The sequence below is a fragment of the Aquarana catesbeiana genome, linkage group LG03, assembly GCF_042186555.1.
Source record: "Aquarana catesbeiana isolate 2022-GZ linkage group LG03, ASM4218655v1, whole genome shotgun sequence".
NCBI lineage: Eukaryota > Metazoa > Chordata > Amphibia > Anura > Ranidae > Aquarana > Aquarana catesbeiana.
Window position 1 is genome coordinate 9,642,775 of NC_133326.1, and position 72,089 is coordinate 9,714,863.

General features: G+C 43.3%; 1 protein-coding gene across 1 annotated transcript; it reads left to right on the forward strand.

Annotated features, from left to right (window-relative positions):
- Positions 1-5,579: 5,579 nt before the first annotated feature.
- WDR76 (WD repeat domain 76) lies at positions 5,580-50,149 on the forward strand. Its single transcript, XM_073618249.1, is given in 17 exon segments — positions 5,580-5,749; positions 11,545-11,643; positions 14,860-15,111; positions 19,584-19,790; positions 19,792-19,848; positions 24,409-24,642; positions 27,471-27,560; positions 27,986-28,041; positions 29,615-29,726; positions 30,596-30,703; positions 31,423-31,469; positions 33,747-33,900; positions 35,970-36,128; positions 38,396-38,613; positions 41,935-42,087; positions 45,136-45,189; positions 47,543-50,149. Coding segments are annotated over 14 exon segments (1,764 nt in total). The 5' UTR covers positions 5,580-5,749; positions 11,545-11,643; positions 14,860-15,111; positions 19,584-19,730; the 3' UTR covers positions 47,805-50,149.
- The last annotated feature ends 21,940 nt before the right edge of the window (positions 50,150-72,089 follow it).

Consider the following 72,089-nt stretch of genomic DNA (forward strand, 5'->3'; position numbering starts at 1 on the left):
TACACTGCTGGCTGTGCAAAAAAACCTGAAGCGCCAGTTGCCTCCAGCTGTATTCAGGGGGACGGGGTGCAAGCTGCTCATACCCCCTCTCCTACATACACACACACACTCTGAGGTACTGGGGGAGGGGTAATGCTGTACAGTATAATATAGGGGTGACCATCATAACCCCGCCCCCCTCACAGTCTGAGGTACAGGGGGTTATACTGTACAGTATAAAGGGGTGACCATCATGCCCCCCCCCCCCACACACACACTGTTTACTGGGGGGGGGGGGGTTGGTAATACTGTACAGTATAATATAGGACTCACTCACGCTCTCTCAGGTACAGGGGGTAATATAACTGTACAGTATAAATAATAAAGGGGTGACCTTCATACCCCCCAAACTGTGCACTGGGGGTAGGGAACAATACAGTTTAAATAAAGGGGTGACCTTCATACCCCCCACACAGTGTACTCGGGGAGGTAATACTGTACAGTATATTACGAGGGGGACTATCATACCCCCAACACTCTAAGGTACTGGGGGGGTAAAACTGTACAGTATAAAGGGGTGACTTTCATAACCCCCCTCTCCCCACTGTGTATTGGGGGAGGTAATACTGTACAGTATATTAATGGAGAGACTATCATACCCCCCACACTCTGAGGTACTGGGGGGGTAACACTGTACACTACAGTATATATAATTAGGGGTGACTTTCATACCACCCACACTGTGTACGGAGGTAATACTGTACAGTATAAATAAAGGGGTACACACTATTCTCCCCTCAGTGCTGATGATATAATGGGGTGCTCTGTACACACTATTCTCCCCTCAGTGCTGATGATATAATGGGGTGCTCTGTACACACTATTCTCCCCTCAGTGATGATATAATGGGGTGCTCTGTACACACTATTCTCCCCTCAGTGATGATATAATGGGGTGCTCTGTACACACTATTCTCTCCTCAGTGCTGATGATATAATGGGGTGCTCTGTACACACTATTCTCTCCTCAGTGATGATGATATAATGGGGTGCTCTGTACACACTATTCTCCCCTCAGTGCTGTGATGATATAATGGGGTGCTCTGTACACACTATTCTCCCCTCAGTGCTGTGATGATATAATGGGGTGCTCTGTACACACTATTCTCCCCTCAGTGCTGATGATATAATGGGGTGCTCTGTACACACTATTCTCCCCTCAGTGATGATGATATAATGGGGTGCTCTGCACACACTATTCTCCCCTCAGTGATGATGATATAATGGGGTGCTCTGTACACACTATTCTCTCCTCAGTGCTGTGATGATATAATGGGGTGCTCTGTACACACTATTCTCTCCTCAGTGCTGTGATGATATAATGGGGTGCTCTGTACACACTATTCTCCCCTCAGTGATGATATAATGGGGTGCTCTGTACACACTATTCTCTCCTCAGTGCTGTGATGATATAATGGGGTGCTCTGTACACACTATTCTCTCCTCAGTGCTGATAATATAATGGGGTGCTCTGTACACACTATTCTCTCCTCAGTGCTGTGATGATATAATGGGGTGCTCTGTACACACTATTCTCTCCTCAGTGCTGTGATGATATAATGGGGTGCTCTGTACACACTATTCTCCCCTCAGTGATGATATAATGGGGTGCTCTGTACACACTATTCTCTCCTCAGTGCTGTGATGATATAATGGGGTGCTCTGTACACACTATTCTCCCCTCAGTGCTGATGATATAATGGGGTGCTCTGTACACACTATTCTCTCCTCAGTGCTGTGATGATATAATGGGGTGCTCTGTACACACTATTCTCCCCTCAGTGCTGATGATATAATGGGGTGCTCTGTACACACTATTCTCCCCTCAGTGCTGATGATATAATGGGGTGCTCTGTACACACTATTCTCTCCTCAGTGCTGTGATGATATAATGGGGTGCTCTGTACACACTATTCTCTCCTCAGTGCTGATGATATAATGGGGTGCTCTGTACACACTATTCTCCCCTCAGTGATGATGATATAATGGGGTGCTCTGTACACACTATTCTCCCCTCAGTGCTGATGATATAATGGGGTGCTCTGTACACACTATTCTCTCCTCAGTGCTGTGATGATATAATGGGGTGCTCTGTACACACTATTCTCTCCTCAGTGCTGTGATGATATAATGGGGTGCTCTGTACACACTATTCTCTCCTCAGTGCTGATGATATAATGGGGTGCTCTGTACACACTATTCTCCCCTCAGTGCTGATGATATAATGGGGTGCTCTGTACACACTATTCTCTCCTCAGTGCTGTGATGATATAATGGGGTGCTCTGTACACACTATTCTCCCCTCAGTGATGATGATATAATGGGGTGCTCTGTACACACTATTCTCTCCTCAGTGCTGATGATATAATGGGGTGCTCTGCACACACTATTCTCTCCTCAGTGCTGATGATATAATGGGGTGCTCTGTACACACTATTCTCTCCTCAGTGCTGTGATGATATAATGGGGTGCTCTGTACACACTATTCTCTCCTCAGTGCTGATGATATAATGGGGTGCTCTGTACACACTATTCTCCCCTCAGTGATGATGATATAATGGGGTGCTCTGTACACACTATTCTCTCCTCAGTGATGATGATATAATGGGGTGCTCTGTACACACTATTCTCTCCTCAGTGCTGATGATATAATGGGGTGCTCTGTACACACTATTCTCTCCTCAGTGCTGTGATGATATAATGGGGTGCTCTGTACACACTATTCTCCCCTCAGTGCTGATGATATAATGGGGTGCTCTGTACACACTATTCTCTCCTCAGTGCTGTGATGATATAATGGGGTGCTCTGTACACACTATTCTCTCCTCAGTGCTGTGATGATATAATGGGGTGCTCTGTACACACTATTCTCTCCTCAGTGCTGATGGTATAATGGGGTGCTCTGTACACACTATTCTCTCCTCAGTGCTGTGATGATATAATGGGGTGCTCTGTACACACTATTCTCCCCTCAGTGCTGATGATATAATGGGGTGCTCTGTACACACTATTCTCTCCTCAGTGCTGTGATGATATAATGGGGTGCTCTGTACACACTATTCTCCCCTCAGTGCTGATGATATAATGGGGTGCTCTGTACACACTATTCTCCCCTCAGTGCTGATGATATAATGGGGTGCTCTGTACACACTATTCTCCCCTCAGTGCTGTGATGATATAATGGGGTGCTCTGCACACACTATTCTCTCCTCAGTGCTGTGATGATATAATGGGGTGCTCTGTACACACTATTCTCTCCTCAGTGCTGATGATATAATGGGGTGCTCTGCACACACTATTCTCCCCTCAGTGCTGATGATATAATGGGGTGCTCTGTACACACTATTCTCCCCTCAGTGCTGATGATATAATGGGGTGCTCTGTACACACTATTCTCTCCTCAGTGATGATGATATAATGGGGTGCTCTGTACACACTATTCTCTCCTCAGTGCTGTGATGATATAATGGGGTGCTCTGTACACACTATTCTCTCCTCAGTGCTGTGATGATATAATGGGGTGCTCTGTACACACTATTCTCTCCTCAGTGATGATGATATAATGGGGTGCTCTGTACACACTATTCTCTCCTCAGTGCTGATGATATAATGGGGTGCTCTGTACACACTATTCTCCCCTCAGTGCTGATGATATAATGGGGTGCTCTGTACACACTATTCTCCCCTCAGTGCTGATGATATAATGGGGTGCTCTGTACACACTATTCTCCCCTCAGTGCTGTGATGATATAATGGGGTGCTCTGCACACACTATTCTCTCCTCAGTGCTGTGATGATATAATGGGGTGCTCTGTACACACTATTCTCTCCTCAGTGCTGATGATATAATGGGGTGCTCTGCACACACTATTCTCCCCTCAGTGCTGATGATATAATGGGGTGCTCTGTACACACTATTCTCCCCTCAGTGCTGATGATATAATGGGGTGCTCTGTACACACTATTCTCTCCTCAGTGATGATGATATAATGGGGTGCTCTGTACACACTATTCTCTCCTCAGTGCTGTGATGATATAATGGGGTGCTCTGTACACACTATTCTCTCCTCAGTGCTGTGATGATATAATGGGGTGCTCTGTACACACTATTCTCTCCTCAGTGATGATGATATAATGGGGTGCTCTGTACACACTATTCTCCCCTCAGTGCTGATGATATAATGGGGTGCTCTGTACACACTATTCTCTCCTCAGTGCTGTGATGATATAATGGGGTGCTCTGTACACACTATTCTCTCCTCAGTGATGATATAATGGGGTGCTCTGTACACACTATTCTCCCCTCAGTGCTGTGATGATATAATGGGGTGCTCTGTACACACTATTCTCTCCTCAGTGCTGTGATGATATAATGGGGTGCTCTGTACACACTATTCTCTCCTCAGTGATGATATAATGGGGTGCTCTGTACACACTATTCTCCCCTCAGTGCTGTGATGATATAATGGGGTGCTCTGTACACACTATTCTCCCCTCAGTGCTGTGATGATATAATGGGGTGCTCTGTACACACTATTCTCCCCTCAGTGATGATATAATGGGGTGCTCTGTACACACTATTCTCTCCTCAGTGCTGATGATATAATGGGGTGCTCTGTACACACTATTCTCTCCTCAGTGCTGTGATGATATAATGGGGTGCTCTGTACACACTATTCTCTCCTCAGTGATGATATAATGGGGTGCTCTGTACACACTATTCTCCCCTCAGTGCTGTGATGATATAATGGGGTGCTCTGTACACACTATTCTCCCCTCAGTGATGATATAATGGGGTGCTCTGTACACACTATTCTCTCCTCAGTGCTGATGATATAATGGGGTGCTCTGTACACACTATTCTCCCCTCAGTGCTGTGATGATATAACGGGGTGCTCTGTACACACTATTCTCCCCTCAGTGCTGTGATGATATAATGGGGTGCTCTGTACACACTATTCTCCCCTCAGTGCTGTGATGATATAATGGGGTGCTCTGTACACACTATTCTCCCCTCAGTGATGATATAATGGGGTGCTCTGTACACACTATTCTCCCCTCAGTGCTGTGATGATATAATGGGGTGCTCTGTACACACTATTCTCCCCTCAGTGATGATATAATGGGGTGCTCTGTACACACTATTCTCTCCTCAGTGCTGTGATGATATAATGGGGTGCTCTGTACACACTATTCTCCCCTCAGTGCTGTGATGATATAATGGGGTGCTCTGTACACACTATTCTCTCCTCAGTGCTGTGATGATATAATGGGGTGCTCTGTACACACTATTCTCTCCTCAGTGATGATGATATAATGGGGTGCTCTGTACACACTATTCTCTCCTCAGTGCTGTGATGATATAATGGGGTGCTCTGTACACACTATTCTCTCCTCAGTGCTGTGATGATATAATGGGGTGCTCTGTACACACTATTCTCTCCTCAGTGCTGTGGACTGTATAATATTATGGTGATATAATGACACCTCGCACTGTACATTCTATTCTCTCCTCAGGCACAGTTCTGTGACGTCACATCCGCCCTCCTTCTTCTGCTTACACAACTGTAGTGGCGGGAAGAGTCAGCTGTCTGTGTTATACAATCTGTGATAAGAATCTTCCTCTTCCTCCTCCTCCTCCTCCTCCTCCACCATAGACAGGCATGTCCGGACACCACAGACATCTCCTGACACTGAGAGACACAGCACAGGTAATGTACCCCGAGAGTCATCGGGGGTCTGTGTATTCTATTCTATATACGGGGGTCTGTGTATTCTATATACGGGGGTCTGTGTATTCTATTCTATATACGGGGGTCTGTGTATTCTATTCTATATACGGGGGTCTGTGTATTCTATTCTATATACAGGGGTCTCTATATTCTATATACGGGGGTCTCTATATTCTATTCTATATACGGGGGGTCTCAGTATTCTATATATGGGGGGGTCTGTGTATTCTATTCTATATACAGGGGTCTCTATTCTATATACGGGGGTCTCTATATTCTATATACGGGGGGTCTGTGTATTCTATTCTATATACAGGGGTCTCTATTCTATATACGGGGGTCTGTGTATTCTATATACGGGGGGTCTGTGTATTCTATTCTATATACAGGGGTCTCTATTCTATATACGGGGGTCTCTGTATTCTATTCTATATACGGGGGTCTCTATATTCTATTCTATATATGGGGGGGGGGTCTGTGTATTCTATTCTATATACAGGAGTCTCTATTCTATATACGGGGGTCTGTGTATTCTATTCTATATACGGGGGTCTCTATTCTATTCTATATACGGGGGTCTGTGTATTCTATATATGGGGGGTCTGTGTATTCTATTCTATATACAGGAGTCTCTATTCTATATACGGGGGTCTCTGTATTCTCTTCTATATACAGGGGTCTCTATTCTATATACGGGGGTCTGTGTATTCTATATATGGGGGGGTCTGTGTATTCTATTCTATATACAGGGGTCTCTATTCTATATACGGGGGTCTGTGTATTCTATTCTATATACGGGGGTCTCTGTATTCTATTCTATATATACGGGGGTCTCTGTATTCTATTCTATATATACGGGGGTCTGTGTATTCTATATACGGGGTCTGTGTATTCTATATATGGGGGGGGGGTCTGTGTATTCTATTCTATATATGGGGGGGTCTGTGTATTCTATTCTATATACGGGGGTCTCTGTATTCTATTCTATATACGGGGGTCTCTATTCTATATACGGGGGGGTCTCTGTATTCTATTCTATATATACGAGGGTCTGTGTATTCTATATACGGGGTCTGTGTATTCTATTCTATATACGGGGGTCTATGTATTCTTTATACGGGGGTCTGTGTATTCTATTCTATATACGGGGGTCTGTGTATTCTATTCTATATATGGGGGGGGTCTGTGTATTCTATTCTATATATGGGGGGGGGGTCTGTGTATTCTATATACGGGGTCTGTGTATTCTATTCTATATATGGGGGGGGGGGTCTGTGTATTCTATATACGGGGTCTGTGTATTCTATTCTATATACGGGGGTCACTTTATTCTATTCTATATATGGGGGGGGGGGTCTGTGTATTCTATTCTATATATGGGGGGGGTCTGTGTATTCTATTCTATATACGGGGGTCACTTTATTCTATTCTATATATGGGGGGGGGGGTCTGTGTATTCTATTATATATATGGGGGGGGTCTGTGTATTCTATTCTATATATGGGGGGGGTCTGTGTATTCTATTCTATATATGGGGGGGGGTCTGTGTATTCTATTCTATATATGGGGGGGGGGTCTGTGTATTCTATTCTATATATGGGGGGGGTCTGTGTATTCTATTCTATATACGGGGGTCTGTGTGTCTTGGGGTGGACAGCTCGGTCTGCACCCCTCACACCTCCCCTTTCTCCTGTATTCAGGCTCCATACACTCCGATGTCGGTATGTCGGAGTGCTGCGCTCACATATCAGGGGCTTCTCTATACACTAGAAATGTGCAAAACAAACACAGAATCCTTCTAAAGAACGTACATGGTACTAAAGCATACCTAGGAAGATGGGGGGGGGGGGGGGGGTATTAAGCCCCACCATATATCTGCATAAGAGCAAGACTTTTTTTTACATGCGATTTTGCACATGTTCCTGCAAACACGCCCGTGTGAGCGCAGCCTCAGACTTGTGTTGCCCACGTCTGCAAAAAAGAAGAAGAAGCGTGTTGCCGTTGTATCGCCCTTCCTTGTTGGGGGGTCATTCAGAGAGACGCTGACCCCCGTCCTCAGTGCTGAGCCGTTTTTTTTTTTTGCTGGGTGTGACTCCGCCTCGGAGCCGCGTTCTGGATGCGCTTAGAGGAGGACGCGGATGCAGCGGCTGTATGGTAATCACTGGAAGACCCGCCCTTTTCCTGACACTTTTTGTTTTACAAATTTAACCTCTTCAGCTGCGGAAAGATTTACCCCACCCTTCATGACCAGGCCATGTTTTTGCCATACGGCACTATTTTAATTGACAATTGCGCAGTTGTGCAACGCTGTACCCGAATAAAATCAATGTGTCCCCCCCCCCCCAGACAAATAGAGCGTTCTTTTCATTTTTGATCACCTCTGCAGTTTTTATTTTTTGCAATATAAAAAAAAAAAAAATTTTTTTTACTTTTTTGCTATATAACATCCAATAAAAAAAGAAAAAAAAATCTAATTTCTTTATAAATTTAGGTCAATATGTATTCTGCTACATATTTCACACCACGAATCGCAGAGGAACGCGTTCCCCCCTGCGATTCACATGTGAGATCCGGGTGCAGCGCCATTTCAGCCCATTCGTTTTGAATGGGCTCAAATCGCGCCAGGCCGCACCAAAAGTACCGCATGCTCTACTTGACAAAACGCACAGCAACCAGATCGCATTGGCACTACTGTACCATAAGTCCTGGGACAGGCAAACGCGTTGCATTTGGGATGTTGCCAAGTTAACCACTTGCCGACCGGCCGCCGCGGCAGAATGGTACGGCTGGGCGAAACGACGTTATGTTACGTTGCTTCGCCCTGTGGCCACTAGGGGCGTGCGCGCTGCCCTCCCCCGGAGCCGATGCGCGTGCCCGGCAGTCACGATCACCGCGGGGCTCCCGCGATCGCCGCTGACACACCGAGTACCGGGATCTATGGGTGTAAACACAGTTTCTGGTTCTCTGAGGGGAGAAGAGACTGATCGTCTGTTCATACAGAGTGTGAACAGCGATCTGTCATCTCCTCTAGACAGTCCCCTCCCCCCTTCAGTTAGAACATACACTAGGGAACACAATTAACCCCTTGATCGCCCCCTAGTGGTTAAAACCCCTTCCCTGCCAGTGTCATTTACACAGTAATCAGTGCATTTTTATAGCTCTGATCGCTGTATTAATGCCAATGGTCCCAAAATAGTGTCAAAAGTGTCCAATGTGTCCGCCATAATGTCGCAGTCCCGATAAAAATTGCAGATCACCACCATTACTAGTAAAAAAAATAATAATAAAAATGCCAAAAAAAAACTATTCCCTATTTAGTAGACGCTATAACTTTTGCGCAAACCAATCAGTATACGCTTATTGCAATTTTTTTTTTTTTTTTTTTAACAAATATATGTAGAAGAATACATATCGGCCTAAGCTGAAGAAAAACATTTTTTTTTATATATATATTTTTGGGGGATGTTTATTATAGCAAAAAGTAAAAAATATTGTTGTTTTTTTTTCAAAATTGTCGCTCTTTGTTTATTAGCGCAAAAAATAAAAACCGCAGAGGTGATCAAATACCACCAAAAGAAAGCTCTATTTGTGGGAAAAGAAAAATTTGCTGGGTACAACGTCGCACAACCGCGCAATTGTCAGTTAAAGCGACGCAGTGCCGAATCGCAAAAAGTGCTCTGGCCAGGAAGGGGGGTAAAATCTTCAGAGGCTGAAGCGGTTAAACACTGATGGGCCCCCCCCCCCCGCAGATCACAAGTGCGGTGCATTTTGAACACAGTGCGGGAAACGTTCATGAAAAAAACAGGTTTCCCGCACCGCCTTCTGGTTCTAGGGCCGGTTCACACCATGGAAACCCAGTCCGGTTGCATTTTTCAGATGCGTTTTACAGTGTTCCAGTGCAGGAAAAATGCAGCATGTTCTATATTTATTTATTTTATTTTTTTTGGAACTGTAAGCACTGCCATTGAAAACCATATAACCTACTTTCCATGGAGCTCCAGCACACAACCTGTGATTGACAGCCTCAGCTCTGTTGCTGTGTGAAAGGGTGGTGTGTTCCTTCCCTCCAAGCAGCTCTCACTGAGCTCCCCCTTGTGTTTTTTTTTTTTTTTTTTTTTTTTTTTTTTTTACAGGCAGCGGAAACACTCCCACCGCCTTCCCAGACTGTTCCATCCCACCAGGGAGCTCATGACTAAAGCTGACGGTTCCGCCGGCTAACCATAGAGATGAGCGAGGACCGCAACGTTCCCCGACCATCTCTATGGTCTAAGTAACCGGGAAGGGACAAGTATTTTTGTCACTTCCTGTTTCGCCAGGATGTAAACAAACCATTACTGGCTTGTGAAAGAATCTGATCAAATCGATCGCAGGGGAGAGATCTGAGGTCTAATAGACCCCGTATCTCACCATAAAGAGGACCTGTCATGTCCCATGCTATCACATGGGATGTTGTTCATCCCTTATTATAGCAAAAAAAAAAAAAAAAAAAAAGTGTACTTTTTTTTTTTTTTTTTTTATTTAAAAAAAAAAGTGATTGTAAATAGACGTGCACTGACAAAAAATTAGTTTGTTTTTGTTTCATTCGTTCTTTTGCTTTTCTTGGAAATTCGAATTTCCGAAATTTTCCAAATTTCGAATTTTCAGAAATTCAGAAATTTAAAAATTTGGAAATTTCGGAACTAACGAATTTGTCAAAATTTGTTAAATTGCACATGTCTAATTGTAAAGTTTCATTTTTTTTCTTCTTTAAAAATAACAAACGTGTTCTACTTACCTGGTCTGTTTTTTCACAGAGCAGCCCAGATCCTCCTCCTCCTCCTCTTCTTGGGCCCCTCTTCGGTGCTCCTGGCCCCTCCCTCCCATTGAGTGCCCCCCCCACAGCAAGCAGCTTGCTATGGGGGGCAGCCAAGCCGCAGTTCCGTGTGTCCATTTAGACATGGAGCCCCTGTTCAGCCCTGTCTGTGTGTGTCTCTCTCTCTCTCTCTCTCTCTCTCTCTCTCTCTCTCTCTCTCTCTCTGCCCCCCCCCTCTCTCTCTCTCTCTGCCCCCCCTCCCCCCCTCTCTCTCGCCTGTATGGCTAACTGAATTTTAATGACAGCAGCGGAAGCCAATGGCGCCGCTGTTGTGTCTCAGCCAATCAGGAGGGAGAGTCCCGGACGGCCGAGGAACTCGTGGACATCGCTGGATAGAGAGGGGGGCTCAGGTAAGTATTGGGGGGGGGGGGGGCTGCTGCACACAGAAGGCTTTTCACCTTAATGCATAGAATGCACCTTCTGCCTTTACAACCACTTTAAAGCGGAGTTAAAGGGACCAAAAAAAAAATTTTTGTAAAAAAAAGTCAGCAGCTACAAATACTGCAGCTGCTGACTTTTAATAATTGGACACTAATAATAATTGGATAATTGAAATGTACGTAGTTTGTCGACGTTCCACGGGCATGCACAATTTTAAAGCGTTACATGTTGGGTGTCTGTTTACTCGGCATGACATCTTTTGTATTTTACCAAAACAATGGGGTATTCTGTTGTGTTTTTGTTCTTTAAAATTCATTAAAAGTTTTTTACCCCGAAAAACCGCTGCATAAACACCCTGTGACAAACAAATTGCAACACCCACCAATTTATTCTCTAGTTTATAGTTTTGGAGTTCCAAGTAGTTTTCTAGCAAAAAAAAAAAATTGATCTTTATATGTAGGAGAGGAATGTCAGAATTGGCCCCGAAAAAAAAAAAAAAAAAACCCACTGAGGTTGTAATACATCACTTTAATCTCCGCAGCCCCCGAAGATCGCAGCTGGAGGGGTATCTGGAGGAGGAGGACTGGAAACTTCAACCAAACACAGCAGCCACCAGCACACAGGAAACTCTTCCCTCATGGTGAGTGCCGACCTCGGTGCTGTTCCGGCCTCATGCACACTGGGAGTTGAAAAAAGCGTTTTTTTGTTTTTTTTTTTTAGAGGCCGACCCACAGCTCAAACTTCAACTGATTATAGCAGGAATTAAACGTCTGAGCTGTGTATGGTCAGCATGACTGGCGTGGGGATCCTCCTCGCACCCCCTCAGTTTTTACTGGCTCAGGCGTCTCCAATGGAAGACGATTTTCCTCCACTTGGCTGTTCTCCTTAAAGCGGAGTTCCACCCAAAAGTGGAACTCCCGCTTATCTGTCCCCCTCCAGTGCCACATTTGGCACCTTTCGGGGGGGGGGGGAGCTGGTACCTGTTTTATACTGATACCCTGTCCCCACTTCTGTCGGACCTCGCCGCGGTATGGTACATCACAAGTCCCGCCCCCCTCCTCCCCCTGCTGCTGGGCCATGCGCTCTGCACATGCGCATAAGGGACCCGGCCACAGAGCCGCAAGGCTCTACTGCTGGGTTCCCTTACCAGCAATGGCGGCAGCAGCACCCCGACAGCCAATGGAAACATCGACTGCATTGCTGACATCGCTGGATTCCAGGACAGGTAAGTGTCCTAATATTAAAAGTCAGCAGCTACAATATGTGTAATTTTTGGAGGGGGAAGCCGGAACACCACTTTAAAGCTTTTTAGCGCATTTAAAGTTATTCTAAAGGTTGTCTTTTTTTTTTTTTTTTTTTTTTTAATAACAAATATGTCATACTTACCTCCTCTGTAATGGTTTTGCACAGAGCAGCCCGGATCCTCCTCTCTTTAAGTCCCCTGTTGGCCGTCCTAGCTCCTCCCTCTTGCTATGGGGACTCTCGAGTAGGCTCGCTGCCGAGCTGCACTTCAGTGAATGGACATTGTTCATTCACACACAGACCGTGGTTCAGGCCCGCTCTCTCCTCATTGGCTCACGGTGATTGACAAAAAAAACAACTCTTCCCCAGGTATCCCATTCACACTGCATTGCAGCATATGACTGCGCTGCAGCGTGCTGCTATGAAATGCAGACACACTGCATTTTATCACAGCACACCGTGCCGAATCACATGGCAACGACTTGGTTTTGTCCGGTTGGACCACAAGTACCGCAGTTCCCGTCAGATTTGTGCCCCACGGGATCGAGGCTTGGGTCCTTTCTCCTTTTGGAGGTGCACCACAAGATACACCGTGTGCAACGCAGAACTGCCGGAGCAATTCACCTCTACGGCAACTTCCTGTTGCTGGCTGTGGTAGGGGGCAGTGCGGTGCCCTATTCAGAGTGTCACACAGTTTTCCTTTTTTTTTTTTTTTTTTTTTTGCACAAACTTTATGTCAAATGTACAAAATTTACACTTCATTCACGATAACGTATGGCACAGAGCATCGGTCCTGCCATACATTATCATGAATGAAGTGTACATAAAAGGGAGCGGTGTGACACTTTGAATAGGGCACCGCACTGCCCCCTACCACAGCCAGCAACAGAAAGTTGCCGTAGAGGTGAATCTCTCCGGCAGTTCTGCGTTGCACGCGGTGCTTCTTGTGGTGCCCCTCCAAAAAGGAGAAAGGACCCAAGCCTTGATCCCGTGGGGCACAAATCTGACGGGAACTGGTTTACTTGTAGGGTTGCCACCTCATCCCTTTAAACCCGAACACATATTAATTACACGGGTTCTGTGGCTGATTAAGGTGGTAATTGAACTCACTTGGTGCCTTATCTGCATTTAATTAGCCTCAGAACCCGAGTAATTCAAAGGTGTTCGGGTTTAAGGCTAGGTTCACACTGCTGCGAATTTTATTGCGAATTTGAGCCGCTGCGATCGCTCAAATTCGCAAGTCATTTTAATAACATTGTTTTCCATGAGTGCTGTTCACATCAATGCGTTGCGAATTTAACCTGCGTAAAAAAAGGGTCCTGTCCGAGTTTGATCCGTGTGCAATGCGAATTCAGCTCCATAGATTGCAAAATTTGCAGTAGAATCGCAAGAACACACAAAGAATTCGCAATGCAAATTTGCAACGCAATCGGATCAAAATCGCGCTAAGCAGTGTGAACCTAGCCTTAAGGGATGAGGTGGCAACTCTAAGTACTTGTGGTCCAACCAGACAAAACCAAGTGGACCCCCATCCTTCAGCAAACCTGCCAAGGGAGGGTCCACCCAAATACTACTACTTGTTTTTTTCACACCTGCCTCCTGGGCTGAGACAGAAGGAACTTTTATACCTGCCCAGTGGCGGCTGGTGTTTTTTATTTTTTTGGGGGTGGGGGAGGAGCTGCCCCCCCCCCCCCCCCCCAAAAAAAAACACACGCCAAACACCAGCTGCCACTAGGCAGGTATAAAAGTTCCTTCTGTCTCAGCCTAGAACAGTGTTTCTCAACTCCAGTCCTCAAGGCGCACCAACAGGTCATGTTTTCAGGATTTCCACTAATTTTGCACAGGTGATTTGATCAGTTTCACTGCCTAAGCCCCGGTTCACACCAGAGGCGGCATGACGTGCAGGTCGCCTCGCCGAGGCGACCTGCACACGACTGCCCGGGCGACTTGCAAAAAAACTTCTGTATAGAAGTCTATGCAAGTCGCCCCCAAAGTCGTACAGGAACCTTTTTCTAAGTCGGAGCGACTTGCGTCGCTCCCCTTAGAACGGTTCCATAGCACAGAACGGGAGGCGACTAGGTCGCCTGACAAGTTGTCCCTGTGTGAACCGAGCCTTAGTAAATACCACAGCCCTTTCATCTGAGGGAAATCCTGAAAACATGACCTGTTGGTGCGCCTTGAGGACTGGAGTTGAGAAACACTGGCCTAGAAGATCCGGCCCAGGAGGCAGGTGTGAAAAAAAAAAACAAAACAAAACCATGCCCAAGTCTATACTGCGAGGTACCCCAATGTGAATTGTGGGACTGCCACACCGGGGGCACAAACACCGCTGGCTTTTCTCAGCACACGTCACTCCTGTACACCTGGCCCCCTCTGCCTGCGTTACCCATTGTGAAGGAAATGGGACGGCCACACTTGCACCACCATTACACTTCAAGTAAATTACAGCAATTTGCACCAAATTCATAAATTCAAATACATTTTTCTGCAAATTTTTGCATCAAATTCACCTACCCTGCACCATTCCGCCTGTGCCATCAATGATAAATCCCCCCCCCCCCAAGTTATAAATACACAATATAGTTGCTCAGATTTGCATTTTTTCCTTAAACAGGAAAGTACACCAAATATGGGGAAGACCACTGATGGAGTGCCTGCACTTTCCTCCCTGGAATACGATGCGATGTCCACACCCAGCAAGAGGGCTCAGAAGAGGAAGCACATGATGGAGGAAGACCCGTCTATAGAAGGCGGTGCAGGAAAGAGAACCTCCCCATCATTAGAGAAGAGCTGTGTGAGGAGAACGCTCAGCGTCCTGCTGTCCCACCTGAAAGGTGAATCCGAGAACCCGGAGGAGTCTGATCAGGTGAGGGCTCCGAAATGTTTGTTTTGCAGAGATGCCTTTGCACATGGAGGGAGGGAGGGGGTCATAAATGTGGCTATTTATGATAAGTATTTACAAAGACTATTTCTGTGCATAAGGCGCGCCCCCCCATACCTGAGCGTTTTGTAGCTTGAAGTTCCAAAACACTGGAGGGGCAAAAAAAAAAAAAAAATATGATTCTCCAAGGAGATGGTTCACATCTCCACTCCAAGTCACCTGAAGCCAAACAAGTTCTGGAGCTTTGTTTTGTAGCTCAAATCAGGCGGATTTGAGCGTTTTGGCACGTTTTTATTCTCATAGAAATTTGCACGATTTTCTGCTCAAATGAAAAAATTTAAATAGTAATAATATATGGATAAATGTAAAATAAATACGCAAATAACTATCATAAATAAGTAAAATAAATGTAATATGTAATTTAACCTCTAACCTTAACAATATTACTATTATTATTGCAATAAATACCCAAACTCAGGGGAAAAAAAATACATGTTCTTAATGAATTTATTTATTTTATATTAGGGTGTTTAGTAGTAGTTCTAATTATATATATATATATATATATATATATATATATATATATATATATATAATTTTTTTTTTTTTTTTTTTTTTTTTTTTTGGGGCAAGGGTTAATTTATTGTTAGTATTTAATTTATTATTTGTGTATTTTACATTTATACATTATTTAATAATTATAATAAGATAAAATATGTAATAATCCTAACCTTCACTCTAACGGGGAAAAAAAAAATTGTAATAAAAGAATAATAATAATAATTTAAAAAAGAAATAAAAGCTAATGGAAAAGCTGAAATGCCTAGCAAAAAAATGATGCAACTGATAATTCGTTTTCTCTTTTGGCTAATTAAAAAAAAAACAAACGCGCAAGTCGCGCATTAAAATCGCCAATATCGCACGAAAGAGTGCCAGAAAAGCGCTCAAAGACGCTACGCTCAGGTGTGAATGCAGCCTAAGTAATGAAATACAGTTTTTACTATTTGTAAGGCCCCTTTCACACTGGGGCGGCGTCGGTGGTAAAACGCCGTTATTGTTAGCGGTGCTTTACCGTATTCGGCCGCTAGCGGGGCGGACGTCCCCTCCCCCCCCCCCCCCCGCTAGCGGCCGAGAAAGGGTTAAAAACCACCGCAAAGCGCCTCTGGAGAGGCACTTTGCCGGCGGTATTGCCACGGTGTCCCATTCATTTCAATGGGCAGGAGCGGTATACACACCGCTCCAAAGATGCTGCTAGCAGGACTTTTTTTACTGTCCTGCCAGCGCACCGCTCCAGTGTGAAAGCCCTCGGGGCACTTTCAGGTCGGTTTGCAGTCGCTGTTTTTAGCTCCATAGCGCCTGCAAACTGCCCCAGTGTGAAAGGGGCCTAAGGTAAGTAGAAAAATGTTATTTTATAGCCTCTCTTACCTTTTACAAATGTCCCCCAGGGTAATTGTTGCTATGCGTCGGGTTTCAATTTTCTATCAAAATTCGGTTAAGCCGCCCCCCCCCCCCCCGTTCACATTGGAGCGACTTGTCATGCGACTTTTGAAAGGTCAAATAGCATGCCAAGTCGTAGTAGCCTATTGCCAGCAATGGCACCAAATCCGACTTTGCACAGTGCTGCATCGATTTTTGCAAAAGTAGTTCCTGCGCTACTTTTTTGACGATTTCGGGTGCGACTTGAGTAGACCTCTGTGCATGAAGCCGTACAGGTGTCTTTGAAGTCGCACTGACATGCAGCTTTAAAACCTGTAATTTCAGATGAAAGTCGCACGATTTCAAAGCTGCAGTCAATGTGAACGAGGGCTTTCGGTGGACTTTTTCTTTTTAAGGCCTGCTGCATAGCTGTGATGCTCTTTCTAGGGCCCCTTCATATATGTGAAGGGGTCAGTTTGCGATTAGATTCGGAGGACCCAGCAGAGGTTATCTGTGAGCAGAACCCCCGGTTCTTGTGTCTGACATTTTATTACTAAAACTCCTTTCATGCGGACTTTCTGATTAAGTCGGCCTGTCTGGGTTTTTTTTTCAGGCGGTCCTGATTGGAAGCTCCATGCAGGTGTATGGACAGGCGGATGTAAACTGACTTGTGTCTAATTACATCTTCCAACCTCAAGTTCGTCCAGGTCTGGGGGGGGGGAGAAAGAGGACTGCGTCTTTTTTTTTTTTTTTTTTTTTTTTTTTCCTGGACCTAAACATGATGGATGGGAGGTGGCAGCCCATAGATCCAATACCGGTCTATTATATTGCAGCTTACCAATTCTTAGATGTGACGGCTGCATTCATTTTTCTTTTCTTAGGATTTCTTTCTTCTGTTTTCATCGGGTAATCCTGCAAGTAAGTCTCTTGTTTTTTTTTTTTTTTTTTTTTTTTTTTTTTTTTTTTTCAAAAGAACAAACTCCCCTTGCAGATTGTATTAAGTTGCATTGATGAGACAAACCATTTAACACTGACAGGGGTGCTCACAATGATCATCATTTATTTGTGTAAAACCTTTATTGCAAAGGTGCCACCTGTGACCCTTCATCCAGATTGGGGGCGCTCTAATACAGGAGGTGTTACTGTCTCCTGTGCTCCTTCATCCAGAGTGGGGGGGTGGGGCTCTAACACAGGAGGCGTGTTATTGGCCACTGTGCTCCTTCATCCAGAGTGGAGGGTGGGGTTCTAATACAGTTGGTGTGTTGCTGGCCACTGTGCGCCTTCATCCAGAGTGGTGGGGACGCTCTAATACAGGAGGTGTGTCACTAGTCGGAATCACCAGGTAAAAAAAAAAGCCTAAAAAGAGAATACGAATGCGGCCGCCACATCTAATGATTATAAGCTGCAATATATGACATTTTTTATTTGGGTTTAATACCGCTTTAGGATTGTCTTGGAAAATACATTCTCCATGTAATTGTTTTAGCTGGGGGTTCACACTTGTGCAGTGTGGGACAACGGCATGTGATTTGTACTACATTTATGTGCAAATCACATGTGATGTCTGTGCGGTGCAATCTGGGCCTTTCTGTCCACACCAAAATGCTGGACCCTTTTTTTTTTTTTTTTTTCTTTTCTTTTGGCCAAGCCCAGAATTGGATCACCTGGGTGTCCACATCAAGTGATTGGATTCGGATAAATCGCAACGGTGTTTTGCGAGCTGTTTTGCGGTGTTGTTAATTTTAAACGTTGACACCCACAGCAGATCACATGGACGCTGTGCGATTTCAATCCAGGGCAGGAAACACACAAGATTCGCTGCATTTCCCACATTGCATATATGTGAACCTAGGCTTAATCTGAATGGGATTTATTTATTTGCAATCCAAGCGGGTCAGCATTAATGTGTAATTTCCTCCTTCTTTGTTCACTCCTTCGTTTCTCCCTCACCCTTCGTTTCTCCCTCACCCTTCGTTTCTCCCTCACCCTTCGTTTCTCCCTCACCCTTCGTTTCTCCCTCACCCTTCGTTTCTCCCTCACCCTTCGTTTCTCCCTCACCCTCTCTCTTCAACCCCTCACCCTCTCTCTTCACCCTCACCCTCTCTCTTCACCCTCACCCTCTCTCCTTCACCCTCACCCCTCTCTCTTCACCCTCACCCTCTCTCTTCACCCTCACCCTCATCTCTTCACCCTCGACCCTCTCTCTTCACCCTCACCCCTCTCTCTTCACCCTCTCTCTTCACCCTCACCCTCTCTCTTCACCCTCTACCCTCTCTCTTCACCCTCACCCTCTCTCTTCACCCTCACCCTCTCTCTTCACCCCTCACCCTCTCTCTTCACCTCACCCTCTCTCTTCACCCTCACCCTCTCTCTTCACCCTCACCCTCTCTCTTCCACCCTCACCTCTCTCTTCACCCTCACCCTTCGTTTCTCCCTCACCCTCTCTCTTCACCCTCACCCTCTCTCTTCACCCCTCACCCTCTCTCTTCAACCCCCTCTCTCTTCACCCTCACCCTCTCTCTTCACCCTCACCCTCTCTCTTCACCCTCACCCTCTCTCTTCACCCTCACCCCTCTCTCTTCACCCTCACCCTCTCTCTTCACCCTCTCTCTTCACCCTCACCCTCTCTCTTCACCCTCACCCCTCTCTCTTCACCCCTCACCCTCTCACTTCAACCCTCACCCTCTCTCTTCACCCTCACCCTCTCTCTTCACCCTCACCCTCTCTCTTCACCCCTTCTTCTTTTTCACCCTTCTTCTTCTTTTTCACCCTTCTTCTTCTTTTTCACCCTTCTTCTTCTTTTCACCCTTCTTCTTCTTTTTCACCCTTCTTCTTCTTTTTCACCCTTCTTCTTCTTTTTCACCCTTCTTCTTCTTTTCACCCTTCTTCTTCTTTTTCACCTCTCTCTTCTTCTTCTTTTCACCCTTCTTCTTCTTTTTCACCCTTCTTCTTCTTTTTCACCCTTCTTCTTCTTTTTCACCCTTCTTCTTCTTTTTCACCCTTCTTCTTCTTTTTCACCCTTCTTCTTCTTCAAAAAGAAGAGCTCAGCTGGTATAAGAAAAGCCCCGGGACAAAACCCCGCTTCAGTCTACTTCCACACACCGTATACTCCACATCTCCAGTAAAAACACTCCGGTTGGAAGTCTTCAGGAAGACCCTCTGAGAAGAAGTGTGACTTACCTCCGAAGATGAGGTGGGGAAATAAGCGTCCTGTGGTCGAGCTCGTACGCTTGAGAGAAGAATCTGAAAAATCTGGAGGACAACGTTTTCAAAGAGAAATCTAACAGTGAGAATGGCACGGATCAGGTGAGACCTTATCTGTTTACTTGGCTTGGTAAAAGATTGACTTTCTTATCTGCTCTTTTAGCTTTACCATAATCCAAGAATTTATTTTATAATAAATAATAAACAGAAGTCCCCTACTTAAAACGTTCCTTCACCCTGTTTGAAAAAAATAAATAAAAAGGTCCTAGTTTCATAGGTGCCGATGTTTGGTGCGAAATCACTCATCCATGCCCCTTTTAAAGAGATTTTCACCCTGTAAAAAAAAAAGTTTTTGCCAGTCTTTGGGTCCCTGGCACCTCCATAATAACTGTGGGCAGCCAGCTGTGGACTCCTTGCAGCTTCAGTCACCTTCCCTCAGCGCAAGCTGCATTTTGTGACTTGGCCTTCAGCCTCCTGGGACCTGCAGTGTGTTCCAGAAGGTTGCGGACAGGGAGAGCTTCCAACCAAATCGCTTAGGTGATCCGACCAGAAGTGGGAGTGGTTACCCTGTCAAACCCCCCGACCCTCCCCATCCCCCCACCCCCCCCCCCACCACCACCACCACCCTTCCTAGTCAAACAAAAAAAAGTTCCAAAAGCGGAAGAGGAGAGCATACTTTATTATCATAAAAGAATAGGGAGTTGTTATCCTGGACATCTCCTTTGTGTTGGTTCACTGGCTGTCTTGCCGATCCTTTGGCTTTATTTGTTTTGGAATCTTTGACCCAGAATAAATATAGAGATAAAAAGCATGCTAAAAAAAAAAAAAAAGTGTCAGGATCCTGCTTTTTTTCTTTGTTTGTTTTTTTCCCTGAATTTTTTATATTGTCACTTTGCAGACAATCAATGTTTTTGTCAGTATTGGTATATTCCAAAAGCATACAATCCACTTCAGAAAACACAGTAATTCTGTACAAGGTGACAAATAATTCGTTATCTCTTACAGAATTGTGCAGATTATGGATTAAACTTGTAGTTCAGTAAGAAAATTGGTTCAGAGGAAAATTGTCAACAATTTCATTCTATCTCTCCCAATTTGGGATGGGCTAATTGGTGGTACTTAAAGCGGATCTTTGCCTGCCCAAACCCCCCCCCCCCCCCCCACACACTTTTTTATGGATAAAAGACCACGCCTCCTGTGAAATAACACCCCCCCCCCCCCCCCAAAAAAAAGGACACCTTGTAAGTAGGGCTGGGTAAAAAAAAAATCGATTTAAGTCTTGAGAGGCCAAATCGATTCAACATTTAAGCAAATCGATTTCTTTTTGTTTGTTTTTTTCACCAGGACTGGCGCTGACACCGCACCGGTCTTGAGGAGCTGCGGACAGGAGGTTTTAGGCGAGGCCGCGGCTTCGGCCTAGTCCGCGAGGCCGGACGCCGAAGCTCCTCAGGACCGGCGCGGTGTCCAAAAAAAAAAAACAAACCGTGAATCAAGTGTTTTTTAAATCGCCCAGCTCTACTTGTAAGTAGCGGGGAGTGGAATGGAAAGGGTGGATTGGAGGGCCGTTCCCTCAGAGGGTGAAGATCCGCTTTATTATTGCCCACAGATTATAGGGGCAGTCAGTTTAACAACTATAATAGAACGATTCTGACAACTTAGGTGCAGATAAGTGGGGGGGTAATAAAGACAAGAAAACAGAAGTGGTGAGAATAGAAAAGGAGCAACCGTGATACAAAAGTCAATGTAGTCCATTCATCAGAAGTATAGAAGGGGGGGGGGGGGGGAGGGGTGGTGTATCTGTTGTAACCAGTTAAGGGGCCACCAATGTAGCTATGACTTGAGAGCTGGTTTCACTTCCTCCATGCTCGCCTCCAGGACTTTCCAGAGCCTCTCCAATCCTATGGAACTCCTTACCCTAATCTGCCCACTTATCTCCTACTCTATTAGCTTTTAAAAGATCCCTGAAAACCATTCTCTTCAGAGAAGCCTATCCGCCCCATACCTAACAACTTTATTTTCATTTTCTCCATCTGATCATCCCCCCCACAGCTATTACCTTTTGTTCCACTTGACCCTCTCTTCTAGAATGTAAGATCTAACGAGCAGGGCCCTCTGATTCCTCCTGTATTGAATTGTATTTGTAACTGTACTGACTGCCCTCATATTGTAAAGCACTGTGCAAACTGTTGGCGCCATATAAATCCTGAATAATAATAAAGGGAAGTTTAGCTTTAACACCTCCCTCTCCCCTCCCCTTCCATGGTTTTTGGAGGGTTTTTTTTTGTGTGTGTGGGGGGGGGGGGTGTTCCTGGGCAACCTTCTGGGACATATCACAGGTCCTATGAAACTGCAGGACCATTCACAAAGTACAATGCAGCTTGTGCATGCACAGTGGGCAGCCAGCTGTTCAGGTCCATATCACCTGATTTTATTTATTTTTGGGGCTCAAAAGTATTTCAAGAGGAAATAAACCACTGCCTCCTTTCTCCCTTTCTCCTTTCTCCTTTCTCCTTTCTCCTTTCTCCTTTCTCCTTTCTCCTTTCTCTTTCTCCTTTCTCCTTTCTTCCCTTTCTCCTTTCTCCTTTCTCCTTTCTCCTTTCTCCTTTCTCCTTTCTCCTTTCTCCTTTCTCTTTCCTTTTCTTTTTTTTTTTTTTTTTATTTTTTTTTGCTTCTCGACCCTGCAAAGTAAAGACATAATGTGCTAGTATGCATCGCATACTAGCACATTATGTGAAACTTACCTGCAAACGAAGCCCTCGCTGTCACTGCTGGAGGCCGAATCCATCTTCTCCCCGTCTTCTTTCCGGGTCCATGGACTCTGACTGTGTGACTGGCCGGCGCCTGCTTTGGGAGATGCCGGCCACGGCACGGGGCTCTGAAGAAACGGCACGGGTGGCCATTCTTTCAGAGCGCATGCGCCGATAATGTCATCGGCTGCATATACAGTAAATAGATATTTACAGTACCTATAAGTAGGGTTGCGCCGATACTAGTATTAGTATACGAGTATTTGCACAAGTATTTGCACAAGTATCGGTACTCGTGCAAATGCACCGATACCTGAAACCGATACTTTCAGGCTCGGCTCTTTTGAGCTGTCGGTGGTTCTCCTCAGTGTTAAGGAAGTTCGGTAATTGGAGCTGTCAAAAAAAAAAAAAAAAAGCAGCCAGCAATGTTTATTAACAACATTGCTCAGCCACTGAAACCTAAAATTAAAAAGAAACATTGTTTCTTTGTGTATCTTTCCGTTTCTTCATCTGCAGATCAAAGGGATGAACAAATGTTCCTCTGATAAACCCCTTATTAACCCCTCATTTACTGTAATCAGCCTTAATTAACTCCCTATTCTCCTCCATTTAATTATTTCCCTGCTTTTTTTTTTTTTTTCTTTTGTTCACGTCTAATTTATAAACGATAAACAATTAAAACTTTTTTTTGTTTGCTTTGTTAGTGAATATTTCTATATAAATATTCACTAACAAAGCAAACAAAAAAAAGTTTTAATTGTTTATCGTTTATAAATTAGACGTGAACAAAAGAAAAAAAAAAAAAAAGCAGGGAAATAATTAAATGGAGGAGAATAGGGAGTTAATTAAGGCTGATTACAGTAAATGAAGGGTTAATAAGGGGTTTATCAGAGGAACATTTGTTCATCCCTTTGATCTGCAGATGAAGAAACGGAAAGATACACAAAGAAACAATGTTTCTTTTTAATTTTAGGTTTCAGTGGCTGAGCAATGTTGTTAATAAACATTGCTGGCTGCTTTTTTTTTTTTTTTTGACAGCTCCAATTACCGAACTTCCTTAACACTGAGGAGAACCACCGACAGCTCAAAAGAGCCGAGCCTGAAAGTATCGGTTTCAGGTATCGGTGCATTTGCACGAGTACCGATACTTGTGCAAATACTCGTATACTAATACTAGTATCGGCGCAACCCTACTTATAGGTACTGTAAATATCTATTTACTGTATATGCAGCCGATGACATTATCGGCGCATGCGCTCTGAAAGAATGGCCACCCGTGCCGTTTCTTCAGAGCCCCGTGCCGTGGCCGGCATCTCCCAAAGCAGCGCCGGCCAGTCACACAGTCAGAGTCCATGGACCCGGAAAGAAAGACGGGGGAAGATGGATTCGGCCTCCAGCAGTGACAGCGAGGGCTTCGTTTGCAGGTAAGTTTCACATAATGTGCTAGTATGCGATGCATTATTATCTCTATATATCTCTAATATAATATATATATATATTTACACATTTCACATTGAAAAAGCTAAATAGCTAAATTTAAAAAAATATATATTTATTTCATTTGTAAATAACTTTTCAATGCTTTGTACCATTGCTGACAGTTGACGTTAAAACAAAACAGTTGCGGTAAGTATCGGTAATTGGTATCGGCGAGTACTAAAAAAAGTATCGGTACTCGTAAAAAAAAAAAAAAGGTATCGTGCATCCCTATCTATAAGTAAGCCTTATAGGTACAAACAATCGATGAAAGTTTATTTCCACTTTCAGACAAACAGCCAGGCAAATCGTATTTTCAGAAAAGAGCTAGTAGAGGCATTGAAAATCGATTGTCTTAAAGCGTTTTGTGTTGCATTATTTGCTGTGTATGTGAAATCTCTGTTGTCTGTTATGTGAAGCAATCTGGTTCTGATCCCAGCAGGAAAGTGGATCCGATGTCTCTGCTCCCAGCACACACAGCACTGCAACTACAAACGGTGTAAGGAGAAGTGTTAGGAACAAAAAGCTTCAATATGAGACCCTGGAGGAGGAGAAGATATCCTCTGAGACAGACGATGCAGCCAGTCTGCTGGCCAACATGAATGTTAACCCTAAAATTGTAGAAGAGGAACCGTCCACGGATGAATCGGATAGTGAGGAAAAGTCCGATCAGGTAATGTCTCCTGCATTGCTTTTACTGTGCAGGTGAGGTTTATTGGCGGCAGGTGTGAATTGATGTTTTGTATAAAACAGAGTTGCGCTAATTACATCACATAATAACAGAAGATGTTATAAACAAAAAAGTCCGTAAATCAATCCACCAGTAGTAAATTAGTGAATCTTGAATGTTGCTAAAAGATTCCAACAGCTGTTTCATCACATATGGCGACCCATCACATTTGGCTACCCGCGGGAGTGCGCATGCGCGACGCTGCCATATGCGTTCCAACACCGTTGTTTCGTCAGATTGGGCGACCCGTCAGAATGCGTAATGGAAGTGACATTCCGCCGCCGCCATCTTCCTACATCCTGCACTCCTCCAATGGTAAGGATACACTGAGAAGGGGAAAGCGGACATCTTGTTACACCCACCGGAGTTTTGCATTTTACACTTAGTTTTAACGGTAAACTGAGTTTATATAATGAAACACAGTACTTAGAACTCCGTCTGACTGGTTAGATGCTAAGTTTTTAAAGCCGTGAACTTCTGTCAGATTAGCAAACCTATGACAAGCAGGCTTGACGCTGCTTTTAAAATTCAACATCTAACGAGTCAGACGGAATTGTAAGTCCTGTATTTGACTAGATAAAGTCACTTTACTGCTAAAAGTAAGTGTAAAATGCAAGACTGGATGTAAGAAGATGTCCGCTTTCCCCTTCTCAGTGTATCCTTACTATGGAGAAGTGCAGGGTGTAGCAAGATGGCGGCGACGGAACGTCACTTCCGTGGCGGTTTTAGTGTGCTCTTTTGTCCTAAAACTGTTGGAACGCATATGGCGGCGTCGCGCATGCGCACTCCAGCGGGTAGCCAAATGTGATGGGTCGCCATATGTGACGAAACACCGCCACCAACAGTAGAATTGGCTGCTTACCAGCTCCAAATGATCCCTCGTTACAAGGGGATCCTTCAATGCATTTTGGCTTAAACCCAACCCAGGCCTTTCTCCTGGTTATACACGGCTCCCCTGTATTCGTGGCGTCACTTATTGGATTGGATAAACGGTACACCCAAAAGATAAAAGGCTCAAGCGTGGTGTAAAATCTTTTAAACATTTATTGAAGTAAAAAATAATGCGCTTAAATCAAGGTGAAATTGTAAACGCCTAAAGTTTTGTGTACCTGGCCGGCACACAACCAAACAAACCTGTCCTTCCGGGACACGAGGGTGATGGTGACATCAGCACGTTGCTCCTCCCTACGCAATTCGACAGATGACGTCGTCCAGGGGCACCAATAAGTCACGCTATGTAACCAGGAGAAAGGCCCGGGCTGGATTTAAGCCAAAATGCATTGAAGGATCCCTTGTAATGAGGGATCACTTGGAGCTGGTAAGCAGCCAATTCCACGGTTGGTGGCGGCACTGTTGCACAAGGTGGTGGATGGTGGAATTTATTAGCAACATTCAAGATTCACTAATTTACTACTGGTGGATTGATTTATGGACTTTTGTTTATACCATTGTCTGTTTTTATGTGTTTAATTAGCGAGATTATATTTTATACAATATTGTTGACAGTAATTATGTCATACAGGAGAATTGCTGCTTGATTCTTTTAAATTTTAAAAATGGCGCAGTTTTTCCTTCTTTCTTTCCTATATTGACGTTAGCTGCGGGTGTGAATTGAGCTGCGTTACCAGTTTCCACATTCTTTAAAAAAATACTATAAAAAAAAATAAAGGGGTGGGGGGGGGGGGGCCAAAAACCCCTCCGGCCTAAGGATTAACAATCACGCGACTAATGTGATTGACTGTCAGAGTGGTCACATGATTGGGAGTCGGTCCATTCGGCTAGCAGTTGTTAGTCGGGGCCGAGAGCTGTCTGGCTGCTTGGTCTCTATGCTGGAAACGCGCCTTTCAGAGCCGAAACACCAGCCGCCCAGCAATGCATGTGTGCAGTGGGTCGGCATTTATCTCATCCTTTTGCCACAGCAGGTGTGTTACATGGGCAGCAACCGATTAAAATGTTCGTTGGCTGGATATCTTGTTGATCCAGTGGATCGATGCTGCAAGTCGCTGCTCCAAAACTTGTATTATACAGGAGAAGAGTTCTGACTTCACTTGCTGCGTACTTGTTTCTGATCAGTGATTCAGAAAATAATGAAACCACACGGCCAAGCAACTAGTATTTTCCAGAGATCAGCATGGGCACTTTTTTTTTTTTTTTTTTTCCTGCAGGTCTTTAACTCATCTATCTATCTATCTATCTATCTATCTATCTATCTATCTATCTATCTATCTATCTATCTATCTATCTTTTTATATATTTTTTTTTTTTCTGGCAAGGAAGCTCTCCTGTGCAGATTCACGTACCTGCACGTGATCCTGCACTTTGGGTCTGGGGCGCGGTGACCCGCTCCCTCTGTAATTGGACATCGTTTGGGACACAGGCAGAACAGCAGTCTGCCAATGTAAACAAGGCAGGTCGTCGTTCTGTGAGAAGGGAAGGAGGAACACTGATCTTTACCTTCCCATAGTACAAGCACCTCCCCCCCCACAGTTAGAAAGCACTCTCTAGGAACGCATTTAACCCTTTGATCACCCCTAATGATAACCACTTCCCAGCCAGTGTCATTAGTACAGTGACAGTGCATATTTTTAGCACTGATCACTGTATTAGTGTCACTGATCCTCGTTAAATTTTAAATGACCTACAATACAGTTCCCCTGCTAATACGCCCCCCCCCCCCCCTGTACAGGGCTTTTAGACTTAGAGCATCAGCAATCAAACAGGCTTTTGTTTTTTGCCACGTTTAGTTTCACAATGTATTTTTTGCTTTTCAGGAACAGGTGGAACTCTCTGCATACGAGCGTGCAAGACTGAAAAATATAAAGGAGAATGCAAAATTCCTAAACTCCATAAAATTGCTGGAGGTTAGTTTGTGTTGAAATATGATCTTTTATTATGGCCTGTAGTGTTATCCCCCTTCAAGTGAACTCTATACATTGTAAACTTATTACAGGTTCTTATTGTCCTCTTGATATGAATGTCATACTCCTCAAGATCCCCTTATTGCAACTCTTTAAAAGCATCCCACTAAAAATGTACCTCACTGTTGCAGAGTTCTGTAAACCCTGTGATGAGCTTTTTTGTTCTTCATATGCTGATCCCCCCCCAAATATCCCTAGTACCAAAGGTTGCTGATATTATCGTAAGCCAATTCCACAGAGGTGTCCCTTTGTACACTACAAATAAAGATTGGTCTTTGGAACAAATGTTAACATTTTTATGTACATTTTAATTCAGATTGATGTTATATTGTTTGTGTTTATTTTTTTATTTTTTTTTATTACTAAAGTCTGCAGCAAGCCTTCAGCCACCTAAAAAGAAGAATCAGAATCGTGTTTTCAAAAGGTAAATCTATTCATACATAAAGGTTTAATCCAGCGGCGCGCACTAAACTGTAGTTTGAGTATTTTGTATCGGGTTTGACTTTTTACTTCGTAAAGAACAAATCTTAAAATGTCTACTGCGCTATTCTCTTCCACTATTTTCTAACCTCCTCCTGCCAGCCACATGGATATATGCGACCTCCTCCTCGGTGGGTGGGCTTTAATGCAGAATGCAGATAGATAGATAGATAATATGTATGTGTGTGTGTATAAAAATATCTCTCTATCACTAGATCTCTATCTCTCTCTCTAACTCTATCTCTCTATCACTAGATCTCTATCTCTCTCTCGATCTCTATCTCTCTCTCGATCTCTATCTCTCTCTCGATCTCTATCTCTCTCTCGATCTCTATCTCTCTCTCGATCTCTATCTCTCTCTCGATCTCTATCTCTCTCTCGATCTCTATCTCTCTCTCGATCTCTATCTCTCTCTCGATCTCTATCTCTCTCTCGATCTCTATCTCTCTCTCGATCTCTATCTCTCTCTCGATCTCTATCTCTCTCTCGATCTCTATCTCTCTCTCGATCTCTATCTCTCTCTCGATCTCTATCTCTCTCTCGATCTCTATCTCTCTCTCGATCTCTATCTCTCTCTCGATCTCTATCTCTCTCTCGATCTCTATCTCTCTCTCGATCTCTATCTCTCTCTCGATCTCTATCTCTCTCTCGATCTCTATCTCTCTCTCGATCTCTATCTCTCTCTCGATCTCTATCTCTCTCTAGATCTCTATCTCTCTCTAGATCTCCATTGCCGCGTACACACGAGCGGCCTTTACGGCAGACTTTGCCAGGCGGAATTTTCAACGTACTTTACGACGGACTTTCTGAATGAACGGACTTGCCTACACACAATCCACCAAAGTCCGTCGAATTCGTATGTGATGACGTACGACCGGACTAAAATAAGGAAGTTCATAGCCAGTAGCCAATAGCTGTCCTAACGTGGCTTTTTGTCCGTCGAACTAGCATACAGACGAGCGGACTTTTCGACCGGACTCGATTTCGACGGATTGATTTAAAACATGTTTCAAATCTAAGTCCGTCCAACTTTTGAGAAAACAAAGTAAAAATAAAAGAGAAGATAAAAAATTAAAGCACCCTCATCCCTCCGTCCTTGCACGTAGAAGCGAACGCATATGTAAACAGTGTTCGCACTACACACGTGAGGTATAAAAAATTGCTGCGCAAATACCATGTGACATAAAAAAAAAAAAAAGTACAACCTTTTTATTCTCTAGGATCTCTGCTAAAAAATATATGTTTGGGGTTCTGAGTAATTTTCTAGCTAAAAAAAAAAAAAAAAATACAGATTTTTTTTTACATGTAGGAGAGGAGTATTAGAATTGTCCTGGGTGGGACCTGGTTAGCAGTTGTGCACTGTAAAATAAATTTTGCGATTTTTTTTTTTTTTTTTTTTTTTTTTTTTTTTTTTTTTCCTCCTCATATCACATAAGTGTAACATTTTGTATATTCGCGTTTTATAGACCCATTATTAATATAGACTTCTATTTTTTGGGCGGGTTCTTTTTCTTTAGAGAGAAGCCTCAGAACACGGGGAATACAGTTGTTCGCCGTTCCATGCGCCTGCAGAACGTAGCTCCTTCTCAAGTCAAACTGCAAGAGGAATCCCCGGCCGTGGAAGAGAATGTAAGAGGCAGAACAACGCTGGCAATTAGTGTGTACAGTAGATGAAGTTGGGCAACGAAAAAAAACTTCTTCCATTGGTTTGAGTAGGGAAGGGTCGAAGCCTGTCAAGCTATTGGTGTCTGGCTTGTTGGGGAGATTTCTGTTCACTTCCTGTCCCAAAGACGCAACATGAAGTGAAAGTAAATCTCTGCGGACGGAGAAGAATTTCTTTTGTTGACACCAGAACAGATTTCCCTTCACTTTTTTTGTCCTGGTGACATTTCTAAAATGTTGGATTTTTAGAAATTGAATCCCTGATTGCAGCTTATTGGTGGCGCCTCATCGGTGCAGCCAAATTGGTGCACATCGGTGAAGGAAAAAAAAATTGCTTATTTGTAAAAATTTTATAACAAACTAAGAAAAATAGTGTTGTGTTTTTTTTTGTTTTTTTGTTTTTTTTTGTGTGTTTCATTCATTTAGCAAAAACTAAAAAAAATCCCAGTGGGGATTAAATGGCACAAAAAACAAACTGTCTCAGAAAAATGATAAAAATGTAATTTTGATACAGTGTTGCATGACCGCGCAATTGTCATTCAAAGTGTGACAGCGCTGAAAATTGGCCTGGGCAGAAAGGGGGTAAAAGCGTCTGGTATTGAAGGGGTTAAAGTGGTTGTAGATCTCCAGACATGAAATATGAACAAAGCGGATCCCTCTATAGCGTGTACTTGACTTGGGATTTTTATCATATGAATAGTCACTCTTGTGTCCAACAATAAGATTTCCAACGTGTGGCAAGGTTGTACATTTTATTTTTTTATTTTTTTTAAACATTCGGCATCTTTCATTGTGTATATTTTACAAGTTCCTGTGTTTTTTTGTTGTTATATAAGGTGCGGCTTATGAAACCTCCAGGTCCCATTGAGATGATTCCAATGAACCAACAGGATGACGATCAGGCAATGGACCAATTCATGAGAATGTGGACTTCAATCAGCCAGGTCTGATATTAGGAAGTTTTTTTTATTTTGCTCATCATTTTGCTCATCATTTTGCTCATCATTTTCCTCATCTTTTTCCTCATCTAAATAAATATTGACTGATTTAACCATATGACGTCCAGCCGGAACAAAGAAAGTCCCTCTCGGCTGTCATTTTGCAATGGTGTGGGCGCAATCTGTCACTGGCTGTGTCCACCAGACACAGTCAATGACTGATCACGATATCGGCCCACTGTCGCTACCATGTGACCAATCGCAGCAGATCACATGACAGTTGTAAACAATGGATGGCTTTTTTTTTCATGCCATTCATTGTGTACAATTCTGTTGCTAGCCGTGATTGGCCCTGTCCGTACCATGTGATCACTGTGACCAATCACAGTCCATCTGTACCATGTGATTAGCTGTGGCCATGATGATGCTGTACTGCACCGTATGTACTTAAAAAAAAAAAAACTTTTTACCAAAGAAATGTAGCAGAATACATTTTGGCCTGAATTTACGAAGAAAGATTATTTGCAAAATTTTATATCAAATGAAGAAAAACTTATTTTTATGTGAAAAAATGATACAAATATAATTTGGGTACAGCGTTGCATGACTGCGCAATTGTCATTCAAAGTGTGACAGCGCTGAAAATTGACCTGGGCAGGAAGGGGAAGAAAGTGCCAGGTATTGAAGGAGATGAGTAACTTTTTTTTTTTTTTTTCTTGATACAGGAGACTATTAAAACCCCAACAAATAAGACTGTGAAAGACCTAAAGAGGTAAGCACGGGTTGAACACCTCAGCAATGGACTTTGTCTGAACAGTTCCTTTAAAAATGTATAGGTACTAGAGCTGCAGGATTAATTGTTAAAAAAATTGCGATCTCGATTCAACCCCCCTCATGATCTTAATCCAGCATTTCCACGATTCTTGTAACAAGCGCAGAACCGTTCCCTGCTCACAGCTGTCAAAAAAACAAAAAGCAGCCGGCAATGTTTATCAACAACATTGCTCAGCACTGAAAGATGTAAAAGAAACTTTGTATCTTTCTGTTCATTTACAGATCAAAGGGATGAACTTCGGTCTGCAAATGAGGTCAGTTTAACCACTTAAAGACTAAGCTTTTTTCTGACACTTGTTGCTTTACACATTAAAATCAGTATTTTTAGCAAGAAAATTACTTTGAAACGCCAAACATTTTATATATATATATATATTTTTTTTAGCAGAGACCCTAGAGAATAAAATGGGGGTCATTGCAATATTTTGTCACCCTGTATTTGCGCAGCGGTCTTTCAAACGCAATTTTTTTGGGGGGGGGGGGGGGAATACACTTCAATGAATTAAGAAAAATAAAAAAAACTAAACCGCAAAATTAGCCCAATTATTATTTTTGTATAATGTGAAAGATGTTACGCCGAGAATCGTCTCTCTCTCTCTCTCTCTCTCATATGTAAACGGTGTTCAAACCACACATGTGAGGTATCGCCGCGATCGTTAGAGTGAGAACAATAATTCTAGCACTAGACCTTCTCTGTAACTCAAAACTGGTAACCTGTAGAAATTTTTAAACGTCGCCTATGGAGATTTGTAAGTGTCAAAGTTTGTCGCCATTCCACGTGCGGGTGAAATTTGAAGCGTGACATGTTGGGTATCAATTTACTCAGTAACATTATCTTTTACAATATAAAAAAAAATCGGGCTAACTTTACTGTTGTGTTTTTGTTTTTTGTTTTTTTTCTTATTTTTTTACTTTACTTAAGTATTTTTTCCCAAAAAATTGCGTTTTGTAAGACCGCTGCGCAAATACGGTGTGACATAAAGTATTGCAATGACCACCATTTTATTTTCTAGGGTGTCTGAAAAAAATACACAATGCGTGGGAGTTCTAAGTAATTTTCTAGCATTCTATTTTTAACTTGTAAACGCTAAGTGTAAAAAATAGGCCCAGTCCTTTTTAAAGCGGAGTTCCACCCAGAAAAACATTTTTACATTTTCAGAGTCCTTTTATTACTATAAAAAAAGATTTGGAGTAAAAAAAAAAAAATTTTAACTCACCAGAAATGCCCTGTTGCTAGGTGGTGGCTCCTAATCTGCCACTTCCGGGTCCGCGGTGCTCCACATTACTTCCTCCCTCCGCCTGTGCTCCTGGGAAATGTGAGTCATCATTTCCCAGGAGGCAGTGGGCAGTACTGTGAGAAAAAAATAAATCTACGGCCGCCGGAGCATCGGCATGCGCGAGATCGAGAGGTGCATGCTGGTTACCCAGCATGCAACTCAATCGTTTTTGTTTTTTTTTGTTTTTTTTTTTTTTTTATCGATCGACTAATTTCGATTAATTATAACGCACATACAGATCCAACTACTTTTAGCTGATTTAGCACCGTTGTTATGGCAACGGCCGCAGCCGGACATAGCGGGGCATGGCTAGGACGTCACACGTCATAATCTCAGCCTCACTGTAGTCAGTGCCTGTGCCTGGATTACACAGTCTGCGGGCATCTCCCACTGTGTGTCTCGGAGCTGAGTGTGAAAACTTTGGCCGCGCTGTGAGAAAAGTCCCGCCCTCCTCCTAGATCAGCTCGTGTGATGGACAGAACACTGCGCCTATAGACAGAACACTGTGTCTATCACACGAGCTGATCTAGGAGGAGGGCGGAACTTTTCTCACAGCGCGGCCAAAGTTTTCACACTCAGCTCGGAGACACACAGCGGGAGGTTCCCGCAGACTGTGTATTACATATAGTGGAGGAGGGAGCGGAGCGCTGCGCTGCAGCCACAGCTTGGCCCAAAGCGGCCCCAGGGCAGGCAGCCTACCGATCAAAAAAAAAATGTGATCGATCAAAAAAAATTAACGATTAATCGAGGAATTGATCTTTAATTTGCACAGCCCTAATAGATATACTTTATCTAAGTTGCTAATGAAGTGTGACGGAATGCCTGTAAGAAAAAAATTCTGTGGCCGGAACTCCACTTTAAGTGGTTAAGGTTCACATCTATTCTGAGTTCCTTTCAAACATCCGTGTGACGATTTTCTGTTCCATGTCACTTGTCAGCTATGAAAAAAGTCTGAAAAAAATGAAGCTGCGAGCGGAGGATGTTGCCAAAGTTGTTCCTGGTCGAATATTTTCTGTAGCCATCCATCCCTCTGAAAGGCGGACACTTGTGGCATCCGGAGATAAGTACGGGAATGTTGGACTCTGGAATGTGGTAAGTGAATGGACTCTTATGTTATCTGTCAGTTATCTGAGGACCTCTTCATGATTATTTTTTTTTTTTTTTTTTTAATGGCGCCCAGAAGAATTTGAACTATTTGGAGAAAATTTATGATCACCACTAAGCCCCCAGGTTCACATCCACGTGGTCTCCCTACGGCTGTGTTTGCTCGGGCGCAGCAGCCTATTCATTTGAATGGGCTGCTGTACGGTGATGATCATTGTAACAGCAAATGTTTTTGACCTGTCAAGAATGGGTGCCAGGATTACTAGTGATCTGTGATTGGCTACAGCTAATCACATGGTACAGGGTGCTGTGATTGGCCCACAGCTATCACATAGTACCTGGGCCAATCGCAGCATAGGAAACACAGCTGTTATGAATTAAATTTATTCATAAAGGCCTTGTTGACCATGTGATCACCTGATCCCCCTGCTAGCTGACACAGCGGTCATCAGAGTGGCGTGCTGCGTGCCCCCTAAACCAGAACAGGCTGGATGAAGTACACGTACGTGATCCAGCCTGCCCATGCCGGGCCGCCCTCCCGCACTAAATGTCCGCGGGTTAAAATATGTCAAGGCAAAATGAGAAAAAAAAACCATAGGCAGTACATCTCTTCAATACACACACTTGCCCACGTTTTACACCTTTTAACCACTTGCCCCCCAGTAGGTTTGCCCCCCCCCCCCCTTCATGACCAGGCCATTTTTTGCGATACGGCACTGCGTTACTTTAACTGACAATTGCGCGGTTCGTGCGACGCTGTACCCAAAATAAAATCTATGTCCTTGTTTTTCCCACAAATACAGCTTTCTTTTTGGTGGTATTTGATCACCTCCTGCGGTTTTTTATTGTTTGTGCCATAAACATAAAGACCCGACAATTTGGGAAAAAAAAACAATATTTTTTACTTTCTGCTATAAAACCTTTAGAATAAAAAAATTGAAAAAAAAATCTAATTTCTTCATAAATATAGGATAATATGTATTCTGCTACATATTTTTGGTAAAAAAAAAAAAAAAAAATCCCAATAAGCGCATATTGATTGGTTTGCGCAAAAGTTATAGTGTCTACACACTATGGGATAGGTTTATGGAAAATGTCTTTTTTTTTTTTTTTTTTTTTTACTAGTAATTGCGGCGGACGAATATATATATATATATATATATATATATATATATATATATATATATATATATATATATATATATATATATATATATATATATATATATATATATATATATATATATATATATAATTTCGGCAAGAGGTTAAAGACACTGCAAATGAATACCAATTGATTTGGGATGATTGGTTCAAACACAAGCTTTGCCAAACATGGAAGGCAGCTGTCAGTACTGGCCCCACCAGCATTCCCCCACCCTGCAGCTCCACGTACACACACACACACACAAATGGGTTGGGGATGCTTGTGACCTCATTGAACTAGTATGGCTGATTGGGCCAGCACTGAGGGCCCCCTTTCCGGGGGGCTCAGACTAAACCAATGCACTGCAGACCGGGAACAATCGACAAGAGCTGCAGTTTTGGAGTTGCTCTGACCCAGTCGTCACTCTAGACCAGGGATATGCAATCAGTGGACCTCCAGCTGTTGCAGAACTACAAGTCCCATGAGGCATAGCAAGACTCTGACAGCCACAAGCACGACACCCAGAGCCAGAGGCATGATGGGACTTGTAGTTTTGCAACAGCTGGAGGTCCGCTAATTGCATATCCCTGCTCTTGACATTACAATTTCGGTCCTGGTCAGAGTCGCTCAAATCCTTACACTTGTCCCTTTTTTTTTTTTTTTTTTTTTTTTTTTTTTTTGCTTTCAACACCTTAACTTTAGGGACAACATGTTCACTTGCTGCCTAATATATCCCACCGACTTTCAGATACCATTGTAACACGATAATCAATGTTCACATTACCTGTCCAGTGTATGGGGGGAGGGGGGATGGTGGCCCTGACTTTGCACCGCTGTGGTGAGAAATTCACAGATCCGCTGAAGGGCACCTGTGTTCATCTTTATTGTTTTGTTTTTTTTTTTTTTTTAGGATGACAATTCAGATGAAAAGGAAATTTATATGTTTGAACTCCATTCACGTGGCGTCAGCCGCCTGTCTTTCTGTCCATGGAATCCGGCTCATTTGCTGTCGCTCAGCTATGACGGCACCGTGCGCTGTGGAGATGTCACTCGCTCTGTCTTTGATGAGGTCAGTGTGTGTGTTCTTCTTCTTCCTTTTTTTTTTTTTTTTTTTTTTTTTTATATTTTTTAAATCTTGCATTTTCTGTTCAAAAAATGTTACATTGTAATAGTTATGGGTTTTTTTTTGTTTTTGTTTATTATAAGCCCTGGTTCACACTGCCACGACTTCTCATGCGACTTGAGAGTTCAATTTCGCATGACAAGTCACGCCCCATTAACTGCAATGGAACTGTTCTAATCGGTGCGACTCAAGCCGATCCGACCTAGGAAAGGGTTCCTGCACTACTTTTGGTGCAACTTCGCCACAACTTGAAGTCGTATGCAAGTGCAAGTTGCGGTGAAGTAACGCTGGGATGTATTTGGCCGCTTTTATTGCATTTAGAGGCAGCAGGAGGGGACGCCCCCTTCCCTCCCAATCGGAGAATGGATCTGGTGGTGGCACCGTTTTTACCATAGAGCTGCTCATGGACCAGATGGTCCCTGGCCATCTCTGACCCTCAGAGGCTGGAAGGAACGTCATGACATCGCTTCCGGCTCTGGCAGATGTAAACGCTGGCATTTTCTTCTTTTTCGCTGGATCAATATTTTTTTTTTTTTTTTATTTTATTTTTTTGATCTCAGGCTTTCCAGCATAGAGGAGAGATGTGGGGATTTATAGACCCCAGATCTCTCTGTAAAGAGGATCTATCTTGCCCTATTCCAAGGGATGTTTACATTACTTGTAATAGGAATGAAGGAGATCAGAAAACTAAAAAAAATTAAGGAAAAGTGTAAAGTGTAAACTTTTTTTTTTTTTTTAATGCCCCCTTCCCCTCGTGCTTGCACACAAAAGCAAAGGCATATGTAGGTCGCATCCACATATGTAGACGGCGTCCAAACTACACATGAGAGGTATCGCTGTGATCGTTAGAACGAGAGCGATAATTCTAGCACAAGACCTCCTCTGAAACTCTAAACTGGTAACCTGTGTAAGATTTTAAAGCGTCGCCTATGGAGAATTTTTAGTTTTGGTGCCGTTCCACAGGTGTGTGCAATTTTTTAAAGCGTGACATGTTTGGTATCGGTTTACTTGGCGTAACATCAACTTTCACACAGACAAGTAAATTGGTTGTCCGGGTCACTTAGGATATGGTTCCTATTCCTATGCAGATCCCCGTGAGGCTGGCTTAGTCGTAACATTTATTCCATTTCCTTTTTATACATCTATTTTTCCTCTGGCTGATATACCACATGCCCCCTATATGCTTATCCATCTTTGGTTGGATCTTTGAGTGGTTGGCCTGCAGTTTTTGCCCCTGCCTGTCTGTCCTTGACCCCTTGCTGGTTGCATGACCTCACCATTCCTACTGGGGAAAAGAACCCGTTCCAGGTGTCTGGGCCACAAAAAATCTTCTCAAATAACGGTGCTGGCTCAGTATAGAATAGCATATAGAAAATAACTACTGGTGCTTACTCATAGCGTTGAGTAAGCACCAGTAGTTACGGTGTGAAACATGTCGGCTGTTGCTTTCATCTTTTGCTGTATGGTTTTTAACCAATAAAGAAATTGTTGTTGGAGTGCGGCCATCCGGATTGAATTATTTTCTATATTCCTACTGGAGACCCCCCCCCATAAGATGTGCCGCAACAATTTAAAGCTCTAGATCTGGTCTATTCATCTATGCATATTCCACTTTACGTCCCCTGAAGAAGACCGTTTACAGTTGAAACGCGTTGGTAATATTTGGTGGTTATCTAAATAATAAGATATGATACATGGTATTCTCACTCCTGATTAGGAGATATAAGCATTAGATGTGAAGTCATGCTGTCTAGACTAGAGAAATTTCAATACCGCTTTCATGCATCTTAAACATACTGTCTTGTTGAAAAGCACTTTTGTTATGTCATGATGAAATCTGTTGAATTATTTTTTTATTTTAAATTACAATTTTTTTTTTTTTTTTTTTTTCAAAATGTTTTTAAATTGCCTTTAAAAATCCTAAGAATGAGGACCTGTTTTGTGACCTAGAGGAATTTTAACCTTGTTGTTCAATAAAACATTTACTTTTTTACTATAAAATGTACTTGTCTGTATAATTTTGGCTGCAATAAAGTCCCATAGGAGATACATATGAACTTTTTTTACATGTTATCCAATGTAAAGGGTGGAAATTTTAAGGTTTTGTTATAGAGAGAGATTTTAAATAATTATCTAAATGTTCCTTGGCCATGGACTTGTCGGTTTCCTGGTACTGTTGTGATTTGTAAGGCTTGTCCTGATTTTCTCTACAGATCTATCGTGATGAGGAAGAAAGCTTCTCTTCCTTCGGTTTCTATTCAGCTGATGGTTCTGTCCTGATAGTCAGTCACTGGGATTCAATGCTATCACTGATGGATCGCAGAACCCCTGGAACAACCTATGAAGTACGATCGCCTGTAGACTTATCGAGCCCCCGCACTGTTAGTGTTCATCCATTGCAGAGAGAGCTGTGCGTTGTGGCAGGAGCTGGGTAAGCCTCGGACCACAAGTTTTTCTTTTATTTCCTGGTTTTGTTGCATGCTGCAATTTTCTATTAGGTTTAAGTCCTCATGCACTCGGACGTTTTTACAGCTGCTTTTTTGAGCTTTTTTTTGCAGCTTAAAAAGGCCTGTCTATGTTAGTCTATGGCTTCATGCCCACCTAGGCGTTTTTGAACTGCAAGTGGCATAGGCGTTTTTAAGCTGTAAAAAAAAACCCAGGACCAGTGGGTTCTGAGAGACGTTTTTCAGCTGTAAAAACGCTAAAACGCTCAAAAACATCATTTACCAACATTTTTTAACGTTTTTGATCCATTGAAGAAAAAAAAAATTTGAAAAAAAAAAAAAACGCTAACGCGGAAAAACGCTCAAGAACGCTATTGCAAAAACGCTGAAAAAAGTTTAAAAAAAAATCACTGCAAAGATACTGGCGTTTTCATAACGTTATTTTAACAGCCTGTGTGCATGAGGGCTATATCCTCTGAATTCACAGTGCTGAAGTAATGGTAAAGCTTGATTAGGCTCCATGCCCACAGCCGCATATATTTGACTTTTTAATTAATATCATCAATTTTTAGATGAATATGAATTTATTGGTGACCATTATTGGCACCTTTTTAGTGCAAGAAAAATGCAGTCTGCAGTCTCTAACCTTCTCTTGCATCATGTCTGCAATCTCTTAAACACACTGCTAATGGTATTCGCAAAATTTCCATTCGGTGCACCTCTAGCAGACATCATACAGGAGATGGTCAGACTGCAGACATAGTACAAGAGATCAGTGCAGCCTCGCCGGTGCCTGTGGGATGCAGCCTCGTTGGTGTCCGGATCAGAGCGGCGATCTCCAGCTGTGTCACGGAATTGGATTTGAATTTCCCGGCCGCAAAAACAATGTCCCGCCTCCTGTGATCACGTCACACTGATTCAATGTCCCGGGATTGGATTAGTGTGCCGTCTATCACAGTAAGCGGGACATTGTTACTACGGCTGCCCGGACAATTTAGCTCCGTTGCACAGGGAGATCGCCGCTCTGCAAGGAGAGGAGGAGGAGGGAGGGGAGGACAGGACCTTGAATGCATTCTATGCATTTAAGATAAGAAACCTTCTGTGTGTAGCAGCCCCCCTAATACTTACGCCGAGCCCCATCTCTATCCAGCGATGTCCACGATTTCCTCAGCTGTCCGACACTCTCCTCCTGATTGGCTGGGGCACAGCCGCGGCGCCGTTGGCTCCTCGGCTGTTAATAAAAGTCAGTTAGCCAATCAGGGGAGAAAGGGGGTGGGGCAGAGTCGGGGCTCCGTGTCTGAATGGATACACGGAGCTCTGACTCGGCTCGGGTGCCCCCATAGCAAGCTGCTGGTCTATGGGGGCACTCGTCAGGAAGGAGAGGCCAGGAACAGTAAAGAGGGACCCAAGAACGGGAGGATCGGGGCTGCTCTGTGCAAATCCACTGCAACAGAGCAGGTAAGTATGACATGTTGTTTAAAAAAAAAAAAAAGCAGGATTTTACAATTACCTTAAAGTGGTTGTAAAGGCACAAGGTTTTTACCTTCGTGCATTCTGTGCATGAAGGAAAAAAAACCTTCTGTGTGCAGAAGCACTCCTAATACTTACCTGAGCCCCCTCTTGATCCAGCAATGTCCACGAGAGCCTTGCCTCTTCGGGGACTTGCACTTCTGATTGGCTCTTTGGCTGCAATTGCTATTGGCTCCTGGTGCTGCCAAAAGCCAATCAAAAGACAGAGGGGGAGGGGCTGAGCCGCGGCTCCATGTGTGAATGGACACAGCCGTGGGTCGGAAGCACGCCTGCTTGGGTGCCCCCACAGCAAGCTGCTTGCTGTGGGAGCACCCGGCAATAGGGAGGGGCCAGGAGCGCCAAAGAGGGACTGAGAAGAGGAGGATCCGGGCTGCTCTGTGCAAAACCATTACACAGAGCAGGTAAGTATAACATGTTTGTTATTTTAGGGGGGAAAAAAGAGTTAGTATCTTTTAAATTGATACTAAACGCACACTGTCTAATTTACATTGTCTCTTCTATTTTTGGATGTGGCTGACCGCTCTGTAATTATTTGAATAAAAAAACATTGAAGTACCTTTTTTTCCTATTCGATATCCAGCTGTCACATGACCCAGCTCTCTCCTAGCCTGTCTGCAGGGAAACATAAGCAGGGGGAGCTTCTAGTCCTGCTAGTCTAGTAGCCGCTGGTCACATGTTCAAAATAAAAAAAATTAGCCTTTGAAATACTGAGTAAAAATAAATATTATCAAATTGTCAGACAAATATATATTTGAAATCAAATCTTTATTATTTTTTGGCAAGAACATGGTATTGGCGGATTTCTGTCAGTCGCGGGCTGTGTCACGCAGCCTTCGTCTTTGAATAAGAGGGAGGTGAAGCCTCCATCAATCTACATGTAAGGTCCCCCCCATTGGGTTTAGCTGATTAGTGGGCATGGAGGAGGAGGAAGGGGGTGGACTGTCATTGTGTTATATGCCCACATGTGTGACTCTATAGCAGGGGTCTCAAACTGGCGGCCCTCCAGCTGTTGCAAAACTACAAGTCGCGAGGCATTGCAAGGCTGACAGTTACAAGCATGACTCCCTCAGGCAGAGGCATGGGTAGTTTTGCAACAGCTGGAGAGCCGCCAGTTTGAGACCCCTGCTCTATAGTGACATGGGCCACTCAGATGTAATGGGGAGGAAATGCTCCGTATGGAAACTCACTGAAAACCGAGCATGTGCAGAGCTGCCAACACTGCTCTGCAATATCCCTAGATGAATTGGGGACATGGACGGACAGAAGGGGGAGATAGAGAGAAGTAGGATCAAGCAGGTTTTTTGCAGAATACAGAAAATGAATCTCATAGTGACTGAGTTGAGTATGGACAGCATGGAGTACACCATTTATTGATCCGATTTTTTTTTTTTTTTTTTTTTTTTATGAAGTGGGTTTAGAGACACTTTAGGAACATGCAGAGCCAGAGTTTCTGATACATGTGTGAAATACATGGAAATGGTCTGGCAGTAACCCGAGCGGCCTGCATGGTATAGGAATAGTGCCGGAGCTATCAATACCTCCTGTGTAAGAGAAGCTTGCAGTGCGGAGTCAGCAGAGGGAAGACATTCATATGCGGAAGTATTTGGAGACGTGCCCTGTGCAGCGATTCCAGTCTGCCGTCATTAGAGACGGATAAAGTGCTCGGAAAAATTACCTTTTTTTTTAAAAAAATCTCAGCCAAAATGTGACCGAGCCTTTATGAGAGACGAGGAAACTGCAACAATCTTTAATTTCTGTGGGTTTTTCTCTCCTTGCAGAGACGTCTGTGTTTATGACGTCAGACAGATCTCCAGTAAGAAGCTTCGCCCCGTGGTCTCCTTACCTGGACATTCGAAAAGCGTGTCCTCTGCATACTTCTCCCCCGTCACCGGCAATCGTGTCCTCACCACCTGCGCTGATGATCGCCTACGGTAACAAATGTTTTATTTTTGTTATTAAAATATAATTTTTTATTAAAATTGTATGCTGACATGTAGTATATGCCTGTAATAACATCAACATGCAACTAAAGTGGTTTCAATTAAATACCGTATTTATCGGCGTATAACACACGCACCTTCATTTTAGGAGGGAAGTTTTCTTAAATTTTAAATAAAGAACTTAGAAGCAAAAAAGGTCAGTGCCCATCAATGCAGCCTCACCATTGTTATCAATGCAGCCTCACCATTGTTATCAATGCAGCTTCACTATTGACCAACTGCAGCTTGATCGATGCCATCTGCAACTTCATAATTGCCCATCAATGCAGCTTGATCGATGCCCATATGCAGCCTCACCATTGCCATGAATGATCAGTGCCCATCTGCAGCCTCACCTCAGATTACTGCTGCCTCGGAGGGGTCAGGGAGGGGGCGGGACGAGCGCCGTCAGATTACATACAGCAAGAATCTCCTGTTTACTCGGCGGCCTCTTTAATACAAAGTTCTATGATAGACAGAACACTGGTCCAATGGCGGCCCAGGAGACGGGACTTCCTATGACCGAGGCCGCTGAGTAAACAGGAGATTCTCACTGTATGTAACCTGACAGCTCTCGTCCCGCCCCCCCTCCCTGTTCCCTCCTAGGCAGTCCAAATTGCAGTATCGGCGTACAACACGCACACACTATTTGCACCCGGTTTTCAGGGTGAAAAAGTGCGTTTTATACGCCAATAAATGCAGTAATTTCGTTTTCAAGAAATAACTCTTTAAGAGCCCTTTCACACTGGGGCGGTGCGGGCATTAGCGGTAAAGCGATGCTAGTTTTAGCAGCGCTTTACCGCTGTTATGGCGGCACTTGCGGGGCGCTTTTAATCCAGAGGAAAGGGTTAATAGCACCCGTGTTGCAGCGCTGCCAGGCCGCTTTGCAGGCGCTTCGGCAGAACTGCTCATTCATTTTAATGGGCAGGGGCGGTGGAGGAGGGGTGTTTACAGCGCTCCCCCACCACCTCAAAGATGCTGCTTGCCGGACTTTTTTTTTTTTTTTTTTTCCTGTCCTGCAAGCGCACCGCCCCAGTTTGAAAGCACTCAGTCTTTAATACTGGGGTGGTGTGAAAGGCTCTTTACAGGCGCTATTTTTAGAGCTAGAATGCCTGAATAGCACCCCAGTGTGAAAGGGGTCTTAGAACCAAGTGACTTCATCACAGGGTCGGTCTGCTGACCTTTACTCCGCAGCAAGATCGAGTTTTATGAGAGGAGGTTTTCAGACTCTTGTAAATATCTCCACACTCTGCCTGGAGCGATACTTGAAATAACAGATCCCCAGACTTCCCTTTTTTAGATGTAAATCCCTGCTGTACACTGAATGTATTTTGTTTTTTGTTTTTGTTTTTTTTTTTTTGCTCCGCTCTTTTTTTTTTTTTTTTTTTTCTTTTGCTGAGCTTGCCACAGCAAGAATACCCACCCTCACACAGGATCCAGTGTTGTCCTGCTGAAATCACCTCTTAGCCACCGGATCAGGCACCACCATGGTCATCGGTGATGTCATCAGTAGGCTGAGCCGGCTCATGATGCACCACTAGGCCTGCCCCACTCCTCCCGTTATTAAATGGGGTGACGTGCGGCACTCCCGGTGCCTCCTGGGATATGAACGTCGCCTATCCCAGGACGTGCTGGAGAGCACTGATGTCATTCACCTAGGCGAGTGACGGAGGATGGGAGGGTGGCCAGAAACGTAAAAAACAAAACTGTAAAGCCTGGAAGACACTTTCTGTAACGTTGGCATCAGTGAAGAGCAACCTGACCACCATAATGATTAATGAAAAAAAATGTCCAGTATCTTGCATGCTTCCAACGCAAATTTTCTGAAAGTGTGGGCTTCCTGGTGGCTGTATGGACTCCCCTCCCTGAATCCAACTAGTCCAGGTATTCTGTAATGGATGATAATACCGCCCAAGCCTGCAGGACCCCCTTTCCCTATCCTTTCCTCTAATTCCCACCTTCCCTCTTTGGGAACTACTCCCATCCCCCCCCCCCTTTTTTTTTTTTTTTTTTTTTTTTTTTTTTTTTCCTTTCTTTCTGCTCTACTTTTCCCCTCCTCTTTTGATGATCGGCTTGCCAGTTTGCCCCTCTTGTCTTCTCATGAAATATGCCTGTAGGCCTTCCTGGTTAGGCAAATTATGCGGACCTGCGACTCCATCCGTGAGGTCGGTTAGTTGACATTTTGCTCCGTTAAAAATGTCACTCAATTAAATGACAATTGCGCGGTCATGCTACACTGTACCCTCATGACATTTTAATTTTTTTCACACAAGTGGAGCTTTCTTTTGGTGGTATTTAATCACTACTGGGGTTTTTATTTTTTGCTAAACAAACAAAAAAAGACAGAACATTTAAAAAAAAAAAAAACATATGTCAAAGTTTTTGTTATAAAATTTAGCAAACAGGTAATTTTTCTCCCTCACTGACGTGCGCTGATAAGGCTGCACTGACGGGCCCTGATAAGGCTGCACTGACGGGCCCTGATTACTGGTGGGCATTAATAGGTGGCACTGGTGGGCACTGCTTGGCAGCAGTGGGTCTGGAGTGTGCGGGACCGATGTCCCGTTTACTTCAGACGGTAATCTGTCAGCGTGAGGGGAAAAAAAGAGTCTATTACCGGCTCTGTTTACATCACGTGGTCAGCTGTCATTGGCTGACAGCTTATCACATGGTAAGGGGCCAAGTCTCATCAACTCTCTGATCAGAGCGAGCCGTGTGCGCCCAGCAGGGGACATGCAGGCATCACATGAACGGGAGGACACCCTACCGGCAATTTGTGCTGGGAGTATGTATGTGTGGTTTTCTTGAAAAAATTTTTATTGCTGCTGTAAAGGGTATCCGAAAAATTTTTTGTTGTATGTATACAATGACAATAAAGTATATCTATCTATCTATCTATTTGGGCCTGCACTGTAGCCATCTTTCGGCTATAGCGTGGGCGGCAAGAGGTTAATTTATTTATTTTTTTTTTTTTGCATTGACATTGATTTTCTTTTGCAGAGTGTTCGATAGCAGCAGCCCGAGCTCCACCATTCCACTTCTCACTTCAATCAGGTAATATCTTCCAGCATAAACAGGATCCATTGATCAGCCTTGTAAATGCACCTTTTATAGGAGATGCAGTTATTCAAAAGTGCTGATGTAGACTGTCAATTGGCTGTTATGTGTAAAATGTGCAAAAGCTATAGGCTGCTTAACCACTTCAGCTCCAGAAGATCAACACCCCCCCCCCCCCCCCCCCTCGACCAGGCCATGTTTTGCGATACGGCACTGCGTTACATTAACTGACAATTGCATGGTCGTGGGAGACTGTACACAAATAGATTGTAGGTGATTGTTTACCAAAAAATAGAGCTTTATTTTGGTGGTATTTGATCACCTCTGCGGGGTTTGTTTTTTTTTTTTTTTTGTTCCATTAACAAAAAAAGACCAACCATTTAAATATATATATTTTTTACCTCTATAACACAATAAAATTTTTAAAAATTTCTTCATCAATTTAGGCCAATATGTATTCATATTTTTGGTAAAAAAAAATCCCAATAAGTATAAGTTGATTGGTTTGCCCAAAAGTTATTGAATCTACAAACTATGGTATATTTTTATCTATTGTTGTTTTTTTTTTTTTACTAGTAATGGCACTAATCAGTGACTTACAGCAGGACTACAATATTGCGGCAGACAGTCGGCTGGGAAAGGAGTTAACAGCGGGGACGATCAAAGGGTTAAATGTGTGCCTAGTGATTTTGTGCAGTGTGGGAGGTGCTTACACTAGCGAGAGGCATGAACCCGTGTCTCTGCTTTGCAGGAACACAGGATCCATGCCTTCCCTACTGACGACAAATAGCCGTTCTGCCTGAGTACTGTAGGATCAGCGGATGGCAGTGGACATTGAGCTTCGGACCCGGAAGTGCAGGATCACGTATAGAGAGATTGTGTGTATGTATGTATGTGTGTGTATATATATATATATATATTTTCAATCTCTCTATACGTGTGATCCTGCACTTCCGGGTCCGAAGCTCAATGTCCACTGCCATCCGCTGATGATAGATAGAGAGATATATATATATATATATATATATATATATATATATATATATATATATATATATATTATAAATAAATGTTTTCCTTTCTATACATGATCCTGCACCCGGCGGCCGCCCTGTAGCAGTAAAACTTCACTCCGCCTCCCAGGTGGTTCCACCCCCACAGCCAGTGAGGAGAGAGTGGGGGCTGAGCTGCGCTCCATGTGTGAATGAACACACAGAACAGTGGTTCAGGAGGAAGGGGTCAGGAGCGCCGGTGGAAGAAGAACTTTTAACTCCCCCGATCGTGCCATAGACAAATGATGTCCTCGGTTGGGAGTGGAATACCGGGGTTATGGCTACAGCAATGTTCCATAACCTCGGTATTGTGTGTGTGTGTGTGTGTGTTTGTTTTTTTTTTTTTTCCCAACCGGCAATCTCTACCTGATAAAAGTGGTCCAAGCGGCAATGTAAACAAGGCTGGCTTCTTTTTTTTTTTTTTTTTTTTTTTTTTTTTTGCATTAGATCAATGTTATGTGTTTGGTGTTTTTATAAAAAAATAAATAAAAAAAACCCTGGGAGGCTGAGTGAAGTACCACTTTAACCAGTTCCCGACCGCCCTATAGCAGTTTTACTGCTACAGGGCGGCCGCCGGGTGCAGGATCATGTATAGAAAGGGGAAAAATATATATATATATATATATATATATATATATATATATATATATATATATATATATATATATATATATATATATATATATATATATATATATATATAAAATTTTGGGGGGGTGTTGATCCCACATCTCTCCATAAAGTCACTGCTTATTTCTTAATGTGAAAAGTAATAAAACATTTTTAAAAATGAAAGGTACAGTGAAAAAAAAAAGTAATAAATTTTAATTTAAAAAAAAATAAAAAATTTTAAAGTGCCCCTATCTGCCCCCCCCCCCCCCCCCCCCCCCGTGCTCGCGCACAATGGTGAACACATACGCAAGTCGCACCCACATATGTAAACGGTGTTCAAAGCACACACGTGAGGTACCGCTGCGAATGTCAGAACGAGAGCAATAATTTTAGCGCTAGGCCTCCTCTGTAACTCTAATCAGGTAACCTGTAAACATTTCTAAAGCGTCGCCTATGGAGATTTTTTTTTAAGTACTGTATTTAGCACCATTCCATGAGTGTGCGGAATTTTAAAGCATGTTTGGTATCTATTTACTTGGCTTAACATCATCATTCATATTTTACCAAAAATTGTGTTATTTATGTATCTTTTTGTTTTTTAAATTTATCAAAGTATTTATTTTTTGCATTTGAAAAATCGCTGCCCCTTTTAGGACACGGAGTAATATCTTCTTTCTCCATTGTAGGCATAACAACTTCACCGGCCGCTGGTTGAGCCGTTTCCAAGCGTTGTGGGACCCGAAGCAGGAGGACTGTTTCATGGTGGGCAGTATGAGTCGGCCTCGGCAGATTGAGGTCTATCATGAAGATGGGAACCTCGTAGATTATTTCTGGGATGAAAACCTGAACTCTGTGTGCTCCATCAACATCATGCATCCCACCAGGAGCATCTTAGTAGGTGGGAACAGCAGCGGGAGGCTACACGTGTTCCGGAACCAACGCGCCTGATACAGGAGGCTCTGTGAGGTCGGACTTAAATCCCCAGTCATGGAAGCTGGAGTGTTCATGATAAATCTGCTGCAGTTGTTGTTACTTGAATTATTCCAGCTGTGGAATGGAGCCGGTTCACAACGCATTCATTTCAACGGGTTCCTTCTTCATTGCTGCGACCAAAAAAAAAAAAAATAGTTCCTGCATTACTTTTCTGCATCTTCTTTGTGACTGCAATGACAAAAGTCACAAGGGAGTCGTTTCTTTGTAACTTCCGAGGGTTTTGTAAGTTCAGTAATGTGGCGCACTCTGTATTGTTATTTACCAAAGTCGGAAAGCATCAAGGTGCAAGCATGTCGCAGTTCAAAGTCTGGAACTGGAAATGGCACGACTTTGGAGTCACATCAGTGTGAACCAAGCTTGAGTATTGGGTTATTTGCAGGGGCCCCACATCCCCATTTTCCAAAGCACTACACAAAATCCTATTGAAAATGGACTTTATAGGTGCCCAAAGACCACCATAAAATATCTAATAAACTGTCATAGATAATGATCTCCTAAAGGATCATAAAATAATTTTTAGATATTTATTGATCGCATTAAAAGTTTACATATTACATAACATGTTAAAAAAAAAAAACCCTTTAAGGGATGTGTGACTCCCTCCTATTTAGGGATCCCTGGACGTCTCTCTTTACAAACCCTTCCACCATACAAATTTTGTTAGATCTCAGCAATCCTTGCCGGTAATATCAATAATTTGTCTTGGCGTGTATCGCCACTATTTACAAGGCTTCATCGGGGAACCTGGTTTCCTCAACACCGGGGTAATAAAACCGCATTGAATGTGCAACAATCTTTCGGGACATACAACTCGCTCCCGCCACAATTCCGGTCCTCCGACTTTGGCGTCACCTGGCTCCGACCCGCACGTATCGTCACAAGACTTACATGGCACATAGTCCGGTTGAAAAAAGACATATAAAAAAAGTCCTTATAGTTCAACCAATGCTTCATCAGGGAATCTTGTTTCCTCGACACTTTTCGCAGGATAATAAAACCTGCATTAAATGACTAATAATCGACTTGCTTCCACCACATTTCCGTTCCTCAGACTTCGCTGTCACCTGGCTCCGCCCTACGTGTGTTACTGGTCACGAGACTTCATCAGGGATCTTGTTTGCTTGACACTTCGCGGGGTAATAAAACCACATTGTGCAACAATCTCTCGGGACATATGACTTGCTCCCGCCACATTTCTGGTCCTCCCAACTTCGGCGTCGCATGGCTCTGCCCCACTCGTGTCGTCACTTGTCACGGGACTTCATCAGGGTTTCTTGTTTCCTCGACACTTCGCAGGGTAATAAAACCGCAATGAATGTGCGACAACACTCTCGGGACATACAACTCACTCCCGCCACGTTTCCGGTCTTCTGACTTTGCCCCACGCATATCGTCCCTAGTCACGAGACTTCATCAGGGATTCTTGTTTCCTCTACACTTTTCGCAGGGTAGAACCCGCTTCCTCGGAAGAATGGGGGAGAACAATAAATGTGCAACACACAAGAGTTGCTCATAGTGCAAAGTTTAAATTATTTATGATGATTCAAGATGATAAAGCTTTTAGCTGTAATATAGGCCTAAATCTGCTACCCCCACTCTGGGGATTTGTGTAGACTGCCCTTCGCTTGCCCATTTTAATATTCAGGGGTTACTGTGCCTTTTTAAGGGCTCAGCTGCTCCCCTGCGCGTCTTTGTAAGATTAACTCAGAGCCACATAGAGGATGCCATAGTGCACTTCATCAGGATATCTTGTTTCCTTGACCCTTTTCACGGGGTAATAAAAACGCATTGTGCAACAATCTCTCGGGATATTTCCGGTCCTCCAACTTTGCCGTCACCTGGCTCCGCCCCCACATGTATAGTTGCTAATTATGAGACTTCATCAGGGGTCTTGTTTCTTTGACACTTTTCGTGGGTAAAAACCCGCTTACTCAGGAGAATGGGGGAGAACAATAAATCTGAAACACGCAAAAGAGTTGATCAGAAAGTGCAAAGTTTTGATTATCGTGATGTTTCAAGATGATGATCAAAATGTTGCACCGTTATACAGTCCTTTATTGGGTTTTTTAACATGTTATGTAATATGTAGTTGTAATAATGCTATCAATATATCTTGGGTATCTAAAGTCAATTTTTAATAGTATTGTCTGTGTGTGATTCCAGTTGTGGACTAATTAACTGTTTTCAAAATAAATTTATTTTATTAGATTCACTTTGTATATTTTGTTTTTGTATGTATTTTTCATGTGCAACAATTGTTTGTATAAAAAAAATATATAATAAATATATGTTAACTTTTACAGTGCTTATTGTTCCTCACCTGAATGTTAGAAGTAGCAGTGCGCATGCGTTATGTCGGTAAGCGCACTTCCATCGTCTCCTCTTCCTGCCTGGTGGTCAGTGTGATCCTTCAGTCCGCTCCTGTGGATCGCACACGGCTTGGCACAGTTACTGTGGCTCAATGATGCCAATTTTCTCCCCTTGCAGTCAGGGGGTGAGCTGTGCTCCCACGACCCGCTCGGTCTGCCAGTGCATGTGATGTATTGATTTCAGTGTGTTGAAAGTGAAAGTTGAACGCTAATGTTAAAGCACTTAGGAGGATAAGTGTCTCCTATTCAGATTAAATATAACTTGATGTGAGCTGCTAAAGCTAATTGCCCGGCTGCAATGCTTGCTGCAGCAGTAATGACCCCTTTCAGTTGGCGTCACTAACCTGCAATATGAATGTAGAGCAGGAGCTCCAGTCTCTGACCCACAACTGTGCAAATCGTTTAGTTCCAAATTTAGCTTAATGAATTTCAACAAATTCGTCAATTCGGAAGCCTCCGAATTTACGAAAACCCGTTTACGAATATTCGGAAAAATATGTTAAATTCTAAATAATAACTAACTATTAAATTTAAAGGTATTGGAATTTCCTTTCAAATCTGGCCGTTCGTGAACGTAACGAATACACGTTTATCCGAAGTTACGAATTATCCAAAATATCGACTGCCGTTTCTAAACGAATGGAACATCACGACTTAACCACTTGCCCACCGCCGGCCGTCATATGACGTCCTTGACTTTGTGAGGGGATATCTGAATGATGGGTGCAGCTACAGACATCATTCAGATATCGTCTTTTTTTCAGCCGGCGATTCCCTACACCGTAAGAACGATCATAACGGCTGGTCAGCTGCTTGATCGTTCTTACGGGCGGAGAGAGGGGTCGCTGCGATCGGTGAGTCGGAGAACGGATCCGCCGTCCCCCCAGATGTTTACCATAGAGATTTCCGGCGGATCAGATGGTCACCGGAGTCTCTATGATCGTTCGTAGGCCGGGCGCGATGTTATGACGTTACGCCCAGCCTCTGCATTCAAACAAACGGTGCCGCCTTGGCTGGAAAGCCAAGATTATTATTATTATTTTATTTTTTTTTTTTTTTTTTTTTTTTTTTTTATTTTAGCCTAGAGGTGGGATGTGGGGTCTTACTGACCCCCATATCTCACTGTAAAGAGATGCCATATTCCTATTACCAGGGATGTTTATATTCCTGGTAATAAAAGTGATCACATTTTTTTTTTTTTTTTTAGTATGACACTTAAAAAAAAATTTAAACATAAAAAAATGTAAAGTAAAATTAACAATAAAAAAAAAAAAAAATTTAAAGTGCCCCTGTCACCGTGTGCGTCCCGCCCACATATGAAACCGGTGTTCAAACCACACGTGAGGTGTCGCCGCGAACGTTAGAGCGAGAGCAATAATTCTAGCCCTAGACCTCCTCTGTAACTCAAAACATGTAACCAGTAAACCTGTTTAAAACGTCGCCTATGGAGATTTTTAAGTACCGAAGTTTGGCGCCATTCCACAAGCGTGTGCACTTTTGAAGCGTGACATGTTGGGTATCTATTTACTTGACGTAACTTCATATTTCACATTATGTAAGATATATATTTTTTTTTTTTTTTAAAAGCATGAAACAGTTCTCCCCAAAAAAAAACGCGTTTGAAAAATTGCTGTGCAAATACCGTGCGAGATAAAAAAAAAAAAAGTTGCAATGACTGCCATTGTATTCTCTAGGGTCTCTGCTAAAAAAAAAACATATAATATTTGGGGGTTCTAATGTAATTTTCTAGCAAAAAAATTATGATTTTTACATGTAGGAGAGATGTCAGAATTGGCCTGGTTGGCAAGTGTTAATAATAATAAAAAAGTTAATAATTACTAATATTGATAATAATAGGTCTTTCCATTTGTTTAGATGCGGCATTCGGTTTTTAGGATAGTTCGTAACTTTGGATAAATTCGTTACGTTCACTAACAGACAAATTTGAAAGGAAATTCCAATACCTATAATTTAATAGTCATTTAGAATTTTTTTTCGTTTTTTCAAATTTTCTTTTCTTTTTGGATTTTCGAATTGCGATCCTAACGAAAACACAAAAAACGAAATGAAACAAAAACTAACAAATTTTTCGGCAGTGCACATGTCTACCCACAACGGTTATGTAGAGCAGGAGATCGAGCCTCTGACCCACAACATGTACAGTGTATCCGGAAAGTGTTCACAGCGCTTCACTTTCTCCACATTTTGTTATGTTAGTTTTTTTCCAAAATGGATTAAATTCATTATTTTCCTCAAAATTCTACAAATAATCCACCATGACAACGTGAAAGAAGTTTGAAATCTTTGCAAATTTATTAAAAATCCCATGTACACCAGTATGGCAGGCTCCTCCCATGTACACCAGTATGGCAGGCTCCTCCCATGTACACCAGTATGGCAGGCTCCTCCCATGTACATAATATCACAGCCTTTGCTCAATACTTTGGTGAAGCTCCTTTGGCATCAATTACAGCCTCAAGTCTTTTTGAGTATGATGCTACAAGCTTGGCACACCTATTTTTGGGCAGTTTCTTCCATTCTTTGCAGGACCTCTCAAGCTCCATCAGGTTGGATGGGGAGCGTTGGTGCACAGCCATTTTCAGATCTCTCCGGAGATGTTCAATCGGGTTCAAGTCTGGGCTCTGGCTGGGCCACTCAAGGACATTCGCAGAGTAGCTGTGACAAGGCGAAAGGCTCACAGGAGACGGGAAGAACATCAAAGTATAAGTATATGTCATAATAAATAAATATATATATATATATATATTATGCAAAAAAGTATTTAGTCAGCCACCAATTGTGCATGAGAGAGGCCTGTAATTGTCATCATAGGTATACCTCAACTATGAGAGATGAAATGTGGAAACAAATCCAGACAATCACATTGTCTGATTTTTGAAAGAATTTATTTGCAAATTATGGTGGAAAATAAGTATTTGGTCAATATCAAAAGTTCATCTCAATACTTTGTTATACATCCTTTGTTGGCAATGACAGAGGTCAAACGTTTTCTGTAAGTCTTCACAAGGTTGTCACACACTGTTGCTGGTATGTTGGCCCATTCCTCCATGCAGATCTCCTCTAGAGCAGTAATATTTTGGGGCTGTCGCTGGGCAACACGGACTTTCAACTCCCTCCAAAGGTTTCCTATGGGGTTGAGATCTGGAGACTGGCTAGTCCAGGACCTTGAAATGCTTCTTACGAAGTCACTCCTTCGTTGCCTGGGCAGTGTGTTTGGGATCATTGTCATGCTGAAAGACCCAGCCACGTTTCATCTTCAATGCCCTTGCTGATGGGAGAAGGTTTGCACTCAAAATCTCACGATACATGGCCCCATTCATTCTTTCATGTACACGGATCAGTCGTCCTGTTCCCTTTGCAGAGAAACAGCCCCAAAGCATGATGTTGCCACCCCCATGCTTCACAGTAGGTATGATGTTCTTTGGTTGCAACTCAGCATTCTCTCTGCTCCAAACACGACGAGTTGTGTTTCTACCAAACAGTTCTATTTTGGTTTCATCTGGCCATATGACATTCTCCAAATCCTCTTCTGGATCATCCAAATGCTCTCTAGCAAACCTCAGACGGGCCCGGACATGTACCGGCTTAAGCAGGGGGACACGTCTGGCACTGCAGGATCTGAGTCCCTGGCGGCGTAGTGTGTTACTGATGGTAGCCTTTGTTACATTGATCCCAGCTCTCTGTAGGTCATTCACTAGGTCCCCCCGTGTGGTTCTGGGTTTTTCGCTCACCGTTCTTGTGATCATTTTGACCCCACGAGGTGAGATCTTGCGTGGAGCCCCAGATCGAGGGAGATTATCAGTGGTCTTGTAGGTCTTCCATTTTCTAATTATTGCTCCCACAGTTGATTTCTTCACACCAAGCTGCTGGCCTATTGCAGATTCAGCCTTCCCAGCCTGGTGCAGGTCTACAATTTTGTTTCTGGTGTCCTTCGACAGCTCTTTGGTCTTCACCATAGTGGAGTTTGGAGTGTGACTGTTTGAGGTTGTGGACAGGTGTCTTTTATACTGATAACAAGTTCAAACAGGTGCCATTAATACAGGTAATGAGTGGAGGACAGAGGAGCCTCCTAAAGAAGAAGATACAGGTCTGTGAGAGCCAGAAATCTCGCTTGTTTGTAGGAGACCAAATACTTATTTTCCACCATAATTTGCAAATAAATTCTTTCAAAAATCAGACAAATGTGATTATCTGGATTTGTTTCCACATTTTGTCTCTCATAGTTGAGGTATACCTATGATGACAATTACAGGCCTCTCTCATCTTTTTAAGTGGGAGAACTTGCACAATTGGTGGCTGACTAAATACTTTTTTGCCCCACTGTATAACATATTATCGAAAGATAAGGAGGGATGGCGGCAAAGCTTCGCTATGGAAACTGCGTTGTGGCAAAAAATAACGGAGTGATGGTGAGACCCCAATTAGAAAAAGAGGAGGGGCTACATTACTACAAGGTAGAGCTGAGGCATCCAAGATAGTGAAGGGCAGCGCTATCTAAGGCCAAGAAGGCAAGGTGACGTCTCAACACCAGTTTAAAATAAAAAAATCCCTGTTTAATAAAGCCGCTTATGCAGAGAGAACGCTGGGATATTTTAGGCCCTACATCTTTGCCTGCATTTTAAGAATGAGTTGTAAAATATAAGCACAGTGTGCAGCAATACTGCAGTGTCCAGCAGACAGAGGCATCTTCTCTCTGCAACGGAAAAGCCACATTGTGTGATGTATAAATCACACAGCCCCCTCGTAGACATTAAAGTGTTTGTACACCCTTTACAACCACTTTTACCTACAGGCAAGCCTATATTAAGGCTTACTGGTAGGTGCTGTAAATATCTCCTAAACTCTCCTATAGGAGATATTTACGAAAAATCCGGGCACTGATGACTAAGGTGCATGCCCCAATGTCATCGGCGCATGCACACTTTAGAAAGGGCACATCGTGCCGCTTCTAATAGGGGTCATGCCGTGACTGCCGGCTCCTGCACGCATACGCGGGAGTGATGTCGCGCGACTCGACAGTCACAGAGCCGGAGTTCGCGGCCCCGGAAGGAAAAGGGGCGAAGATGGATACTCCCTGCTAGTGGGGACAACGATGACATTGCAGGCTTCGGTTTCAGGTAAGTGGCACATAATGGGCTAGTATGTGATGCATACTAGCCCATTATGTTTTACCTTTGCAGGGAAATAGAGGAAGTAAAACCCACCAGTGTTTACTTTCTCTTTAAAGGTGGTTATGTGTGTTCTCTGTGCTGCATGGTAGTCTTACTGTTGTATAAATGTTTACTCCATTGTGTCATGCAGCATATAAAGGTAAAGCGCATATTGTGAAACTATGAGTCATGTGACCACAGCCATCATAAAGCACTGTAAATAACTTGCTAAATCTGTCTATTGTGTGAGTGTGTGTGTACTATATTACCAAAAGTATTGGGACACCTGCCTTTATACCCACATGCACTTTAATGGCATCCCAGTCTTAAGCCTCGTACACACAATCCGGTTGTTGGCAGAGGATTGTCTGATGACGATTGTTGTCCAACTTTCAGCCAACAAATGCTGGATGGCAGGCTAGTAAATTTTCGGCGGACAGCGGTCTGATTTTCTGAGCATGTGTACACAAGTCCGTCACACAAAAGTCGAAAGGACAAACACGCATGATCAGAACCAAGAAACGAGCCGGAAGCGATCAGTCTTGTAAACTAGCGTTCTTAAAGGAGAGTGAACATTCGTGGCGCGGCAAATTATGAAATCTCGAAACGCAGCGCACATTCTTTAATGGGATAATAATGAAGCTGCTTTGCTGGTGATACTGATGGAGTTGGTGAACGTATTTTCAAAGGCATTTTTTTTCTAGTGATATCAAGAATAATATTATTAGGCTTGTTTTATTTTTTGGGCAAATTACCACAACACCATTATCCTGTAGTTTTTAAGATCAAAGATACAACTATGTTGGTGTCCCTTGTTAATTTTACATTGTATTTTTTTAAAATGTAACTGCCGACTCCCAAAAGCACAGCCAAGTATTATTCTCCACAATATTTTTTATTGTGCATCAAAAAAATAAAGCAAATTTAAATTAGAGATGCTATCTGTCATCCAAATACAAATAACTTAACCAAAAAGTGCATTCTATGCATACAAAAATATAGAAAATTGAACAAATAAAATCATTATTCCAAAACAAAATAAAAACGAAGGAAATTATTGATTGGATGAAGGGGTGAAAATCCCCAGTCCAGCGGCCTTGTTGGTGGGGGTCTTGTGGCTGGTATTGCCACTGACCACCATGCTGCTGTGGTGGGTGGGGGTGGCTGTGGAGGTGGTGGATGTGGGGCCGCAAAATCACACAAGTGTGTGTTTTCTGAAATTTGGCCCCTCACCCCCTTGTTGAGAAGCTGCAGGATGAGTTGCTCACACCTGCTCGTTTGCTCACCGCCCATCTACCTTAATTTATTGGCCGTCACCACAGCAAATCCCTTGGCCTCATCTGGGTCTGTCCGGATGGCAGTAGTGGCCTGGCTGAGGAAGGCAGCTGTGGCCTCCTCCAGATTCCTGCTCTTCTTGGCCCTTTTAGCAGGAGGGCGTAGGGGAGGGATCTGGGAAACCGTCTGGCTGTTGACCGCTGGCTCCTCCAGACCGACACTCTCCTGTGTATGAAAATAGGACATAATTCAAATATTTTTTTTAGGGTTTGGTCATCAATCGCACACAATTTTGATCTCCTCACTGTTGCAAATTGAATGTGGACAAATAGAAAAGACTATCATTCTGACCCCAGCATTTTTTTTGTTCAAATCATTTTTGGTCACTACTGTCTATTGATATGGAAACCACTTTTTTAAGGCAGACATATTTTAACAATAACGTCTAGTTATTATCGTATTTTTGGATACAAATATGTTCAATAATGCTATACCTGGGTCAAGGTCAAGTATCAAGGTCAAGTATAGAAAACGTGACCTGGGTTTGCATCTTGAGGAAGAGCGTTGGGATACACTGCCCTAACTAATGTGAATTGTAATGTTTCTGTGTTTTTAAGAAAATTAAACCCAAAATTTGAAGGTGCCCCCAATTTGTGCCTTAACATTCTTATTTCCCTCATGATCCCATGCCTAAAATGTGTGTATTTCTATACATCTAGTTTGCAGAAAGCCCCAAAACACACAGTGTGTCAACATGTGCTATCTACCATCACTGGGTATCAATGGACGCGTTTTGGGGGTGCAATCCCTTCCTCATAACTAAAGAAGCTCAGAGGAAGTGATGGGAGATAGCACATGTTGACACACTGTGTGTTTTGTGGGTTTAGAAAAAAAGATGTTTGTAACTACACACATTTTGGGCATGGGATCATAAGGGAAATTTAAGTGTTATGCCTCTACATGTACGTGGCTTCAAATTTTGGCTTTTAGAGGGGTGAGATCACCCCATATGAGGAAGACAACATCCACACAGTCTTGGGATACTAATGTCTCATTTGGCCTTCACTTTACCAAAATCGAACTTTATAAGTTCCTGAGTTTGGGATGTGTATCTAATGTTTTAGAACATACCTGTTTAGCCCCCAGAAAAGGAGAAATAATGCAAAACGTACATGTTATACACCAAGATGTTGGTTTGTTTTAAAACCTTAAAACGCACATGTGAATGTGCTTTGAGTAAAATGTTTTTTACTAAACAATGTGTGGTTTATTATTTCAGTGCTCAATACCAGTGCATTTGTTAAGTTGTTGTAGTTAAAGTGCCAATGTGCTCTTAAATGTGGCCAACTCCCTGCAATTTTTAGTCCTCAAAAAAATTATAAGAGTTGAAAAGGCATAATGTTTTTGAACTTCATGCATTAGATCCATTAAGAACAAAACATTGTGTGTGTGTGTGTGTAGCAGACCCACAGCACACCATAATAGTTAGCTGAAGAAGATATTGTCACCTCATGTAGCAAATAAGGTACATTTGTACTATTGTAGCACGTGGCCAAAATAAAGCCCGTTTGTGAAAATATTAGACAAATAAGAAATACAGACAACAGTAGTTCAAATGAAAGTTTATGATCTCAAAATTATATTAGGCATAATCAGCTACAATTTGCTGCCAAGCCACTTCCCCTTTACCCACAAAATAATCAAGGTATATCTGCCGTAAATCTCTGGCAATTTGTGAGGGCAGTCCAGCACGGGCATTTTTAATAGGCAGCCTCTTCAGCTGGGCCTGCCACTGCAGGGTCCACATCACTTGGCAGTGAGGCAAGGTAGCTGGTAGCATTCCTCCTTAAAAGATTATGTAAAATACAACAGTACAGGACCACATGGTTGATCTTGTAGAGTGCCAGGTTGATTGGAGTCAAAAACAGCCTGAAACGACTCGATAGGATGACAAAGGTGTTTTCGATCACCCTTCTGGCACGAGAGAGCCTGTAATTGAATATTCTCTGCTCTGGGGTGAGGTTCCTCATAGGAAACGACTTCATCAGATGTTCCCCCAGAGTAAAGGTCTCATCTGCAACAAAAACAAAATTGAGGCCCTCAACATTCTCCTCAGCAGGTGGCAAGTTTAAGGTGCCATTCCAGAGCCGCTTGTAGAACTCTGTCTGCATAATCACTCCTCCATCAGATTTGTGGCCGTTCTTCCCAACATCCAGATACAAAAACTCATAGTTGGCAGACACTACAGCTGCATGACTATGCTGCAAAATCCCTTATAATTAAAATAATATAAGCCAGAGTTGGGTGGTGGGACAATCTGGACATGCTTGCCATCAATATCACCACCACAGTTGAGAAAATCCCGCTGATGGTGGAACTGGGCTGTAACGTCCTGCCATTGCTCTGGGTTGGAAGGAAACTATGTATTAAAAAAATAAATTACTACTTCTCCACATAACATTGCAAGCAGATTTTACACAAACATGCTTTGCCAACATAAGGATAAAACTTAAATGAGTATTTAAAGACAAAAGTGTCATAATCTAAAAATCTGGATACACACTGTCCAAATTGCAGCACATTTTGACATTCTGAAAATACATATCAATATAATAGGAGACAAAAACTTTCTACGTTGCAATTTGTAGGTAATCAGGCAGGCCCTTGCACTACATGGTTTGGTGAATTTAAACACAAAAGAGGGATAGTGTGTATGGGTTTTGCAAAGTCAGCAGATAGAGTATTTGTATCTGTTGACTTAGCCTTTTTGGGGGGAGGGAGGGTTCCAAATGAGTTTGGGCCACAAAAAATGGTCTCTTGCACCCTGCCTGAATTTGGGGACAACAATAACATTTGTACACATTTTAGGGGTTGTTTAGGGTAAGCCCCAAAATGTGGCTGACAAAAAACATTGTTAAGTTACTAGGCTAGGTGTGTATGGGCCCAGGATAGCATGCTGGGGAGCTTAGTTATGGAAAATATGCATGTAGGCCAAAAAAGGAGCAGGAAAAGCTTACAGCATGCATGAGGACAAAGAGAACATTCACAGCATATTACAATATTGATAATTATGTAATCAACAAATTAATACAATACATTAGCAAACAGTAATACATAGAATGTGATCTTAAAGGTAAAAACTTACCCTAATATAGTTTAAAGGTAAAAACTTACCCTAATATAGTCTTTCTGCAGGACTTGAATAATGGCTGAGCAGGTCTCTGGAATAATGAGTCTCGGAGCCTGGGGGGAGATCCCAGTGGTAAACTTGAGGTCCTGGAGACTTGTCCCCGTTGCCAAGTACCGCAAGGTGGCTATGAGCCTTTGCTCTGGAGTGATGGCAAGCCTCATGCTTTGGTGAAAGCAGGGGTCCGTCATCCGGGGATATTTCCAAAAAGCATCCGCATTAGTCTCCTGTAGCTCCCACAGCAATGGCATATGACATAATTGGTCATGACTAAGCAACCAATTTTTGATCCAAGGATTCCTCCTCTTCCTGTTCCTGGACTGGACTTTGGTTAACGCAATAACTCCAAGCCCAATAATAGCATGTTCTCTCCTCCGATTCCACAACATGGCTGGATGACGAATGGCCATTCAGAAACGAACTGAACAGCGCAAATCTACACTCGCCAAACTTCTACTAACTCGAAATTAGCAGAAGGCGCCCAAAGGGTGGCACTTGAGAAATTTATTTCCTCTTTGTAGTCTCGTAGTACCTCACTACGTTCGTGTTTGTTGTCCGACAATTGTGTGCCGTTAGTATGCAAGACAAGTTCTTGGCACACACCCTTTGGACAAAAATCAGAAGCTCGGTTGGCCAACAATCGGATCTTGTGTACAAGGCTTTAGTCCGTAGGATTCAATATTGAGTTGGCCCCACCCTTTGCAGCTATAACCGCTTCATCTCTTCTGGGAAGGCTGTCCACAAGGTTTAGGAGGGTGTCTATGGGAACGTTTGACCATTCTACAGTCACATGGGCTGCTCAGATGTGATGGTCAGGAAATGCTCGGCATAGAAACTCACTGAATACTGAGCATGTGCTGCACACTGCAAAATCTCTAGCTGATTTGGGGACATGGACAGAATCGGGAGACAGAGAGCAGCAGGATCAACCAGGCTTTTTTTTGCAGAATACAGTGCCTGAGTGAGTATGAACAGCATGGAGTACACCATTTATTGATTGTTTTTTATGAAGTGGGTTTAGTGACACTTTAGGAAAATGCAGAAAGCTATTTAGAGCTGGTTGTGTAAATGCAGATTTATAGAGTTTCTGATACATGTGTGAAATACATGGAAATGGTCTGGCAGTAACCCGAGCGGCCTGCATGGTATAGGAATAATGCCGGAGCTATCAATACCTCCTGTGTAAGAGAAGCTTGCAGTGCGGAGTCAGCAGAGGGAAGACATTCATTTACGGAAGTATTTGGAGACGTGCCCTGTGCAGCGATTCCAGTCTGCCGTCATTAGAGACGGATAAAGTGCTCGGCCACATCTGTGGAAAATTACCTTAAATAATCTTTATCACACTTCAGCCAAAAAGTGACCGAGCCTTTATGAGAGACGAGGAAACCGCATCAATCTTTTAATTTTTGTGTTTTTTTCTCTCCTTGCCAGAGATGTCTGTGTTTTATGACGTCAGACAGATCTCCAGTAAGAAGCTTCACCCTGTGGTCTCCTTACCTGGACACTCGAAAAGTGTGTCCTCTGCAAATACTTCGTTCCCCGTCACCGGCAATAGTGTCCTCACCACCTGCGCTGATGATCGCCTACGGTAACAAATGTTTATTTTTGTAAAATTAAAGCTGGAGTGTAATATATGTCTATAATAAAGTGATTTTTTTTTTTTGGGGGGGGGGGTTATTTTATTTTTATTTTTTTAACCACCTTCCGCCCTTAGGCTGAATGATGGGTGCAGCTGCAGGCATTCCCCGACTTGTTCATTCCCCGACTTGTTCATTCCCTGACTTAGCTGGGGTAGGCGGAACACTTTGGTGGGGGTGGGTCAGCCACGCCTCTTGACCTTTGACCTCTGGGGACACGCCTGCTGACCTTTGGAGGTTGTCCCTATTCCAATCCCTGAGTCTTAACCTTGTTCTTCAAGGGGAAACCCTAACCCAACTGACCTTTGACCTATGAACTTTTTTTTCTTTTTTTTTTTCATCTTTTTTTTTTTTTTTTCTGCAGGACATTCTTCAATGTAAAAAAGAATCATAGTGGCTGTTTAGCCGCTTGATTGTTTGTTTTTACAGGCGGCGGGAGGGGACGTGCTCCCTCTGCCCTCCGCTCCTTCTGCCGAGCTGGAGAATGAATCTGCCAGTTGGGGGCCGTTTACCATAGAGCTGAGTGAGGACCAGGTGGTCCCCAGCCATCTCTGACCTTCGGAGGCTGGGAGCGACGTCATGCGGCGTCGGCAGGTGTAAACTCTGCCATTTTTTTTTTTTTAACTGAAAAAAGCCTGAGAGCGCTTTTTTTTTTTTTTTTTTTTTTTTGTTTTATATCTCAGGTCTTTCCAGCCTAGAGGGACTTATAGACCCCAAAACTCTCCATAAAGAGGACCTGTCATCCATATTTCTATTACAAGGATGTTTACATTCCTAATAATAGGAATAAACATGATTTAAAAAAAAAATTAAAGGGAAAGTGTAAAAATAAAAAAAACAAAAATAAATAAAAAAGATTTAGGCTCTATGCACACTGAAGCTCATAAGTGGACGTTTTTGGGAGTTGGGCGTCCATAAACTCCCCTCTTTGTTATCCTATGTGTCCATAGCACACATGGAAGTTTTTGGATGTTTATCAGCAGTGGAGTTTATGGGCTGTTTTCTGAACGCCATAAAATCGCGCTCAGGAGTCGTTTTTCTGACCACAAAAAAACGGCAAACGCTCATAAACGCTGATAAATGCTCAAAAACGTAGCTCACCAGCGTTTTTTTAACGTTTTTGATCCATTGAAAAAAAAAACGCTAACACCGAAAAACGCTAAAAAAAAACGGTAATAATTACTGTTGCAAAAACGTTGAAAGACTCACTGCAAAGCTACTGGCGTTTTTTATAGCGTTATTTCAAACGTCCAGTGTGCACGGAGCCTTAAATCGCTCTCACGCAGAAGCGAACGCATACGTAGATCGCGCCCATATATGTAAACGGCGTTCAAACCACACATGTGCGGTATCGCCGCGAGCGTTAGAGCGAGAGCAACAATTCTAGCGCAGGACCTCCTCTGTAACTCTAAACTGGTAACCTGTAAAAAAATGTTTACAGCGTCGCCTATGGAGATTTTTAAGTACCGAAGTTTGGCGCCATTCCACAAGCATGCGCAATTTTAAAGTGTGACACATTGGGTATCTATTTACTCAGCGTAACATCATCTTTCACATTATACAAAAAAACTGGGCTAACTTTTTAATGTTTTTTTTTTTTTTTTTTTTTTTTTATTTTTTTTTTTTTTTATTCAGTGAAAATGTTTCTTTTCCCCCAAAAAAATCGCGTTTTTAAAAAATTGCTGTGCAAATACCGCATGACATAAAAAATTGCAACGACCGCCGTTTTATTCCCTAGGGTCTCTGCTAAAAAAAAAAAAAAACATATAATAATGTTTGGAGGTTCTGAGTCATAAACCTGTTATACGGTATATATAAAGAGCTGCGTAAATTGACAGTGCTATATAAGTACCAGTAATAAATTTAAAAAAACAATGTCCACACTGGTCGGGGTAAAACAGCACTATGTACAGAGCTGGCTAAATAAAGAGCGTGATGTAAGGTTGTGAATTGAGACGATAGGAAGGAATTTTTGTAGGAGAGATGGGAGAGTTGGATTAGAAAGTGTGAAAAGATCCTGTGAACAGATGGACTTCAGAAAGGGATGAGGAGCTGAAACGCCGCTGGACAGTTTAATGGAAAAGAGAAGGACGTCTCATTGGCCAGATTCTTATGCCTGGGAATGAATGGTGGTTACCTCCATTGTATGCTCAGGACTGACCGTCCCTCTGGAAGGATCACATGTGTTGTCACAGGACTTTAACCACTTCAGCCCCGGAAGATTTGTCTGCTCAATGACCGGGCCATTTTTTGCGATATGGCACTGCGTCGCTTTAACGGACAGTTGCGCGGTCGTGCGGCGCTGTACCCAAACATAATTGACGTCCTTTTTTTCCCACAAATAGAGCTTTCTTTTGGTGGTATTTGATCATCCCTGTGGTTTTTATTTTTTGCGCCATAGACAAAAAAAAGAGCGACAATTTTGAAAAAAATAAAAAACACAATATTTTGTACTTTTTGCTATAATAAATTTCCCCGATTTTTTAAATTAATTTTTAAAAAATTTTATTAAAAAAATGTAATTTTTTTCCTCGGTTTAGGCCGATATATATTCTTACATATTACATATTTTTGGTATAAAAAATCGCAATAAGCTTATATTGATTGGTTTGCGCAAAAGTTATAGCGTCTACAAAATAGGGGATAGATTTTCATCGGGACTGCGACATTACGGCGGACACATCGGACACTTTTGACACATTTTTGGTGACGATTGACAAATTTATACAGCGATCGGTGCTATACAAATGCACTGATTACTGTGTAATGTCACTGACAGGGAAGGGGTTAACACTAGCGGGCGATCAAGCGGGTTAACTGTGTTTCCTGGTGTGTGTTCTAACTGGGGGGGGGGGCTGACTATAGGAGATGACAGATCGTGATGCCTAGCTATTAGGAACTCACAATCTTCCTCTCCTCACAGAACAGAGATTTGTGTGTTTACACACACACACGTCCCTGTTCTGCCTCTCGTGTCCGCGGTCATCGTGACCGTCAGTCACGAGCATCGGCACCCCCGCAGTGCAGCGGACCCGCGCCTGCTATCCCGCTTACAGGAGCCAACGTACAGCTATGACGGCTCGCGGTATCGTGCTGACTTGCCGCCGTATAATGGCGGCCGGTCGGCAAGCGGTTAATTGGAAGATGACATTTTTCAGTTTTTATATTCACTGCAAAATCAATTTGCTGCAGTTATTGCAAATGTCAGGCAGCACAACCCAAAGCATGACTGCTGATGAGGGTGTTTTTGCTTTAACTTTTTTATTTTTTATTTTTTTTAATTATTATTTTGCATTGACATTGATTTTCTTTTGTCGAGTGTTCGATAGCAGCTCCACCATTACACTTCTCACTTCAATCAGGTAATATCTTCCAGCATAAACAGGATCCACTTGTCAGCTGAAATATTTACGGCCTTGTAAATAAACCTTTTATATATAAGTCTTGGTGTAGACCAGACTGGCGGCCCTCCAGCTGTTGCACATTTTATACATACCCTGTTTCCCCCAAAATAAGACCTAGTGTGATTGTCGGTGATGGCTGCAATATAAGCCCTACCCCCCAAATAAGCCCTAGTTAAAGTCCTTGTAGATCTTATTTTCAGGGTAGGGCTTATTTTTGGGGAAACAGGATAGGGCTTATTTGGGGGGTAGGGCTTATATTGCAGCCATCACCGCCAATCCTGCTAGGTCTTATTTTCGGGGAAACAGGGTAGCAGCCAATGACAGTCTACACCAGGGGGTCTCAAACTGGCGGCCCTCAAGCTGTTGCAAAACTACCCATCATGTCTCTGCCTGTGGGAGTCATGCTGTAACTGTCAACCTTGCAATGCCTCATGGGACTTGTAGTTTTGCAGCAGCTGGAGGGCCGCCAGTTTGAGACCCCCTGGTGTAGACTGTCATTGGCTGCTATGTATAAAATGTGCAATAGCTGGAGGGCCGCCAGTTAGAGACCCCCTGGTGTAGACTGTCATTGGCTGCTATGTATAAAATGTGCAACAGCTGGAGGGCCGCCAGTTTGAGACCCCCTGGTGTAGACTGTCATTGGCTGCTATGTATAAAATGTGCAAGAGCTGTAGGCTGCCTAAAGTGGTTGTAAACCCCTTTTTAGAACTTGTACCTGTAGGTAAGCCTATAATAAGACTTACATATAGGTAGTGGAAATATCTCCTAAACGCGTGCCGTTTAGGAGATATTTACCTTGTAGTGCGCCGATGATGTCATCGGCGCATGAGCTGTGAAGAAACGGGCAGTGACTGGCGGCTCCGGCATGCATGGGAATGACGTCAGGAGGTTTTCGGCCAGTCACACAGCCGGAGTCCGCGGCCCCGGAAGGAAAAGGGGCGAAGATAGATGCATCCTCCAGCGGGGACGGCGCGGGCTTCGTTTTCAGGTAAGTGCCACATAATGGGCTATCATGCCATGCATACTAGCCCATTATGCTTTTACTTTGCAGGGAACAAAAGAGGAAGTAAAACCCATCAGGGTTCACTTCCTCTTTAAAGTGGAGTTCCACCCCAAAAGTGCAAGTTCCGCTTTAAGCACCCCTTACCCCCTGACATTTTTTTTTTTGTGGGGATGTGGGGCAGGTAACTAGTTTTGACAGGTACCTGCTCCCACTTCCGCTCGGGCCACCTAGGCAACGCCTCCTCTCCCCCTCGCTCCCAGCAATCTTCTGGGACATGTCACAGGTCCCAGAAGATTGCCCGACCAATGGGGAAGCGTTGCGGGGTTCGGGCAGCTGCATCGCTGGACCGTGGGACAGGTGAGTGTGCGTTTTCTTAAAAGTCAGCAGCTACACTTTTTTTTTGTAGCTGCTGACTTTTAATGAACACAAAATGTCTGGAACTCGGCTTTTAGCCGCTTCAATACCACTTCCTGCCCAGGCCAACTTTCAGCTTTCAGCACTCTCACACTTTGAATGAGAATTGTGCGGTCATGTAACATTGTACCCATATGACATTTTTATCATTCTGTTAAAACAAATAGAGCTTTCTTTTGGTGGTTTTTAATCACCACTGGGGGTTTTTATTTTTTGCTAAATAAACCAAAATAAAGTACATTTTGGAAAAAAAACCAACACGCGTTTTTCCTCGTTTCTGTTAAAATGTTGCAAATGATCTTTCTTCATAAATTTAGGCCACACTGTATTCTGCTACATTTCTTTGGTGAAAATAAGCAAAATCAATGTATATTATTTAGTCTGTAGGAAAGTTACAAACTATGGGATATATATCTGAAAATTGATCAACCCTGATGTACTGACAGCCGATTTCAATTCTTGAGGCCCTAAAATGCCAGGACAGTACAACCCCCCCCCCAAATGACCCCTTTATGGAAAGCAGACAGTCCAAGGTATTTAGTATGGCGAGTTTCTTGAAGTTTTTAATTTTATGTCATAATTTTTTGGAAAATGAAAAAATAAAAAAATACAATCTGCCTCCTTTTTTTTTTTTCTTACATACTGTCACCAGTGCAGTACAACATCATCATATGACTGGTGTGGCGGTGATCAGGGACACTGACTGGTGACAGTATGAAATTATTATTTTTTTTATAATTTAAGTTTTTTTTTTTTTTTTTTACACACTGTGACCAGAGCAATATATTCTTACCATAGTAACACTGTACAACTCTGGGGAAGTGATTAGGATTTTTTTTTAACACATTGTTTGCTTATAGCAATGTAATACACTGCTGTAAGCAAGCATTTTACTGAATGGACATAGCCAGTGACAGATTGCGCCTCCGATCGGCGCTCCCCGAGAGGGCGTCGTATGATCGGAGATAAAGAGCCAACCACTGTGGCTCTTTACCACATGATCAGCTGTGTCCAATCACAGCTTATGTATAGGAGAAAGAAATGGCTGCACACCGTGGTAGGATGAAAGCTTGTAGGGATTCTTTATTGTCACTGTACCAGATCGATTACAGCAGGGGTCGCCAAACGTTCTAAACAAAGGGCCAGTTTACTGTCCTCCAGACTTTACAGGGGCCAGACTGTGGCCATTGGGAGTAGAAATTATCCAGGTGTGAGTGGGATTAAACAATGCATCTTTGGTATTGGGGGGGGGGAATAATGTCCTAATGCTGCTGTCAGTAGGATAAATAGTGCCCCATCATTGGTGTCAGTTTGAATAGTGCCCCATCATTGGTGTCAGGGGGAGGAATAGTGCCCCATCATTGGTGTCAGGGGGAGGAATAGTGCCCCATCATTGGTGTCAGGGGGAGGAATAGTGCCCCATCATTGGTGTCAGTGGGAGGAATATTGCCCCATTGTTGGTGTCAGTGGGAATAATAGTGCCCCATTGTTGGCGTGAATGGGAGAAATAGTGCCCCATCATTGGCATCGATGGGAGAAATGGTGCCCCATCGTTGATGTCAGTGGAAGGAATAGTGTCTTGTATTAGTAGAAGGGAAAGTGCCCTAAGGGCCACATAGAGGCAAGTAAAGGGCCGCTGTTTGGAGGATTACAGGAACAGGATTAAGGCGTTTCACACTAACATACTGTGCTTGTTCACAACCAATCACAGCTGATCATGATTTAAACACACCTGCCGGTTATTGCCATTCCTTTCCTAAAGTGCTGTCACAGCGTGATGAGAGAGCCGGTCACTGGTTATTGTGAAAGGGGACATCTGCATTGATAATCAGGGCAGTGATCATCAGCAACATGGGTGGTTAGAAGGTGCTGTGAATGAAAACCTGTTCAGAAATGCTGGGCTAGATATTAGCCACCTCCTATATTATTGTCACCGGTCTATTACTGGCATTTATCTACTTGCTGACCCTTTAGGACAGAGTGAGATCTTCTCTCTCCATTGCAGGCATAACCACTATTGGTTTGGTCAATGCCGTTCCCAGGCGTTGTGGGACCCGAAGCAAGAGGAATGTTTCATGGTGGCCGGTCGGCCTCGGCAGATTGAGGTTCATCATGAAGACGGGAACCTCATAGATAGTTTCTGCCATGAAAACCTGATCTCTATATGCTCCATCAATGTCACGCATCCCACCAAGAGCGTCTTAGTGGGTGGGAACAGCCACGGGGAGGCTACATGTGTTCCGGAACCAATCCGTCTGATAGAGGAGGCTCCGTGAGGTCAGACTGAAATCCAGAGATGGAAGCTGGAGGTTCATGATAAATCTGCTGCAGTTATTGAATGATTCCAGTCGTGGAATGAATCCAGGAGCCGGTTCACACCACTGAGACTTCTCATGTGACTTGCAACACAGAAAGTTGCATGGCAAGTCCTAAGCACCTTCATTTCGAAGGGTGCCATCTTGATTGCTGCAACTCAAAAAAAAAAAAAAGTTCCTGCACTACTTTTCTGCATCTTTGCCATGGACTGCAATGTTAAAAATCACAAAAGGAAGTGGTTTTTGTCTTCTCTTTGTGACTTTGGCTGTGACTTCAAAGGGTTTTGTAATGTTCAGTGATGTGTCGCACTCTGTATTATGATTTGCCAAAGTCACAAAACCTCAAAGTTGCGATGCAAAGTCTGGAACTGGAAATCGCACGACTTTGGCGTTGCAGCAGTGTGAACCAAGCTTGAGTATTCGGTTATTTGCAGGGGCACCACATCCCCATTTTCCGAAGGACTACACGAAATCTTATTGAAAATGGACTTTATAGGTGCCCAAAGACCATCATAAAGTATCTAATAAACTATCGTAGATAATGATCTCATAAACTATCATAAAATATTTTTTTCAAAATATTATTGATAGCATTATTAAAAAACTGTTTACATATTACATAACGTTACAAAAAAAAAAAAAAAAAGCCCCTATAAGGGATGCGTGACTCCCTCCTAGTTAGAGATTCCTGGACGCAGGGGCGTAACTAGAAATAGCAGGGCCCCATAGCAATAATGTTGTATGGGGCCCCCCTGCAAACAGCCCCCCCCCCCACAGCTGCCCTAGTGTCAATGCAGCGTGACCTGTGCCACATACAGCATGACCTGTGCCCAATGCAGCGTGACCTGTGCCCAATGCAGCGTGACCTGTGCCCAATACAGCATGACCTGTGCCCAATACAGCCTGGTCTGCCTGTGCCCCATACAGCCCCACCTATGCAGAGGAAGGGGCAAGCCACCCGGATCAGCAGAGAGCGGGATTGCCCGCTGTAATAGCTTTCATTTGAATTTCCTGTTTTCCCGGGGCTCATCGTCACATAGCCCCACCTCTTGGCCCGACGCCTTTGATGACGTCACATGTCCCGCATTGGATCGGCGTTCTGTCTATCAAAAGCACCGGGCCAAAAGGTGGAGCTATGTGACGTGAGCCCCGGGAACACTGGAAGTACTAATGAAAGCTCTTACATTGGGCAATTCAGCTCTCTGCTGATACGGACAGCTCGCCTCTTCCTTTCCTCTCTCTTCCCCTGGCTGGGAGACTGTTCCGGCGGTGCTCTTATCCTCACTGGGCCCCACTCGGCTGCGGGCCCCATAGCGCCCGCATGGGTCGCTATGGTGGTAGTTACGCCCCTGCCTGGACGTCTCTCCTTACAAACACTTGCAGCATACATATATCGTACTTTGCCGGTGTTCTGCCAAAATCTCCAACCACGTCACTTCTGGTAACTCTCCAGCTGCAATAATTGGAGATTTAGATGAGTTTTCACAGAACACCGGCAGCGTATACACTACGGTACGCTATATAATTAATGCAAATTAGTCCGCCCGCTAATAACCAACAAGATGGCCGCCTCCAAGGCGGCGACAACATTTTTCCTCCTTACTCGATGTTGTGTCAAAACAGCAAACTCCTTGTGTACCGTACTGTACACGCTGCCGATGTTCTGTGAAAACGGCCAACTCCTCCAAATCTCCTATTATTGCTGCTACAGAATCACCAGAAGTAACGTGGTTGGAGATTTTGGTGAACACCGGTAATCTATCAATAATTTTTGTCTTGTTGACAAGTCACAAGGCTTCACTGGGGAATCCTTGTTTCCTCAACACTTTTCGCGGGGTAATAAAACCGCATTGAATGTGCAACAATCTCCCGGGACGTACGACCCGCTCCTGCCACATTTCCAGTTCTCCGACTTTGGCGTCACTTGGGTCCGCCCCACGCGTATTGTCACGAGACTTCATCAGGGCATCTTGTTTCCTTGACACTTTTTGTGGCGGTAGAACCCACTTTCTCAGAAGAATGGAGGAGAACAATAAATGTGCAAACCCCAAAAGAGTTGATCATAGAAATTGCAAAGTTTGGATTATTATGATAATTCAAGATGATAAAAGTTGGCCAAAAGTTTTGAGTATAACACAAATATTAGAGCCCTTTCACACTGAAAGCGTGGAGGCGTCGGCGGTAAAGCGCCGCTAAAACTAGCGGCGCTTTACCACCGTTTTAGAGGCGCTTTTCGGCCATTAGCGGGGCGCATTTAACCCCCGCAAGGACCAAATAAAGGGTTAAAAGTGCCCTCAAAGCGCCGTTGCCGAGGCCGATTTCAATGGGCAGGGGCTCTTTAGGAGCAGTGTATACACCGCTCCTAAAGCGCCTCAAAGAAGCTGCTTGCAGGACTTTTTTTGACGTCCTGCCAGCGCAGCGCTCCAGTGTGGAAGCCCTCGGGCTTTCACACTGGGATTGCAGATGAGGCATTTTTCAGGCGCTTTACAGGCTCTATTTTTAGCGCTAAATCACCTGAAAAACGCCTCCGGTGTGGAAGGGGTCTTAATTTTCACAAACTCTGCTGCTTCAGTGTTGTTCAATCTTTTTGTCAGATGTTATTATGGGATACTGAAGTATAATTACAAGCCTTTCATAAGATTCAAAGGCTTTTGCTGACAATGGCATGAAGTTTATTCAAAGAGTCAATATTTGCAGTGTTGATCCTTCTTTTTCAAGACCTCTGCAATTCCCCCTGGCATGCTGTCACTCAACTTCTGCACCACATCCTGAATGATTGGTCGCCCCCCCCATTCTTGCATAATCAATGCTTGGGGTTTGTCAGAATTTGGGTTTTTTTTTGTTCACCCGCCTCTTGAGGATTGTTCTCAATGGGATTAAGGTCTGGGGTGTTTCCTGGCCATGGACCCCAAATTTCCATGTTTTGTTCCCCAAACCACTTAGTTATCACTTTTGCCTTATGGCAAGGTGCTCCATCATGCTAGAAAAGGCATTGTTCCTCACCAAACTGTTCTTAGATGGTTGGGAGAAGTTGCTCTCGGAGGATGTTTTTGTACCATTCTTCATGGTTGTGTTCTTTGGCAAAATTGTGAGTGAGCCCACTCCCTTAGTAGCAATCCCACACATGAATGGTCTCAGGATGCTTTACTGTTGGCATGATACAGGACTGATGGTAGCTTTCACCTTTTCTTCTCTGGACAAGGTTTTTTTGCAGGTGCCCCAAACAATCGGAAAGGGAAGTCATCAGGGAAAATTACTTTACCCCAAGTCCTCAGCAGTCCAATTCCTGTACCTTTTGAAGAATATCAGTTTGTCCCCGATGTTTATCCTAGAGAGAAGTGGTTTCTTTGCTGCCCTTTTTGACACCAGGCCATCTTCCAAAAGTCTTCTCACTGTGCGTGCTGATGTACTCACACCTGCCTGCTACCATTCCTGACCAAGCTCTGCACTGGTGGTGCCCCGATC